The sequence below is a fragment of the Akebia trifoliata genome, chromosome 8, assembly GCF_017979445.1.
Source record: "Akebia trifoliata isolate Shusen 1 chromosome 8, ASM1797944v1, whole genome shotgun sequence".
Classification (NCBI taxonomy): domain Eukaryota; kingdom Viridiplantae; phylum Streptophyta; class Magnoliopsida; order Ranunculales; family Lardizabalaceae; genus Akebia; species Akebia trifoliata.
The window spans coordinates 36,032,087-36,089,756 of NC_141382.1; the positions used below are offsets into that span (position 1 = coordinate 36,032,087).

General features: G+C 35.1%; 4 protein-coding genes across 12 annotated transcripts; 1 reads left to right on the forward strand and 3 right to left on the reverse strand.

The window, feature by feature from the left end:
* Positions 1–2,560: 2,560 nt before the first annotated feature.
* Positions 2,561–4,812, forward strand: EMB1692 (Ubiquitin carboxyl-terminal hydrolase family protein). The gene is given in 3 exon segments (XM_086451574.1): positions 2,561–3,323; positions 3,326–4,157; positions 4,392–4,812. Coding segments are annotated over 2 exon segments (1,437 nt in total). The 5' UTR covers positions 2,561–2,606; the 3' UTR covers positions 4,046–4,157; positions 4,392–4,812.
* Positions 4,813–6,144: 1,332 nt separating this feature from the next.
* LOC147396616 (WRKY transcription factor SUSIBA2-like) lies at positions 6,145–12,505 on the reverse strand. Its single transcript, XM_086451573.1, is given in 6 exon segments — positions 6,145–6,988; positions 8,138–8,296; positions 8,418–8,628; positions 8,631–9,282; positions 10,736–10,918; positions 11,892–12,505. Coding segments are annotated over 6 exon segments (2,199 nt in total). The 5' UTR covers positions 12,174–12,505; the 3' UTR covers positions 6,145–6,276.
* Positions 12,506–25,738: 13,233 nt separating this feature from the next.
* Positions 25,739–32,462, reverse strand: LOC147396617 (beta-glucosidase 44-like). 2 transcript variants are annotated; one of them, XM_086451575.1, is made up of 11 exons: positions 32,159–32,462; positions 31,634–31,692; positions 29,788–29,863; positions 29,567–29,638; positions 29,067–29,154; positions 27,832–28,084; positions 27,634–27,749; positions 26,829–27,046; positions 26,680–26,711; positions 26,232–26,334; positions 25,739–26,118 (listed from the first exon to the last, which is right to left on the reverse strand). In XM_086451575.1, the coding sequence occupies exons 1-11, from the start codon at positions 32,400–32,402 to the stop codon at positions 25,841–25,843; spliced, it is 1,539 nt and encodes a 512-aa protein (XP_086307701.1). In that variant the 5' UTR covers positions 32,403–32,462; the 3' UTR covers positions 25,739–25,840. The 2 variants fall into 2 exon arrangements, with proteins under 2 accessions (XP_086307701.1, XP_086307702.1); XM_086451576.1 differs by lacking the exon at positions 31,634–31,692.
* A 4,622-nt stretch (positions 32,463–37,084) lies between these two features.
* LOC147396618 (beta-glucosidase 44-like) lies at positions 37,085–55,060 on the reverse strand. Of its 8 annotated transcripts, XM_086451580.1 has the most exons (12): positions 54,761–55,060; positions 53,433–53,491; positions 50,872–50,947; positions 50,640–50,711; positions 50,084–50,171; positions 49,317–49,569; positions 49,121–49,236; positions 48,266–48,483; positions 48,124–48,155; positions 45,353–45,384; positions 39,754–39,856; positions 39,502–39,640 (listed from the first exon to the last, which is right to left on the reverse strand). In XM_086451580.1, exons 1-11 carry the CDS (start codon positions 55,002–55,004, stop codon positions 39,796–39,798), a joined length of 1,251 nt encoding a protein of 416 aa, XP_086307706.1. In that variant the 5' UTR covers positions 55,005–55,060; the 3' UTR covers positions 39,502–39,640; positions 39,754–39,795. The 8 variants fall into 8 exon arrangements, with proteins under 8 accessions (XP_086307703.1, XP_086307704.1, XP_086307707.1 ...); XM_086451577.1 differs by lacking the exon at positions 45,353–45,384 and having other exon boundaries at positions 37,085–39,640; XM_086451578.1 differs by lacking the exons at positions 45,353–45,384; positions 53,433–53,491 and having other exon boundaries at positions 37,085–39,640.
* Positions 55,061–57,670: the final 2,610 nt, after the last annotated feature.

The following is a 57,670-nucleotide window of genomic DNA, read 5'->3' on the forward strand; positions in this document are numbered from 1 at the left end:
GACCAGAAAATTTGGTTTATGCCTATCGATTTAAGAGGAAAGACACCCAAGTGTGGTTGGGATCAATTTTGTTTTTTTTATTTATTTATAATAATGCTGGAGTGACCTCAATTCACACTTTGCTGACATGGAGGTGTGTACAAAATTATAAATTTTTTTCATCGAGATACGAATGAAAAATATATAAGGTTCTGCGCCCACCTCCACGTTTGCAAAGTGTGAATTGAGGTCAATCTTAAGGTCACTCCAACACTGACTCTTTTTTTTTACTTTAGATTTTCCGATATTTACAATATAATATTGTTCAAATGACAAAAACCACCTTCGAATATATATATGAAAAAACATATGTTAAAACTATGTAACATTAATAAATTTTCAAAATATGGGTTAGAAGTTTTGGATTGAGCTGATTTTTTGTGAGGATGATCTCTATGATGGAAAGATCTTTCGAAAAAAATCAGTCGAATTTGAAAAATCCCATTCAAAGTGATTTAGAATGTGGACCGTCGATTTTTTGCCAATTTTTGCTAATAATTTGTAAATCACTTTTGATGAATTTAGAAGTTTTAGATTGAGCTAGATGATCTTCTTATCATAATAACCATCCTCGCAAAAAATAAGCTCAATCCAAAACCTCTAACCTATTTTTTGAAAAACCATTGTTTTTACATATGTCCCATGAACTTACCCCATATATATATATCTATATATATATATATATATAGGGAAATGTTCGGCACCAAACATTTTGCCCAATCATTTTTGTCCTACATGGGTTAGAAGTTTTGGAATTGGCTGATTTTTGGTGAGGATGATCTCTACGGTGAGGAGATCATCATCACCAAAAAATCAGCCCATTCTAAAACTTCTAACCCCATCAAAAATGGTTTACAAAAAGTGGACGGTCCACAATTTTTCAACTTGTAAACATGGGGTTAGAAGTTTTAGAATGAGCTGATTTTTTGTGAGGATGATCTCCTCACCGTAAAGATCATCCTCACCAAAAATCAACCCATTCCAAAACTTCTAACCCATGTAGGACAAAAATGATTGGGCAAAATGTTTGCCAAAATGTTTGGTGCCGAACGAGACCCATATATATATATATATATATATATATATATATATATATATAGGGACGTGAGAGCCAAACATTTTTCAATATATACGTTATGAGTTTCAGAATGGGTTGATGTTTTGTGAGTATGATACCTATGTTGAGGAGATCATCATCACACAAAAAAAAAGAATCAGCCCCATTATGAATCTTCTAACCCCGTAAAAGTAGTTTACAATAATTGATGGTTCACGGTTCTTCAACTTGTAAATTGAGGGTAGAATCCAGAATGGGCTGATTTATTGTGAGGATGAACTCCTCATCATAGAGATGAACCTTATAAAAAAAATCAGCCTATTCTAAAATTTCTAACCCATATATTGAAAAATATTTGACATAATGTTTAGCTCTCTTTAGGGCCTCCATATGCTTTTGTTTAGCATAAATATTAAAATGGAATATTTGTAAAGGTATCCAACTGTTATTGATTTGTAATAAGGCTTAAGCATGCATAAAAATATCATATGTTCTTAATTTATCGAGGATGAGTTCAATGATGAAGGGTACTGATGGTGATTTTGAAAAATACGTTATAAAAATAATAAAACTAAAAAAATATGGGAATTTTCTAAATATTTGAATATAGTACTATAGAAATTTTAATATGTTTACCCACGAATTTTTAAAATTTTTTTTAGAGTATTGAAGTTGAATTATATTTGAACCATTCTTGTATCACATTTTTGTTATTCTTCGAATTTTTAAACGAACTACCAAATGTATATTCTGAATCATACTCAAATTAATCATGTAACAATTTTTTGTCATACATCAAATTACTGACTATGGGACCAACTAGTAGGGGTGAGGCAACTGACTTGTTAATATACCATATCTCTCTCAAACCCCTTTAGCACGTGCAATACCCCACAAATCACACATATCAGGCAAGAAATGATAAATCCTTGTAGGTGGCCAATCGGATCATGGTTTCAAATCCTATCCAAATTAAACCGAGATAACTCTTGATTCATCTTGATATCTTTCAAGAAAAGACAATTTTTCAATGTGAATCAACCAGCATACTGTCTCATTTGATAACAGAGATGACTGAGTTGATATTTTAAAAATATCATCCGAGTCAATTAGATGTCTATAATTTTATTTTTTTGTTATAATAACTAATATTCTATAATTTAAATATATCCATATAAAAATTTGACTTGTGGTTAAACATCTCCTAATCTCTATTTTATAAAAATTATGATTATTTATAATATATATTTATATTAATAAATAATTAGAAATCGACTTAAATAGTTTATCTCATTTGAATGAGATGACATAAACGAGTTAACATGGTATTAGTGGAGAACGAGATGAGACGAAATACCGAGTTTTAAAACCATGAATTGGATTGAACTGGTTTAGGGGTTGACTCGGACGGTTCGAACCAGATTTTGATAGTCTCAAATTTGGTTTCTTAAAATGGGCCAAGTTTGAGAATTGAGATACACAAGAGTCATCGTTCTGCAGTTGAGGAAGAATGGCTTTGCTTCAAACTCAGCCCACCAAAACCAACACCAACACCTCTCTTCACCTCAACCTGCACCACTCCAACTTCCTTCCTCCCACTCCTTCATCTCTCAAACCAATCTCCAAAACCAGATACCTCCCAATCTCCATCTCCATCTCCATCTCTTCTTCCATTAAAATTATCAAAAACCCTTCTCTAGACAAACATATAGTAAAGCAAAACAAAATCAGATTTGTTCAAAAACTTCAAACACTCTTACTCTCTAAACCCAAACACTACATACCACTCCACATTCTCTCCAAATGTCGCTCTTACCTCTCTCTCCCTAAACCCAAATCTCTTCTCTCTATGATCCATAGATACCCTTTAATCTTCCAACTCTTCACAATCCCATATCCTCCTTCTTCTCTCTCACCACATCAAGACCAACTCTGTGTGGGTCTCACCCCTGAAGCTACATCTCTATCTACAGAAGAATTAAATCTCAAATCCAAAATCTCTGTTTCTTTAGCCATTAAACTCCAAAAGCTTCTCATGCTCTCCTCTCATCGTCGTCTCCTCTTATCGAAGCTCGTTCACCTCGCACCGGACCTTGGGCTTCCTCCCAATTTCCGTTCCCGCCTATGTAACGACTACCCAGATCGCTTCAAGACCGTTGAAACCTCTTACGGCCGAGCCCTTGAGCTCGTTTCGTGGGATCCCGAGCTTGCTTTGCCTTTACCCAATTGATTGGTCCGTCTCTTGATTTGATTGTGGAGAGACCATTGAAATTCAAGCATTTGAGATTGAGAAAAGGTGTAAATTTGAAGAGGAGGCATAGGGATTTTTTGATTAAGTTTGGGGAATTGGAGGAGGTGTCACCTTATTGGCCAGTAACAGGTGAGTTTCCATTTTCATCGGTGTCAATTGAGGCGGAGAAGAGGGGTTGTGCAGTGGTGAGAGAGGTGTTGGGGATGATGGTAGAGAAGAGGACTTTGATCGATCATTTGACTCATTTTAGGAAAGAATTCGGGCTTCCGAATAAGTTAAGAGGGATGTTGGTGAGACACCCAGAGTTGTTTTATGTGAGTTTGAAGGGACAAAGAGATTCTGTGTTCTTGGTTGAAGGGTATGATGATAAGGGTATGTTATTGAAGAAGGATGAGATGATGGCTAAGGAGAGGTTGATGAAGTTAGTTTGGGAGGGAAAGAAGCTGAGGAGAGAGAGGAGAGAGAATGGTGACGTTGTTGATGATGATAATGATAATGATGTTAGTTATGATGATGGTGCAGATGAAGATGATGGTTTTGAGGATTTGTTTGAGGAAGATGAGTGGGAAGATTATGGTGTTGAAGATGATGATATTGGTGAGATAGTGTTGGGTGATGGGTCAAATGGGGAGTTTTGGACTGTTGAAGCTGCTTCTATTGATGGGGAAGGTAGAGAAGGATTATTGGACCCTTGGTGAAGAATTTGCAGACAAGAAAACAATGTACATGCTGTAAAATTATTTGGGCTTCTCCAATATCACACCCGATTTCCTATCTTGTGCTTTCTCTTGCAAATACTCTGACGATCAAGTAAGTTTTAGATTTAGTAGAGTTTATGTTTTGATAAAGGAAAATTTTGTGGTAAATGGTGTATTTATAGATTTTTTGAGGTCCCTGGTCATTCAATTAACTGGTTGCGTCGTTTTTCTAATCCATGTCATATAGTCTGATGTCATGTCTTGGGTTATATTTCTTTTATGTATGTCATGGCACGTGTTTGTTGTTTGTCGTTATTTAGGTTGATCTTTCTGAACACATGTGCAGAGTCCTACAACTTGGCAATCTTGTTGGTTCATGCGCTTCATCTTCATTGTCTTTCCATGATTACATGTGCTTCCTGTTGACATCAAGATGATGCCCTCCGTTCACATAAAGTGGTGGTTGTCTACTATAATCTTGGTTCTCATAACTGGATTTCAATCGTTTTGGGATTTCACGTCGTCTTCAAGTGTACTGGTCTCGTCGCTTGGTGTTACCAAATGATTTTTGACTTATGGATGTCCTTTTTGAGGAGTTTTTCCATTGGGCTCTGAAAATAACTGACCTGTGTAGTCGTGACCTTTCGCTCAGGAGGGAAACAGAAAAGAACATTGTGCTTATATTATTTTGTGGAATATTTTTACTGTTTTAGTAGAATACTGATAATAAGTTTAAATCTAAAACAATAAGATGTGGGTGTTTTGAATTTTTTTTTCTTTAATTATTTCCCATATTGTTTTTAAAACAATATGTTAGAGGTTACAAGATTGCAACTTCTAGCCAACCCAAGTGAAAAGTTGTGTTGTCTATGTAAGAGGCCACAAGATTGAAACTTGTAAAAGCAAGCTTGGAAAATCTGCAGAAACTTGGAAGACCTGCAAGCAGAGGGTTTAGAAACCTTGCTTATGGATTCTGGTTCAGTAAATTAAAGGAGAAGACCAATCTACACTTTTCTGTTAAATGCCCTCACAGACATAGATCATGAGCAGTTCTACGGAGTACAATCCTAGTTGTTATTTGAATTCCAATGAACTTTGTAGCTCTGCGCGCACACATGCACACACACACACACACAACACACACACCACAAACACATGATGTTTTGCAACTTGGCAAAGATGCTTTTTATAATCACTATCACCAAAAAAACCTTAAGATTCAAAGAAAAAGTACATGGAAACCTCCCATGATCTGGTAAAATATAGTGATGATGATACATCCACAAGATGATCAATGGGAGTACATGTCCCAAAAACAGCTTCATCCTTATGTTCCTTTTTTGGTCATGTCTCATGTGATCTGACCCTATGTTTCGGTTATGTTGCCTCTATTCATGTCAAGGCATGTGTTGGATGTGGATGGTGGTCATTATGGAGATTTGTCTTTTTGAACTGACCTTATGTCTCGATTATGTTACCTCTATGTATGTCAAGACATGTGTCGGATGTAGGTGTTAGTAATTATGGAGATTGGCCTCTTTGGACGCATGTACAAAATCCTGCAATGTGGCATTCTTGTCAGTTCATGCGCTTTGTTGTTATTGTCTGTCCACGATTACATGTGCTTCCTATTGAGGTTAGGAGGTCACCCTCGGTCCACAGAAGTGGTTGTTTACTTTGATGTTGGTTCTCGAATAGGATTTAGATTGGCTTTGGATTTCATCCCATCACCATGTAGTGGTGGGCTCATTTGCCCTTGCCACACCAGACACGTACCAAAAACTGCATGCATTCATCATGACTCTTACTGTTTCAGTAGAATAGTGATCATAAGTTCAAATCTAGTACTGATGTGGGTTTATTAATTATTTCGTTTTTTTCTTTAAATATTTTCTCGTATAGCTTGTTTAACTAGTGCTTCAATAAAAAAATTCTAACGACCCCAAGTGAACAGTTATCCTGTTGAGATTGTACACCACAATTTTATTTTGACAGGTGTACACCACAATTAAATTATGAGCAGTTCCATGGATACGTAATCCCAGTTTGAATTTGAATTTGAAATCCAATTCCAATGTACTTTGTAGCTCGCGCGCACATACACATAATAATAATAATAATAATAAAGAATAAACATAAATGCTGTATGCATCATGTTTTCGCAACTTGACAAGATGCATTTTTATAATCACAACCATCAAAAACCTCCACTTTAAGATTCAAACAAATAACTATAATGGAAAACCTCTCATAATCTGGTGATATACAGACGATGACGCACCAGCAAGATGATCAATAGGCAGAAGGGTCTCAAAAACAGTTTCATCCTTCAGCTCCTGTTTAGGCCTGAGGAACCTCATATCAGCTTCCTTAGGTTGCTGTTCCCCAAGGTAAGTCTGAGTAGGACAAACACGCTTTCCGATGCTATTAAAATTAAAACCCGACATTGCCAGGTTTGTTGAGAGGGGAAGATTCATTGGCAATGTAATTGGGAATTCGGAAGCAATATGAGCAATAGAAGCTGATTGAAGAGCTTCGCTGTGGTTAGCATTGAATCCACCAAAAGAAGGCATGGCAGTCTGAAAGGGTGGAAGCTTCATAGCCCCAAACTTCATATCACTAGCAAGCTCACCTAGATTAATGGGTTTAAAGAAGTCATTACTGAGGTTAGGTTTTCGCTCAAAATGAGGTACAAAATCTTGAACTTGTGGTTCGGGTTTTGGGACATTGGTGTTTCTCGGTAAATTGAGGGTGGCTTGAGCATTTGTGGTGGATGGAAGTACATTTCCATTAGTTGAGTTGACATGACTACTGTTTCTGGCTGCTGGTACTTCATGGTTGTGTTTTCCCTCATACGTGGTGATCACATATTTCAAATCATGTGAGGCTCTTTCCACATGCTTTCTCACAGAGCATCCAGCACTCGTGCATTTGTAGTAGCTCCTGTAAAACCAACAAATATGAGAATGGTGAAAACACATTGATGGAAAAGGGAGGAAATGAAGCTATCATAAATATCTTAGCTCTCATTTTCCTTTTGTGTAAGCTCTTCAAAGAATTGAGGGTTTTTTTTTTTTAATATGTAAAGATATTTTATTAAAAAACGAGGCCGAGATGACCAAGCCAAAGGAAAGAAAGAAGTACAACAAGGACAACCACCAAACCTAAGAAGCCCAATGCGACAAACTACTTCTCCTCCAGATTACACACCCTATTCCATCTTACAAATAAAACAAAAAAGGACTTAACAAATATATAAGTATTTGATGATGTCTAGTAGAAAGGAGAGACTTTAATGTTTATATTTGGCTCGATGTATATGTCAGGAAAACCGAAGGAGAGTTATTATTAATAGATAGATTTGACAAGATGTAATACTTTTCCAAAATTTTAGTAATTCATGTACCCATCTTTGTTGCCTTAATTTCACAATTTTTCTATATAAACCCCAACCCACTCATTGCAGCATAAAGTCCATATCTTTCCACCAATCTATTTGTTTCTTTATTGTTATTTGGGTTCACGATGTATTTGTATTAGTGAATCCAGATCCCGATTGTTGTTCCTGGCATTTCTATTAAGTTTGGTGAGGTGGAAAGCCTGTAACCATTACAAAGAATCAAATATGGAGGGGAAACCGCTAGGATACAATGTGTTGAAAGTTTTTTATTTTGAGGATTTTGAGTTTGAACCGTTTTGTTTTAGCTTTTTGTGTTTTTATCACAATTAGGTCTGCATGACCTCCTTTTGTTCTGCTTCTTTGTTGCCTTCAATGATATATTTTACTTACAGAAAAACATAGTGAGCTATACAGAAGAAGTTAAACAAAGCTTCAATGTTCCAAGGGAGATAGAAAACAGTATGCAGCCGTGGTTTGTTCTCGTTAAATAGCATTGCACAAAAATTATGACGGAACTGTAGGAAAGTAGTGAAGCTGAAAGCACAAAACAGTTATTGCAAGGTTCTTGGATTGCAATTCTTCAAGAATTTAATTTGGGGATTTTGTTTATAATTTGGAGCTTCATTGGCATTTTTTTCTTCTTTTAATAATATGGCTTTAACCGATAAAAAATGACTCACAAACAAAGTTACCTAGGATTTGGATTCCCTTTGACCACTTTTTGCCCGTACTTGCGCCAGCGGTATCCGTCATCAAGTATGTCCACTTCACTGTCTGTTTGGACAACAACTCTCGGTTCACGAGCAGCTCTGGATACCAAATTTGTTTCAATCAAACCGCAATCTCTCTTCCTGCAATAATAATTTGAAATTTAACTACAGTCTTTCTAATAACATTACTGACAATTAGGAAACACTAAATGATTAAAAAGAATATATGACAAATATTAAAAACTCCATTATAGAAAAGTACCTTCTTTTTGACTCTGACTCATCATCATCATCTTCACCAAGTGATATACTTCCCTGTGTGGCCCTATCTTCATCTTCATTATGACTAGCAAGTGTAGATGAAAGCTCTGGAGTATCAGCAGATTCAAGTATATCTAAGTGTTTCCCTTGCGCAGTTGATAATGGATCAGAATGCTCAGTTAAAACAGATGTAGACGATGTTCTTTCCAACCATCAGCTACCCAATCTGAGCTAACTTTAATATCCTTAGAACCCTGTAGAGTACTTCTCCAATTATATCCTCCTTGAAATTTGTTGACATAAGATCCAGAGCCCTCACCAGTCTCTGAAATCTCATTAAAAGGGAATGCTGATCCAAGTGCCGATCGTCGACTAGGCTGAGGCTTTGGATGATTATGAGCACCCTTATAAATAATTTCAGTTATCTGACCATCATGTGAACGCTCTATCTTTTTCTTCACCTGACAATTTGGATGAGTGCATTTGTAGTAGCTCCGAGGAAATTCACTTCCTTTTACCTGTTTTTGGCCGTATTTTCTCCAATTATATCCGTCTTCTGATGGTTTACCTATTGCCATGGGTAGATATGCCTCTCTCTGGTCCCCTTCCAAAAGCTGTTGTGAGCCTGTAGTATCCTCTACGTGCAACTGCTCCTCATGTTGAGGTGCTTGATCGCTGGCAAAACCAGAATCCAGTGTTTGCAAAGCAATGCACTTTGAATTAACAATCATACCGTTGGATACTTCTATATCAGAGGGAGAATTCTTTATCACTTTTTGATTCAAAAACCCTGCTTGACACTCGAAATCAACTTGTGGTTGCACTGGAACGAGAACTTGATGGTTGACATTATCCATCCCCATATCCTGAGCCTCATTGGAAAGAGAAGAAACCTCATCAAATTGAACACACTAATCAGATCAATGTTTTTGGAGGCTTGTGAGGCTTACGCTTCGAGGCGCACCTCGGGATAAGACTCATTACAAATGCCCTAAGGCATAAGGTTGAAACATGAAAACACCTAAGGCTTAGGCTTTAAACCAAAAGGTTCACAAAAAAGCAATGTTTCACAATGAGGCTCACATCTTTTGGCCGAGGCTCAAGTGGTCACTCCTCACATTAATTTTTTTTTTATTTAAATAATATTTTTATCTCCTCTTTTTCTTTTCGTTACTTCTTCTTTTACTAACTACTAACTAAGCAAAATTTTATAAATTTCTTCAATACTCTATTTCTTTGTTGTTGTTGGCATGCAACATAATTGTAACACTTGGAAATAAATTTATATGCAAAGAAAATCATTGAGGTGATTTAATTCACAATTTTTTTATAGCATTTAATATTATATGGAGGAAGTTATTGAAAAAATAATAATATTTAATTATTTTTGAAATGAACATAAAATAATTATTTACTAGAAACTTCCAACTATTCAAATATATATATGGATTAAAACTTAGAATTTGATTATAGATTTGACATTTGGAAATATGTGGCTATTCTAATTTTTCAATTATTTAATATTAGTTACCTAAATGTTATATTATTTATTTAAAAATGTCATCAATGTGAGGCTTATACTTTATGCCTTTTGAGTGAGGCTCACGCCTTGAGGCATTGGCTAAATAAGTGCCTTGCCTCACACCTTAACGTCTGAAAACATTGAATGAGATGACTCTTACGAACACTTGCTTGATCTAAAGATGCCTTTATTTGGTGCAAATATTTGATAATACGCAAAAAACTTGTGTACAACATAAAACAGAAGGAACTAAGGAGTATTCAAATGCTGAAAACATCCCAAGTATGTATTATTGTTTTACTCTTGGTACTATAAATAGTAGAGATACTTAAGCCACTTCCAAAAGGTGCATGTGATTCTGGATACACCAATAATATGGTGTTCAACCTCACGTGATGACTACATGGGTTGTTAAGGGTTCTACTTCCACCAGTTTTTGTTTTGATACCATATAGTTTGGATTTATAGGTTACAGTTAGTAATGGACTGAACATCAACAAACGTTGAAGGAAGGATGGCTTCACATTCTCGAATGGACTTTACTGTTTAAAATACAGGATCGATAAAATGGAGTACAAAAAGCTAATTTTATGAACACTGCAAAGCTTGATCCAAAAGGTTAAGTATGAACCTTATAAGAACTAATAAACCACAATTGCAAAAATCATACATAAAGCTAACCTGGCTTAGGAGAACGAAAAATCAAATCCACTTCACACTTCTCCAACAGAAAAAACAGCACACAGCGAACATACTCTAAGGGTACAAAAAGGGAAGGGGGGGCGGGGGACTAGTACCTTATTTTCTGCACCGGAAAGGCATTGCAAAGAAAAAGCATCCAAATGAGGCTTGAACATGAATGGGGAATCAGCATCCTCGCCCTTGTCTTTTTCTGAATTAGAAATTGAAGAAATTGGCATTGTGCTCCCATGAATCAGAGAGGGCAATGGAAAAGTTCCAGTTGTTGGAGATGGTTGTGCCTATGAGAAATAATGGCCATGTTAAGTGGAAACAGAAAGAGAACTTGATCTGGACTCAGTTGAAGAAGGATATCTCAAGTTCAAAAGTTTCACTAACTCAAACATTTTAACAAGTAACAAAACCACATGAAACGAGAGAAATCCTACACATAGTTTGAAAAAATTACAGCAGAATAGAGCTGAAGTTCCATGTTTCAACATATCCATATAAACGTGGTCAGTGATAATAAAAGTAAATTGGATCATGATGCTCAAAACTAAGAATAGGAGATCCTCGGGAATGAGGGTATTCAACATTATTCTTGACACTTATTTAGATTTGTCCCAGCACACATAAGACCCATTAAGGAGACTCTTGATTGATTAATAATATTCCTATAGCCATCTATTTATCTTTGTGTAACGTACGAGTGGTGTAATGAACGAGGTCAGTCGTGTTGCATAACGAGACTACTAATTCCGTTTTACTGAATCAACACGGGGCAATTACAAAAATCCATGAGTTCAATGTGATGCCCACACAGAATAACCTAGCAATGGTTTTTCGGATCCACCATCCACTTGTACCTTCAAATTTATTCGTCAAATTATAGGATTTTTGAATTAATTATGAGAATCATTAATATATTACAATTATCATCCATTGGTATTTTGTCATTCTGTTTTTTATATGTGACACTACTCATTACCTTGATATATCACCAGAAAAAAAAAAAAATCGTTCTGCTAATTAAAAAAAAAATGAAACACATTTCAAAACCTCAGATTATTTCTGGGATCAATCCAATATTCAAAGTTGACATTAAATTTTCATAACAAATCACATAGAAATAGCAAAAACCAACAAAAATTAACCGAATTGATAAAAAGAAACTTTCTAAACAAAAAAAACAAAAAAACAATTGAAACTATCAAATCTATTCCCAGTCAGAAACTTGAAATAAAAAAAATAAAAACTATCTTGTTAGATTACCTGAGAATTTGGAAGCATAACAGGGGAATCAAGCAATGTTGTGGGACTTATACCCGACGGTATCGTGAGATAAGGTGAATGAACCGATGGCGACGACAACGGACTAATGGATCTAAACCGAGCTGTATTGATCCTTGGGGCATTGAATCCGCACCTCGCAGCCCTTCTCTCAGCAATACTGCCTCCATTAATACACATTGATGGAGGCTTCCAATCCCTAGAAATCTCAATTGGGGCATCCAAACCAATTGTCCCACCACCACTTTCTTCTGTTTCTTCCATTGGAGTCAAAAACAGCTCCAAAATCTATACAGGTAGTAGTACCATCAAATCTTCCATTAAAGCTCAAACCTGAGTTCTCTGTCAAAGAAACAGATTCCCAAACCTAGGGTTTTGAGTTTGATCTTCGGAAATGGTAAAATCTTCATGGAAGAAATACAAAACTACCGATCCAAGATTCGAAACATAAATTACTAGAAAACGGCTCGAATTCCAGCTCGAAATGCAGAAATTCGAAGAAGATTTGAAGTTCTCACAGAGAGAGAGAGAGAGAGAGAGATGTTTCGTCCTTCGAGAATCGAAACTGAAAAAGGTGAAAAAAAGACAGAGAGAGAGAGAGAGAGGATGTATCAGAGACGTTTGACACAAACTCCTAATGGCATCGTTTAACAGTTTGACAGTCTCACACCACTAACGTGGCCGCAAAAGCGTGAAATGGAGGTTTGTTTCTACTAAAGTTTTCACACGTGCACATTGGGGGGGATTGAGACTCCCTTCCACCTCTCAACCACTGCATGTTAATGTTATGGAGTAAGCAACTAACTGTTGGCACGTGTGAATCCTATCCCTTTGGTGTTCATATATAACAACTAATTCATGCCACCTAACATACTTTGTTGCACAAATTAAGTTATACTATGAGCTCCATTCGGATCTTTAACAGTTTACATTTTAACTAAACTAATTTCAGTATCCAATGGTTCTTCGCGGATAATTCGTGAATAATTAACAAAATTTTGGGTGGCAAAGTGATGAGGCATAATTGCCGTAAACTTGGGCATGGAAACACTGAAATCTATCGTACGATGAAATCAAATTCGATCTTGATGCAAACGAGATCAACATTGTAATTAGATTCTCTAATGTTTCTAGTATATTAATTCAATGTGATCTAAAGAATGCTCCAAGTGATCTAATTGGGCTCACTTTGTTCTTGAATGGGAATCGATAATTGGTGGATTTCGACTCTGGAAATTAATCTAATCGATCATTGCATTTGTTTACTTTTATCACCATTGAAAAAGTAGACTTCCATGAAAAAATTTCAAACCTAAGTGTAAATCATTATAATAATAGCAATCAACACTAAAAGCTTATTCCAAAGTTTTTGATTCACCACCAAAGTGAAGATGAAATATTTCTAGTGGCACAAATTTGTTGTTTTCCTTAATACACAATGTTTGATGTCACCCAATACAGTGCCTTTGGAAATACTTTTTGGCCCAACTAATCCTATAAATTATTTCAGATCGATAAGCGATTAATGTTCATAGGTTGTGAGTTCGATACCCACTATGAGCATTAATTTCTCAAGGGCCACTCACGAGGGCGTACCATCACTTACCTAGTGCGTGTGATGTGTTAGTGTTGCACGTGCTCCAGGATTAGTCCTTGGACAAGACCATGGTCTATGGACTAAGCAAAGCTTAGATACGGGCTGATCCATTGTCTATAGGGATACTCACTTATCAAAAAAATTCTTATAAATTAGATCTTTTGGTGGGCTTACTTAATACACAAAAATTCAAATTAGTTGGTGACCTATGGTCACTAGATTTGATAGTTTCACGGTATCATTCATTGCTTTTTTTTTTTTGGTACACAATTCTAACTTATATAAGTCAATGATCAAATTATTGTTTTAAAGGTCGATGCCATTTGATTGTGGGCCTGATTGGATGTGCCATTATAAATTTCTAAGAGTAGGACATCAAATTTTTATGATGATGAAACATGATATTTGCATCTCTCCATAACATTTTATAGAGTCTGTTTTATAACCAAAACATGTTTGCAAAATAGTAAACTATTCATTTTAATTCCGAAAATAATGAATTTTTGTTTTCAAAATTAATACATTTTGATTAAAGTGGGGAACAAATTTACCATTTTATAAAAAGCAGACTTTTTTAAACTGGTTATTGAAATTAAAACAGAAAATATTTACTATTTTATAAAATAGAAATATGTTCTCACTTTAATCAAAAGTTTTTAATTCCGAAAATAGTAATTTACTATTTTCATAATTAAAATGGATAATTGACAAAAAAAATTCTACTTTAAAAAATTATCTCATTTTATATTCCTGGTGATACTATCGAGCTCTTCTTCTTTGTAATCCTTATGTCATAGAAGGTGCCAACTTAAATTCTACGAGTTTTTATATCACGAGTGGATTTAGAGTTAGGCATGATATGGGTCAAATTTTATTTGAAAATCGAGTGATCCGAATTTAGTGGGTTTTGTTCCTTGGAGTATATGCAAATAAAAAATAAGGGTCAACTATGAGTTGATGTCCCTTGACTCAAGTCAGATTTGGGTTGGATATGGATCCATTCTTATATCCGCCTAGATCCGAATGATATATGGCTTTGAAAATTATATTCTTATGTTTTCAAAAATATTTTTTTTTCTACTATTTTAATATAACATGAATTCTTATTTTAAAAAAGAAAAATTATAATAGTAAAATAGAATAGTATAACAAATAGAAAATAAATTATAGCAAAAAAAAAAAATGTCGAATGGTTTTAAATTATCCGATCTGGATCAATAATTCGGTTGGGATGGATCCAAATATGGGATTAGTGAAAGCAAAATGGTTCAAATATGATTTAGCTAATAGGAACCAAGTAGGATTCAAGTCTAGAAAATATTTGATCTAGGTATGGGATTAGTAACATTTAAAATTTATTATTTTTTCTTCCCAAAACTTGTCATCTAACTCTCATAGGTAGACCGATGTAAGATCTAAAATATTTAGAATCCTTTAAACATATATTAAATATATTAACTATTTAAAAGTAATTTTAAATATTTAAAACATTATTTTAAAATTGGACTCAAATCTCCATTGAATTGAATTAACTTGGAAACTTGTGAGTTGAATAAAATTATATTAATATTTAAAAAAATTATAATCAATAAAATAAAAAATTTTGTTCTCCACAAAAATCATTTTATAAACCAAATAATCCAATTAAGTTTTTGAAGTTACTCGGAACATTTTTTAGTTGACTCAACTAGGTTAACTCATAACTTTGGTTCCACTGAGTTTTGTGCTGAATCATTATAAAATCCAATCTAGTTGATAGTGATCTATAGAACTTGGTTGTTCGATTCAACTCAATTAGAATTTGTAGTGACTTGGGCCCAAACTCAGTGGAATCAAATTGACGAGTCAACTAAAAAAATGCACTTAATAAGGTCAAAATTTTGATCTAGTTATTTGGTTATTTGTAATATTTTTTATGGAGAAAAAAATATATTTTAAATGTTAAAACTATATTTTAATTTTCATAAAATTAATATAATTTTATTTGACTCATTAGCGTCCACTTTGGATTTTCAAGTTGATACGATTTGATGTGCTCTAACTATTTTAGACCTTACATCGGTGTACCTACACATTCCAAATCAGTTGGATGATGATGATCATCCCATCAATATCATCGTTGTTAAAGGCTCTTTTGTCATTAAATCATTTTTCTTTAATCTATAAGAGAAGATCAAGGTCAAGGGGTTTTTAATTAATTTTAAAATTTATGGGTACCTCCAATAATCACTCAAATGTGAAAGGTGTTGTCAAAAGGGTAGTTGAGGAATTATGTAAAATAATGCTTTGATGGGTCTTTGAGAGAGTCCGTTTTCTTTGTAAGAGGATCTTTAGGTACAAAGTTCCAATAAACTAGCCTTTTTCAGACATTTTCCCTAATTTATAATTAGATGTTTCTTTCATCCCAACCATCTGTTTGACACAAAAAACACAAACGAAGTTTGAGGTACTCTATTACAAACTACAAAGACCGTTGAGATAAGAGTAAAAACACTACAACGTTCGTTCCTAGAGATCAGTAGTAATAACTTTCTAGAGATCCACAAGCACTTTTCTTTAGGCTCAGATTTTTATTGGGAATCCTTCGAAATCTGTACTCCAATCCAATAAGTTTCTTTAATGGAGAGAAGAGATTCTTACTTTCTTAGTATTTATGCCTCACGTGCCCAACATAGAAATTTGACCTTTATTTTGTCATGTAGCGTGGAAGTTCAGTTCGACTACGATAAAGACATATTTATCAGAAAGTATGATAAAGACACCCTCATATTCCCTTAAGAGCAAGTATCCAGTCAGGTGTGCCGTTCCTAATCAAGGTCAGGTGGTACCTCATTTTATGACACGTGGATCATATATTCATACGAAGAAAAAGGCCACGTGTTGTAAAATGGGATGTCTCCTGACGTTAGTTAAGAAACTGGTTCCCTACTCTTCCTTCAATTAAATGTTTGGTCCAAATTTCTATACCTACGCTAAAATCTGTTGGAGAGAAGTCTTTGTCAGAATTTTGGTAAGTATATCTATATCTTAATTATGAGATATTTTTAGTTGTCCCAAGGGTTTGGTTTGTATTTATGATTGTTGAGAAAGTCAAATAGTGACATAACTTATGTGATTTCGATTTTATGTTATAGACAAATAATATTAAAAAAAAGAGTCGTGCTGGGGTGACACAGGATTAATTGTGATTCTCACAATTCCGACGTGGACATGCATAGATAACCGTAGATGGTTTTTACTTGTATCACGAGAAAATATATCTATGATTATGTGCACATCCCACATCTTGTGAGAATCGCAGTAAGTACTTTGTGTCATTTCAGTATTTTCCTATTAAAAAAAAGGAAAAGGCGCAGTAACATTGAAATTGACATTGTTTCATACATTGCTAACATGGATGTGTGTACAAAACCATAGATGTTTTTCATCGAGATATGAGTGAGAAGCATCTATGGTTTTGTGCACACCAATGTGTGAAATGACATCAATTTCAATGTTACTCTAGCACAACTCTAAAAATAAATATAAAAAAATAACTAAGGATCGGTATCCGTAGACTCATGAAAGATGAACTCATGTGTTCACAGCAAACTCGACCGTGTATATGTGAGATCCAACAGTTAGTATAAACGATGTATCCCGAGAATATATTATGGATCTCTAAGATGCATCTCAACCATTAGATTTCACAAATATATGACCGAGATTGTGTGTGAACATATGAGTTCACTTTCACGAGTCTACGGATCCCAACCCACTACTAATATAGGCTAATCTTGAGCGGAGCCATGATTTTTTTGTGTATAGGGGGCAAATCATACTCAATTCATAAGGTTGAAGAGTTTGAAAATGATTGATTTTAAGGAGGAAGTACAATGATTTTGGGGAGAAAATGCATTGGTTTTGGTTAGATGTTGAAATAAAAAGGACAATTAGGCCATTTATTATTAGGCTACGAGAGAAGATTTAGATCAAGGATATTATGTCTTCAGTTTAAAAAATATGTTATCCCAAATATTCACCAAAACGCATACATATCCCATTGACCTCGATCTTCTCTGATAGACTAATGCAAAATTATCTCAATATATCCTCATCATCAACATGAAAACCAAAAAACTTTTTGCTTTTCTTCCCAAAATTGGTTAACCTCAACTTTATGGGTTGGAGTCTGGTGACAATCTTTATTTGACAATCCAATTGACAACTCCTTTTCTTATAGGGTTAGAAGTTTTAGAATAGGCTAATTTTTTCTTAGGATAATCTCTATGGTGAGAAGATGTAGAGGTGATTTTTGTGATCATTTCGAGATCTTTACTTCCCGATAAGATGATCTGTTTCTCCTCGAATCCTTTCCTTTTCTCTGTTCCATAGAGTCTCAAATGCCTAAGTCAATTCCAGAGAAAATTCATCAGAGTTTTAGTATAGGAAATTGCGTCCTCTATTTATAGAAAGGGGAGTTTCTTCCTTATCCCCTTCTATTTTGGGATAAGAATAGTGAGAAATTCCCTTTCTAAGAGTCCCTTCTAGTTTAGTCACCCAAATCTTGAAATCACAGGGATTAGAGCTCTTTTCATTTACGAAACCTTATTTCCTTGACCTTCGTTTGAGCCCCTTTCCTCGGTGAACCACCCGAGTGAATGCACACGTATAGGTCAGAATTACACTCCCTACGAACCATCTTGTTCCTTAGTGACACGTGTTATTAGCTCATAGGTTGGAGAATTTATAACTCCACGGAAGATCATCCTTACAAAAAAAAAAAATTAAGTCAATTCTGAAACTTTTAATCCCATAAAAAGTAGTTTATAATTTGAAGAGTTATTGATCATCAATTTTTACCGTTAACTTGTAAACAACTTTTGATGGGGTTAGAAGTTTTGGAATTGGACCCATTTAGTGACACGCTTTTGAGGGGTTGACCCTCATTTTTAAAAACTCGTTTGATTCTTGTAGTCATAGTAACAAAAAAACTCCATTTTTTTAAGTCTTGTATGAAAAACACTTTGTATCTCTAACAATTAAAACAACGTAAAAAAAAAATCATTTTTAACTTTTAAACACAACTTTTTACGTTTTAAACGCATGTTTTTAAAAATTAAAAAATAACCCATTTTTATAGGTCTATGGTTAATTTCTAGGACCTTGTGGTTGTTTGTGTTTTGGTTCATTGTTTAATGTAAGATTTGATGATAATGGTTTGATTTAATAATTTTTTTTAAATTGTGTATTATTTTCAAAAGATACATTGATCGGTAGACCTTTGTTTTTATCATCATACAATGTATAATGGGAGAGAAGATAATTGAGTTTATCATTGTTTATCATCATACATATGTGTGGAAACATAATTGAGTTAGACTCCTTGCTCATAGCCAAGGGTATAATGGGAGGTGCGTTGTCGTGGAGATGGGAAAACCTTCTCCTTCGTGTTAGAAGATGTCTTCATAATGTTAATTGGGAAATTCATCATGTTTGGAGGGAGAAGAATATTGTAGCAGACACCTTGACGAATTTTGCAATTGCCCATAATTCTACAGATTTTTTCTCTATTTTTCAGACCTAGCACCATTAGCTAAATTAGCTTTTTGGGGGGATAGGATGGGTTTACCTTGAATTTGGAATGTAAATTAGAAAACGATCTCCTTGCAATCTCCTCTTTTTCTCCATCAATATATTTTGATCCCTTATTTAGCAAAAACAAGTGTGGAAAATTTTTATTACACATAGATATTCAATAATATTTTTCCATTCAAAAATTTATTGTAAACATGGAATAAATGTCTATTGTATAATACATTAATTACATTATGAATACGTTTTTCTTTTAATATATAAACCAACAAGAGTGTTGGGTATAGTGATAAAGGCATCCATCTAGAAAAGGAGAGATTTTGAGTTCAAATCCCCTCATTGGCCACCCACAGGGATTTATCCCTAGTCTTACTTGGTATGTGTGGTTTGTGGGGTATTGCATGTACTTATGTGTTACATACCCACGTCCCTATGTTCCCATCTTATTTTTGTTCATAGAATTCTTAGTTCTGTTTAAGTATTTCAGCAAGATTAGGATTCTTTGTTAGAGTCGGAGTTGATTTGGATTTCTATTAAAGTTAGATTTAAATTTCTATTTGCAGGTAGGGTTGGAGTCTATATATATTATGTTTTTAGAAGATATGGAATAAGAATTACTTTTTTCTGTCCTATCCTTGTGTGTCAAGCACTCGAGATCACCCTTCTTCTCGTTTGAGTAGGCACCTTAGGAACTAGATTCTTAACAATTTGTATCAGAGCATTATTTTGGGCATGCCAACAAAGATGAGTATCATGGAGGAACGAGTAGACCGTGTAGAAAAAGCAATCGCCACTATGCAAGTTACCATGGTGTCAATCCAGCAGGCTATAAAAAAATTAGTAGTTCAACTGCAACCCCCCTTACCGAATCCACAAGTACAAGCCACCAGATTTGTTGGTAGAGACATGAGTGTAGGAGACCAGGGTTATGTCCATGATAATCAAACTGTTCAACGACCTTAGGAAGATCAGGTTGAAGGATGATTGCTGCCACATTTTGCTCAGAGCAATTTTCTTCGTTTTGATGGGAATGGTCCACTAGAATTCATCTACAGGGCAGAATAGTTCTTCAATTATCATCGAACATCCGACGATGAGAAGATCATTCTTGCATCGTTTCATATGGGTGGGGTCTTGCATTTACAAGGCAGAATGATTCCGATGGTTCAATCGAACCAACCATAAGTCATCTTGGATGCAGATGACAACAGCCTTATTGGTGAGGTTTGGTGCAACCGATTATTATAATTTGGATGGGCTTCGCGAGAAAATGCAACAAGGAAACTCTACTGTAAGGACTTATCAAGATGAATGTGAGAAGAGTGTTAATCGGGTTGAGAGATAGACTGAGTGGGCTATTATGGGTACATTCATACATGGCCTTAGAGATGAGATAGGCCAGGAGGTCTTTATGTTTCAACCATTTACTCTCCAAGAAGCAATGGGGCTGGTCTGACGACAAGAAGAGAAGATGATGAAGCTACGATGTCAGGTGCGACCAGTGCCATATTGACCATCTACTTCTAACTCGTCCACAATGGTAAGATCAACTACTTCTACCCCTTCCTTATATTATCAAGGAAACTCTAGTACTATCATCGCACCCTTAAGGAGAATATCCGTTGAAGAGATGCGGGCCTGCCGCAAGAAGGGTCTTTGCTTTAATTGTGATGAGAAGTACACTCTGGGCCATAGGTGTAAATAGAAGCAAATTTTTATGTTGAAAGGTGACGATCAGATTGAGGGAATCGAAAAATTAGAGGAAGCCAAGGATGCTATTGAAGTTTCTCTTCACGCATAAACTAGGTTGACTCGTCCACAAACCACGTGACTACTAGGTTATGTAAATAATGCAAAGGTGGATATCTTAATCGACTCTAGAAGCACACATAATTTTTTGGCAAAGTCTACAACCCGACATTTGGGGCACCCAATAGAGACGAAAAAGGAGTTTGAAGTGATGGTGGTCGATGAAAGCAAGCTACATTGTGTGGGAAGGTGCTCCAAAATCTGTCTAAGGCTTAGGCCTTTGTAGGTGGTAATTGATCTTTATGTGATGCCCTTACAAGGTTCAAATATCATATTAGGAACGCATTGGTTTCATACCTTGGGTTCCATTATATGGAACTTTAATGACCTCACGATGGTTCACTTATGGAGGAGAATCTTACATTCTGCAAGGGGTACGAAATTCAACTGTTCTCACTATTGGTAGTAAGGAGATGCATCGTATGCTACATCATCACAACTTCGTTATTTTGGAGCAATTGAGTTCGGATGCCTCCTAAGAGGAGATAAGGTTAAGTCAAATGATTTGACTACTCTTTTGGAGGGGTTCAATGATTTGTTTTTTATTCCTAATACTTTACCACCTCAACGAATCCAAGATCATCGGATTGTGTTGAAGCCTGGAATACAACCAACTAATGTTCATTCATATCGATATCCTCATCTACCAAAGGTAGAGATTGAGAAACTAATTAAAGAAATGGGGAAAACGGGTGTGATTAGAGCAAGCACTAGCCCCTTCTCTTTACCAGTAGTATTGGAAAAGAAGAAAGATGGGTCTTGGAGGATGTGTGTTGATTATCATGCACTTAATCAAATTATAGTGAAGGATAAGTTTCCAATTCCAATTATTAATGAGTTCTTAGAGGAGCTACACAGAGCTAAGTACTTCTTTAAGCTTGACCTCCATTCAGGATATCATCAAATTTGTGTGTATGAACCAAATATACACAAAATATTTTTTTCACACTCATAATGGGTATTATGATTTTTTAGTGATGCCTTCTGTGCTCACAAATGTGTCTTCAACATTTCAAAACCTTATGAATGATGTCTTTTGACCATATCTTTGCAAGTTTGTGCTTGTCTTTTTCAATGATATTTTGATATATAGTAGTAGTTGGGTATAACACCTGGGGCATATGAGGCGAGTATTTAAACTACTACGTCAAAATCAGTTGTTTCTTAAGAAGTCCAAGCGCATTTTTGGACGAGAGTAGGTGGAGTATTTAGGCCACATTATTTTTAGTTCTAGAGGATTCGTAGATTTTGATAAAATTAAGGCAATGATCGACTGGCCTAAGTCCAAATCCTTAAAGGCGTTGCAGGGTTTCTTAGGGTTGACAAGCTATTATAGAAAATTTGTAGAGGGGTACGGTCAAATAGCTACACCAATTACTCATCTTCTCAATAATGATGCTTTTTATTGGGATGTAGAAGCTGATGTAGCATTTTCTCAATTAAAGGTGGTCATGTCAACTACCAGTCTCGAAGCTTCCTGATTTTTTCAAGCCTTTTGTGATTGAGTGCGATGCCTCCGGTAGAAGGATTGGTGGAGTTCTTATGCAGGATGATAGACCAATTTCTTTTTGCAGCAAAAACTTTTAATCACGTCATTGTGCCCTTTCCACGTATGAAAATGAGATGTTAGCTATGGTATACAAGGTGCAAAAGTGGTGGCATTGTGTGTTGGGAAGACACTTCAAAATTAGGACCGGTCACCAAAGTCTGAAATGTTTGTTAGAGTAAAGGATTGGGACCCGATGCAACAATAGTGGTTGGCCAAATTGATGGGGTTATGATTATGAGATAGTATACAGAAGTGGAAAGGAAAATCTCGCAGTAGATGCTCTTTCACGCATTGGCAAGATAGAAGATGGGTCCATGCAGTTGACGACAGCAAGGTATTGAGTTATCACTCCAATACTCAGACTATTATTGAGCAACTATGCACGGATTCCGCAGGAGTGAAACATTACAGTTATGATAGTGAGATCCTTAGGTACAAGGGTCGTATTGTTGTTCCTTCAGCATCAAAGTGGGTGCAAGGATCTTACATGAGTTTCACGCTTCCCCAGAGGCTAGATACTCTGGACTACGTAGGACTTAAAAGCGCTTATTAAGGGCATTCTATTGGCCTGATAAGAAAAGGATTGTTTGAGATTTTGTGTGAGAATGTGGTGTTTGCCAACGCAACAAGTTAGAAAGTGAGGCACCTCCAGGTTTGTTACAACCCCTTCCCATCCCAAAATCAATATATTCAGATATTTATTTAGATTTTATAAAGGGGTTACCGATTTCTCAAGGCAAGACCATTATCATGGTTGTAGTAGATCGATTATCTAAATATACCCACTTGATTGTCGTATCTCATCCTTATACCACTTGTATCTATAGCTAGTGTTTTCATTTAAGAGATTGTTCGGTTGCAAGGCATACCTACTTCTATGGTGAATGATAGGGATCAAGTTTTTCTCAGTTTGTTTTGGTATACATGGTAATCAGCTATGTATGAGTAGTGCTTACCATCCTCAAAGTGACGACCAAACCAGGAGGGTAAACTGGTGCATTAATACTTACCTGCGCTGTTTTGCCAGTACACAACCCAAACTATGGGTTAAATGGTTACCGTGGGAAGAATAGTGGCATAACACCACCTATCAAATCTCCATTGGGATGACACCTTTTGTAGCCGTTATGATCGTACTCCTCCTGTGCTTGCAACTTATAGTGAGCATGGCACAACTGTGGGATTATTGGAAAAAGATCTATTGGCGCAAGATCACATTCTGAAGAGATTTAAGGGTCATTTGCAAGATGCACAAGTGCGAATGAAACATCAAGCTGACAAACATAGGAGTGAATGAGAGTTTCAAGCGGGTGATTGGATCTATTTAAGGTTGCAACCCTACAGACAAAGTACTATTGTTGTTCGTGCTAACATGAAGCTTTCTCTCAAGTATTTTGGGTCATTCGAAATTCTAGAGCGCATTGGACCTATTGCATATCAATTGGACCTTCCTACCTCAGCTAGGATTCATCATGTTTTCCATGTTTCTTATCCTAAAAAGAAACTTGGTAAGATGATTCGTTCACTTTCTGATTTGCCTCCTCTTACCAAAGAAGGTTACTTACAACCAAAGTTAGAGAAGGTGATCAATCGACGTTTTGTGAAGTGGCAAAACTGAGCTGTTATGGAATGGCTAGTGCAATGACATGGCATGCCTCTTGAGGAAGCTACGTGGGAGGTTGCTTATCACATTCAACAGTGCTTTCCGAGTTTTGCGCCATGAGGACATGGCAAGTTTCAGAGGGGGCATTGTTAGAGACCCACATCCCTATGTCCCTATCTTATTTCCTTTTTTCATAGAATTCTTAATTCTATTAAGGCATTTCAACAAGATTAGGATTCTTTGTTAGAGTCAAAGTTGATCTGAATTTCCGTTCGAGTTAGATTTGAATTTTTATTTGCACGTAAGGTTGGAATCTATATATATATCATGTTTTTAGAAGAGATGGAATAAGAATTACTTTCTTTTCTATCCTATCCTTGTGTGTCTTGCACTCGAGATCGCCCTTCATCTCGTTTGAGTGGGCACGTTAGTAACCAGATTCCTAACGCTATGAGCTTTGGGAGAGATATGATGCTCTAAGAGACCGGTTGCCTTGCCCCTGCTAATTGGGCCTTCTGGTCCGGAACCCCTGTCATCAAAATAATATATATATATATCTCTTATTTTTCCAATTTTTTTCTTGTTTCTTTCCTGTTTTTCTAAAGTTTACCTTTGCCATTTTAAACCTTTATTCCGACTTGGTGAGTAAGCTTGTAGTCCATAGTGCACTATTGAGATTGTTGATCATAAGAGATAGAATTATGTAACTTTTTTATAATGAAAATCATTTCCCTAATTTGCCTACTCGAAACCCTTCTTTACAGTGATCATTGTGATTCAGTCTCACTGTCAAGTAAAAGGTCATAGTTATGTATGCTATTGGACGCAAGTGCAATTTCTCATAGGGTAATGAAGAGCTCAACTATTTTCAAAAAAATTCTATTGAGCTTATCATTTCAAATTCCATGATAGTTCACAAACTATTTTACCAAATATTTCATCAAAATTTAGCATTGGAAAACCCAGAGCGATCTCAATCCAATTTCCTTTGAGTTTAACTAATACTTTCCTTTGTTTATTTTTGAAGCCGCAAATTCTTTATCCATTGATATTGGTTGTAAGAAGAGTGAATTGTCTAATCTTGGGAGGTGATCGTCATGATCTTGTAAGTCGTAATCCTTGGAAATTGAGTTGACTTGATGAGATTCAAAACTAGGTTGTAGGGCTGTCAATGGATTGGGTCCAGATCGATTTGATACCAGTATGGAAATTTTTAGATCTCATCTGATTTAATATGATATTGTTTGGGAGTTGATCCAAAATATTAATATCAAATCCAATTCAATTTTATTAAAGTATATATAATGTGTGCATCATATATCTACATAAAATATAAAATATATAAAAATATATATCATTTATGGGAGGCGTTCAGAGGCCCCAAAGAGAGCCAATCATTGTGCCAAACATTTTTGAAAATAGGGGTTAGAATTTTTTATGTAGTTGAGATCATCCTCACCAAAAATCATGCACCATCTAATTTTTATAAATCACTTTTGATAGGGGTAGAAGTTTTGGAATGGGCTGATTTTTGGTGAGGATGATCTCCTCATCATAGCAATCATCCTCACAAAAAATCGGCTCATTCTGAAACCTCTAACCATACATTGAAAAAATGGCTCTCTTTAGGGCCTCCGAACGCCACCCATCATTTATATGCTTCAAAGAGATTATTCAACTGGACCTAAAAAAAGGCATACCAAGAAAGAGTATTTATTTCAAAGACCAACCAATCTTATAAATAAAACATAGTAAATTGAAAAAAAGAAAAGAAAAAAAGAAGACTAAACCTACTACTTTTAATGCTTCTTTCCATGAAGTAATTTTTTGAACCAGTAGGCAGACATCTTTGGATATCTCTTAAGGTCATTGTAGTCGACATACACGATACCAAACCTTGATGTGTACCCTGATGACCATTCAAAGTTGTCCAGTAACGACCAAGCAAAGTAACCAGTCACATTAGCTCCATCATCGATCGCCTTCTTCAGTTCAATCAAATAGTTTTTGTAATAATTGATTCTTGTAATGTCATGCAATCCCTTCGGAAGGGTGACATTACCAGGATCATCCATGCCTATAGAAACCAACCAAATATTAAATATATATAAGTAACGTCCCAATAGATTATATAACAAATTCCCTAGTTTTAACTATGAAAACTAGTAAATGTAAACAAGTCAATCGTACCATTTTCTGATAAAATCATGGTTGGGTTGCCGTAACGTTCTTTTATATATGTGACAGCTTTGTATATACCCCACGGTACCTCGTAAAGCCAATTCGAGTTCGCCTGCAAATAAATGTTTAACTCGTCAAATATAAAAATAAAGATTCAAATTTTCCACAATTAAGAAAATCACAACTAGATTACAGTCATGGATTCTAAACCATGGCAATAGATCATACAAACCAATGAGCCAATGCATTCTATATATAATAACAATTTTGCAAAACCAAACCCAAGTAGTAAAGTCTTAACTCAATAGCCAAAGGACCAATGGTAATCGTGTCCAAAGAAATTACAGGACAATAACCAGACCCCAAAAATATAAAAAATAAACTCTCTACTTCCAAGCAGACCCCAAGATAAGCATTTTTCAAAATTTACAAGACGATAAGAACACATTTTACTTACCTTTCGTCCGATGGGCACACCATTGCGTTCAACTGCAAAGTTTAGAAAGAAATATATAAAATTCTATTATTAATGTATCAATGAAAAATGTTAAATTTGTAAATTGTATATATTCTCTGTCATAAGGCGGGAGGGCGCAGAGGACTTACAAGCGAATCCAACATTCCAATCCCTCTGATAACCTGTAACATTTTGCTTGGCTAGATGTGGATCATACATATAGTAAGTAGTATATTGGTTTACGCCTAGAAAATCCATTGATCCCTTCACCATGTTAACCTCTGATTTAGTGAACTTAGGAAGTCTCTCCCCAACTATATTTTGCATCGTCTTTGGGTACTCTCCATATACAATTGGTTGAAGAAACCTAAAGCCAAACAGTATCAATCAGCACATGGAGTATTAATTATGTTACATACTTACGAATTATATTCTTTAGGTACGTGATCGTATTATGTGGATGCATTGCAGGTGGGTAATGTATTGCTAGAAATTCTCAGGGTCACGTTCTAAGGGCTACGACTTTCTTCTTTGGAAAGGCAACTAACAATGATGAAAAATTCAAGCCCTCGTGGAGGTTTTCAAGTTGGCAAATTGGATGGCCAAAATGTAATTTTCAACATGGATTCGTCTTCATTTGGGCAGAGCCCCCTATTAACTGAAAAATAAAAAATGATGATTGAGGTGAACATCACAGTAAAAAAGAGAACCGAAAAAGCTACTAATTAGCCACTCTAGCCAACATATAGCATCCTATCTATAAAATTAGATAGTTGAGCGTGAGACTAGGCAATCATGCATCGAATCTTAGTCTAACTCAAGTGTTCTATTCAGTGGAGGAGATACCGAGATCTGTTAAAACAAACTATTGTGAGTGACTCAATGGGGTTCCCGAACCTCCAAACCTTGCTTAGTGAAACAAACAATAAAAAATGATAATGTTGAGGTCGTTACCATCCAAGACAAAAGTCCCTTGCTCTTTGAGCTGCATATTGGTCGGCCTTTCCTCTGGTAAGAGGTTCAAACCAAACAAAATCCAAAAGAATTCCAATCCTCCCTTTCTGTTTTTCCTGAAAAAGTTTATATGATTAGATATTAGAGATGCTTACGACTTGGATCGAAACCAATACAATCGTAAGACGTGGAACATACTTGATACTTTTCCCGGTATCTTTGAACTGCAGCTGCATGGGACAAAATGAAATTATGAGCCACGATATAAGGCTCAGTCGCGGAGTTCCCAGCAGTACAGTTTCCAAATTCTTTGGAACACCTCCCAGGAGGAAAAATCCCATTATCATATCCAAGTGCGGCAACCACTCTTGGTTCATTGAATGTCATCCAATTTTTCACTCTATCTCCAAATGTCTTGAAACAAAAGTCTGCATAGTTGGCGTAGTCCTTCCTGAATGTTTCAGAAAAAAAAATCAAACTCTCAATCCAATTGTAGAAATATTTAGATCACATTGAAGAAATTTATCCTTAATATAGTAACCAGGTGTTCATAAGAGAAAGAGAATGAAGACATTCATGGTCTGTTGGAAAATTAATATCAATTTGTGTGACATGAGACCACTCAGAGAATGACACAACTTGGAGACATATAGTAACCATGTTCAGTTTAATACAAATAAATTGTTGGATTATACAAATGATATTTTTGAGTTTCTTCTTAAAAACTCATCATCTCCGACCTCTCTAAAAACTTTATTTTGTTCTTAAGATTTGAAGGTTGGAGAAGATTGAGTTTAAACAGTTAAAAAAAATTGACCATAGGAGTTGAAGACAATGAACTTTTAGGGAAAAATATGGGTTCTTTTTCTAGAATTGAAAAAATAAAAGAATGTTTAATAAGATTTTGGAAGAAGAAGAAGAACAGAATGAAGGTTGAAGATGATGGGTTCTTAGGGAAAAATTAAGGTTGAAAAAAAGACCAATAACCCTGTAAAAGAAATAGACCAAGTTAGATAGATAGAGGCAAAGTTGGAGTCGGGAAGGTTTTAGGAAAAAAATTCAGTCAAAGACAACCATATATTGGGGTAGGGGGAATTAAATGATTCGTCGATTCCATCAGTGGGTCCATTATTTTCGAAAAAAAAATTGCTGAATTTTGTGAGACGGCTAGTTTGAGATTGATTGAACTAATTTAAGACCACTATATATCATCTTGGACACGATCAATGGACTAAGTTTATTCTACATGAGTAGAAATTCAACCTCCAAAATATTACATTGAGAAATTTCTAGGTTTAGAACTGCTTGGTAAGTTATAAATACCAAGCAAATAAAGAAAAACAACCGCATCCAAGTCACATGAGATATTATAGATCAACAATCCAAGTATAGGACATATAGAAAAAAATGTTATAACCCTATAACATACTTACATGACTCTACGACTTAAAAATCCTTTGTACTTCTTCTCGAGTGCTTCTGGAAGATCATAGTGATATAAATTCGCATAAGGAGTGATGCCTGTGGATTTCATACAATTTATAACAGATTTTAATCAATTGAGGTACAAATGCGAAAACTATTATGAGTACAGATTTCTCTGTCTAGAGTTGTAAGCCGTGAATTATCAAGAAACACAAGATTTACTTGATTTGTCTAGGACTAAGTCCACTGATGAGAAACTTTCACAATGTTTGAGAGTGATTACAACCTTGACTCATTTAACTGTAGTTTTACCAATCTGAAACCTATTGAGATCTGAGGATGGATAACCCAAGACTTATTTGTAATGACAGGATGATTTGATGCGATCTAGTTGCTCCTTTATTAATAATGACGAGGGCTGATATTCTCTAACAAAGATTTATTGGGCACTATTCTCACTCCATCAAATTACATAAGGGACATAATTCATCGCTCGTAAAATAATTACCTTTTTCAAGTAAATAGTCAATCAATCTATTGTAATATGCAACTCCCTTCCAATTTACCCTCCCCGTTCCATCTACATTAAAAGAGATGTAAAAAAATTACTTATGAGTAAAAAAAGAGACAATAAAATTACTTCAAGAAAAGAAAAGAGAACGTTCATAATGATTTTAGGAATGATTATATAAAGTATAATTGTACTATAGAATTGTAAAATTTAATTACTTGGGAAAATCCGCGACCATGAGATTGAGAATCGGTATGCATCAAAGTTCAACTTTTCCATGAGATCCACATCTTCCTGCAACCAAAAGTTATTTTAATATCACATTCCAATTGTAGATGGTGCTTACATGATTGCTAGTTGGACGAGAGACTGAGCATGATCGAGGTTTGATAAAGAGCCCATGAGAGAAGAATCCCTAGGCTACCTCTGACAACTTGAAACATTATTAATAGGGACTCATTTAATTGTGAAATACTAACATCTCCTCTCACTCTAAGCTTATGATACAAATCCTTCGCCACTAGTCTAATTCAATGCAAAATCTCACATTGGCTTCGTAAAACAATGGTTAAAGGTTCAAATCTCTTCGTTCTTCAAGGTATTTTATGCCAACCCAACTACACCAACAAGGGAAAATATAAGAACAACTTAAGGATGTATATTTGTCAAGCCAACTTGACAAGATTTCAATTGAAATAACCTAAAAAGGCTATAAATCCAACAACAACAAAAATTCTTGAATATATAGAAGGTAATATGGACCGAAGGACCATATAGAACCTAGACTAAGGTCTTCATTTGGACCACCTGAACTAAGGTCTTCATTTGGACCCCATTGACTGCCATGTTGGCCCAAATGACATATTTATCCTCAGAAACATTGAAGAAACAAGAAACAATTCTACACCCTTCAAAGTTGTTATATTAAAGTTTTTTTATAGGCTATGCTATTATTATTATTATTTTTTAATAGGTAAGATGGACTTGAACCCACGACCTCAAAGTTGCATTTCAATGTGTAAAACCAACTGAGATATGGGTCTAAGCCCTAATTAAAGTTGTTAATTAACCCTCTAGGTTTTATATAAAACTCAAATTTAAAAAAGTAAGAAAAAATTAAAAAAGATTGTGCTTGATCCATGATTTTAGGAGAGAAAATAGATGTTAATAGGAGATGAAGGATATAATAGGTATTTGATTTAAAGAAAGGAGTGTATTATTGGCATTTAATCTTTTAAAAGAATGTGGTTGTTACACTCTCACATGTTTTGACACATTGGTAATGAGAAATCCATGAGATTTTGATTTAATCCTTGCATCTTTTATAATTATCTGCAATAACTCCATATATTTTCAAAATAGTGACATATTCCTTAACCTTAGTCTTCTCTTATAAAATAATGAAAATGACTTTAAAAACCTTGAAATCTTCCTAAACCCAATCATCTTTAACCTCTTGAAGATGAAGTGATTATGATGATGACTCTACACATTTTGGTAAATACTTTAGACACTTAAGCTTTGATCATCATCATCATCATTTTCGATGTTATCATCTTCATCATCATTGTCATGACCATCCAAAATTTCCATCATCATCGTATTGCCATTGTTGTTGTCATCATCATGATCATCGCCGTCATCATCATCCTCATCCTCATCGTCTTCTTCCTCATCATCATGATCTTTGTTTCCATTGTCGTTATTGGAATTGTGATCACCATCATATTATTCAAGAGATGAAGATACTACTTTTGGAATGATAAATCAAGGATTTTTTATTATAAGATATGAAATAGTGTGATTTTGGAATAATGAATCAAGGATTTTTAAAGTAGAGAATCTAATTCATTCTCCTCCCCCTCCTCCTCCTTCTTCTTCTTCTTCTTCTTCGAAGCTAAGTAAGTTTCAAGTAGGGTACATAAAGTAATGCCCATGCATCTTGCAAAACAGGTTAGCAATGATGGTGGAAATCTCAACTCGTAATCAAGTAGTTTCATTCGGTTGGTCATTACCGAATTCCCCAACATAGATTCGGAAGGAACCAACAAATAAAAATCTTACTTTGTATCTGTGATACTGATCCACTGTAACATCTGCAGTAGCGTTATTTGCAATTTTACCTGTATTATAATTATATTATTGGATTACAAAACAAATTAGCCCAACCTGGAAAATAAAAATTCAAAAAAAGACAAATTATGATTTTTTTATTTTTTATTTTTTATTTTAAATACCTCTTGTTTTATAACCTTATCATTCCCCTTGACCTAGGTCTTCTTCACTGATACTAACATAAATGACCTAAATGCCCTCATCTTCATCCTCTACCTAAAAACCCTATGATTTTCTCTCCAAATGAATCATCTTCAACCTGGTTTTCACATTGTTAAAAAATTGAAGACGACAGATTTTCAGATAGAAAAAAAACATGCATGGGTCTTGACTAGAGGTTGAAGTTAAGGGTATTTAGGTCATTTTTCGATATAATCATCTCTTTGACAAACCCAAGTTCATTGGATCATCATTTTGAAAATCACCCAAAGAAAAAAAAATAGAGAAATTAAAAATAAATAAATAAATAATTACCAGGAATTTTGATAAAGACGTCCCAGATACTAGGTCCTCGGCCGTCCTTGTTGGCCATTCCTTCAACTTGATATGCTGACGTGGCAGTACCGAATACGAACCCCTTTGGAAAGTTATTTCTCTCAAGTCCACCAGTATTGAATCGGACGGTTTCTGGCCATGCATCCTCACTGGACTCTGATACACGTGAGAAGCACAGGATAACGAGGATGATGAAGTACGACGGTAGTAACGTAGACCTCATTGCAACAGGTTACAGAGAGATTGGGAATTAAGATTCAGTGAGAGTGAGAGTGAGAGTGAGGAGTGATGGAGTATTAAAGAGAGAAGAGGAAGGGACCCTCATGGATGGTGACGAAATGACTGTAATACCCTTATCTATTACAAAACAAATCTAAACTTGTTTTTTTTTATTCGATTCACGTTTTTCTCAAATCCAAGTTGTTGTTTTTCTACAGACGTTTCATTTTTTTGTTTTTTTGTTTTTTTGTTTTTTGTTTTTTGTTTTTTGTTTTTAAAAAATTGGACGATATTGATGCACCCACTTGAAAAAACGGTGAAGTAACAAAATGGGGTTGACTAGTTGCACACCATCCACTACCAATTGCACTCCATCTCTTTAAAAAAAAATTCCTCTCACATTTCAAATAAAAAAATAAAAAAAATTATTGCACTCTTTTTTTTCCCCTTCTTCAATTATGCCCATATGGTTCAATATTTTTGTAATAAAGCATTTACAATTCACACCCTAACCAAATTGACTTAAATGGGAAAGAGAGAATAAGAGATTAGAGATTTTATGAAGAAGGATTTTTGAGTAAAAAATTCACTAGAGTTTGAAGTTGAAGAAGGGGCTTGATAACATGGATTTTTAATGGGAGAGGAGAGTTTTTATAATGGTTTGAAATAACTTTTAGGGTCAAAAATGTGAAAGATGAAAGGTAAGGGAAAATCTCATTTAGGTTTTAGGCATAAAAGATTTAGAATATAAGCTTAGGGAGTGGTAGATGTGGAAAGAGAGTAAATAGATTGTTTTTTACACATACTCATGGATAAGATCAAAATGGGTTGGTTAGGCAAATCATAATCTAAGTTGAGTGATGGTTAAATTAGAAAATGTAAGTGTTTGATTAAAAGAATGATTAATGTAAGAGGTTAGATTTTGGGAGGGTGAGTATGATGATAACATATGACAAAAGAATGTGGAGGTATGAGGTTAGGTGAATTGATTAAGAGAATGGGGAGTGGTATAGTATGGGGGTAACCTATGATAGGATTTTGGATTAGGTTAGGTTATAACATGTGGGGTGAGGTAGCGTATGTGATGATGAGGTTGGTTGATAGGAATGAATTTTGGGAGGTTGATTGTGATGGGGACATGTGTTCATTTTATGAGAATGGACTTTTTAGACTTTATGAACCTTGACCTTGGTCAATGGTCCTTGATTGAAAGTTTATAATAGTCATGATGTTGGATTAGGCTTATAAGTGGTATGGAGATGAATCCTTGAATTGATGTGGGTTTGGATAATGGTTTGGACATGGGATTTGATTTAGGTTATAAAATTGATTGGGGATTTAGTCTTGAAATTAGTTTAGGAATTAGAATTGGTTAGGGATTTGGATTTAATTATGGGGTTATGATTGGTTAAGGATTTAGGCTAGAAATTAGTCTGGCAATTGGAATTGGTTAGGGATTTGGATTTGATTATAGAGTCTGGATTGGTTATGGTAGAAAGTGGGTTTAGAAATGGGTGTAATTAAATGAGGATGCAAGGATGTAATTAAATTATGTTTTAAAAATTGTCTATGAGCCTATGGGCCAAACAAGGGCCTTGGGCTTTTATTTAAAGAAAAGATTGTTGCACATTCAGACCCTTAGGCCTTTAGAAGAATTTTGAATCAAAATTCACTTTCGTGAACCCTTTTTGAGGTGGGTCCGTACAAATTGGGGTATCTACAGAGCTCCCTACTTTTTATTTATTGTCGAGTCAACATTTTTATTGTCAAGCTCACCAATTTTTATTTATTGTCAAGCTCACCAGCTTTATTTATTGTCGAGCTTACCAATTTTATTGTCGAGTTCGACATTTTTTATTGTTGAGTTCGACAAGTTTTTTATAAAAAAAATGTTGAACTCCGCGATAAAAAGTGGTGAGCTCGCCTCTGGTAAAACCCACTCATTTTCGTTTATTGAGTTTTTTCGACTAAAATACATGGAAAGATCCGACTAAAAACTTGACATAATGACTTGTGTAGATGATTTCAAACCAAAAGAATCATCCTTAATCGATTTTCATCCAATCACGAAGCAAAAAAATTGAAAAAAACCCTAGCTTTTTTCATGTAGCTTCAAAACCCTTGAAAGTCTTCTTATTCCTTCTCAAATTATTTCCATCAGAATGGAGTCTCCGAAACTCAATTGGGTTGCCGAAAATCTAATTTTTTTTTTTATGAAACAGTGAGTTCGAATGGTTGTTTTGACATTTAAATCGTGAAAAATGTGGGAATAAGGTTCAAGGATTGATTAGAAGTAGAAGTTTGACTAGATGGACTATTAAAAGAAGCCCTAAAATTATGAACTAATTAGAAAGAAACCCCTCCACAAGGGTCCTTTAAGTAATTTTTTCTAACTATTTTACTTTTTAAGTAGGTACACAAATTTTCTTTGGTGACTTGATAGGATCTTACCGAATCTGATACAGTAGGTAGAACACCGAATCTTTCTTAACTGATTCGATAGGAACTTACTGAATCTCTATTATTGTATTCAATACTAAGCTGCCAAATGAAGATTTGTTTGATTTTTTTTTTTTTTGTCAAGATTTCCTATAACCTCAAGATCAGGAGTTGAGGTTTCTATGATCATTTATAGCGTACTTTATAAGATCTAAGGGTATTTCATTAAAATCCTGATTGAAACCTTGTGCAAATAAGAAGAACAACAACAAGAACAACGAGTGAGGTTTAGTACTACCAGTGGGTGCAAAAAGCACAAAAAAGGTTCATTTTGGGGTTGTGGGTATGTTAAGACTAGAGGAATTTTAGGTAGGTGCAAAGAGTGAGTGGTTACAAAGAGTTAAACCAAGGCGGAACAAAGATTTTGTTCATGTGGGGGCTACCAATACCTTATTTCCATTGAACATATAATTATTATTATAATAATAATAATAATAATAATTTAAAAAAGAAAAATGGTGGGAAATCTTAACAAAAAAATGAATAGTTGTATTTATTTTGAGAAATAGGCTAAGTATTCAGTTCACAAACTTGTCTGTTATTTTTATTTTATATTTTTAAAAGGAAAAGATTATATGTATATATTATTTTAGTGATTTATTAAAGAGATCTTGAGTACCTATAAAGAACAAGTTGTCATATTACTTATGGAGTGACACTTTATTGAAGGATAGCTCTTGCAATATATGATTTCTTATATAGTATGTGATGCATAAGAATGCAACATTGCATCAAGAATTCAAAAAAAAAAATTATATCTTTAATAGACAATAAGATTTAAAGATAGTTAGATAATTGATATAATTTTATTGAGAATCATATACACATTAGATTAATATAGATGAAGTTGACTAGTTAATGATTATTCATAGCCTAGAGTAGCCATGAAAGAATGTCATCCTAAATGGCATATTTGTAAAAGTCTTGATCAACAGTTAACCTAAGTTAAAAAAATCAGTCAGCAAATATATGGTAGAGATTGGCCATAGAATCAAGAAATAATGGTGGGATTCCAAACCTTCGAAATATTGGATCAATCATATCTTTACTAAGATGTTCATATCGGTCATGATCCGTAAATCTCTATTATAATACTTTGTCATTGTGTGTTATATTATGAGTTGATGACATATTTCTTAGATAGAATTGGTTGATTTATGTTGAGAGAGCAGGTTAATATGTGCCAATATTTCCTTTTGTTATCAATATAAATAGAGGGATTTGTGAGATAGAGCTCTTGATTTTTTTAATGTATTATATTTAGTTATGCTTTCGCTAACAGTATAATGCATTATTATCAAACGTCATTATATTATATTTGTTTACCATTGTATAAGAGATATCTCACACCTCAAGTCTTTTACTCTTAGTCATGGGGATGTATGTTAGAATTTGAAGGCGTGATACTATAATAATAGGCATTGGGGGTTTTTCTCATCTAACTTCGACCTTCTTCCATAAGCTTCAGGCAATTCAAAAAGGCCTAAATCTTGACTATTTATATGGGATGTAGTGCCATGAAGATAGCAGTCGACAACAAAAATGTAATCAACTATATTCAAAGGGAAGTTCGACCTTTCAAAAGAAAAAGATATCTATGATTATAAATCATTTTTCTCAATGTTTGAATATGAATTATTGATATTAATGATTCAAATTGTCAAGATCGAAATTTTACAATTGTCGAGATCCATTATTATAAATTGTCGATCTCAACATTTGAGAATGAATCATTGAGATCAATGATCCAAATTTTCAAGATCGATGATTGAATGTTCAATAAACTTTGATGTTCTATAAAGGGGTGGGGGAAATTAAGAAAGAAATATTTTACTAATTAGGTTGTTAAGACACCACTCCAAAAGACACTGACAGGGTGCACTTAAAAAGAATTTTCTCCCTCAGGGTCTATAAAATAATTTTCCCTCTGGTTTCTTACATTTTACATTGAATGAAGATCAATTTGATCTCTCCTTCAAGTTCAGTGTCTACTAATCTTTGTTTATTTTTGGAGCATATATTATCAAACGATGTTCGCAAGTTCTTGATCCAACGGAATTAGTAGTAAGAAGAGTGACTCATTTAATCTTACGAGGTGATCGTCGTGATCTTGTCAAAATTGACTCTCAATGACACAACATGAAACAATGAAGGAATGAGAAAATCTGGATCCACCAAATTCCTACATTGCAAGTTACAACCCTTTTATATTATAGAAAAATAGTTCTAGTTCTAATAAAACACGAAAATAACCATACACAATAAAAAAAAAAGGTAAAATTGAACTAAGCATAAAAATAAATACTATTTAACCCTAGAAATAAGGTAGAATGCTGACCGCCTAGGCTGAGGCTTTGGATGATTATGGACACCCTTATAAAAAATTCCGGTTATCTGACCATCATCTGAGCGCTCTATCTTTTTCTTCACCGGACAATTTGGATGAGTACATTTGTAGTAGTTCCGAGGAAATTCACTTCCTTTTACCTGTCTTTGGCTGTATTTTCTCCAATTATATTCGTCGTCTGATGATCTACCTATTGCCATGGGTAGATATTCCTCTACATGTTGAGGCGCTTGATCTTGATCTTGATCGGGTGTTTGCAAAGCAATGCACTTTGAATTAACAATCATATCGTTGGAGGGAGAACCGGTGGTGGTGGTGTCGTTCTTTATCACTGGAACGAGAACTTGATGCTTCACATCATCCATCAACATATCATGAGGCGAATGAACCGATGGTGAGGACAACGGACTAATGGATCTAACCCGAGCCTTATTAATACGCATTGGTGGAGGCTTCCAATCCCTAGAAATCTCAATTGAAGCATCCAAACCACCACCATTTTCTTTTGTTTCTTCCATTGGTGTCAAAAATAGCTCCTACAAATTTATGTGAATCCTTTCCCTATGGTGTTTATAAATCACAACTAACTCATGCCACCTAAGATACTCTGTTGCACAAATTAAGTTTCCTATGAGCTGCATGCGGATCTTAACAGTTACATTTTGACTAAACTAATTTGATTATCCAATGGTTTTTCAGGGATAATTAACAAAATCTTGGGTGGCAGAGTGATGTGGTATCATCGTTGTAAACTTGGGCATGGAAACACAGAAATCTATCGTACGATAAGATCAAATTCGATCTTGATGCAATTGAGATCAACATTGTAATTAGATTCTCTAAAGTGCCTAGTATATTAATTCAATGTGATCAAAAGAATGCTCAAGTGGGTTCACTTTATCCATGAATGGGGATCGGTAATTGTTCATTATACAAAGGATCAAGTACCGTGATATTATGTTCGACTAGGAAGTTCATTTTGATTCTCCTATTTGGTAATGATTCAAATTGTCAAGACCAACCTTTTACGATTGTCGACCTCCGCCCTTGAGCTTGTATCATTGAGATCAATGATTCAAATATTCAAGATCGATGATTTGACTGGTCCATTAACTTTGATGTTTTTACTGGGGGTGGGGGGCATTAAGAAAGAAATATTTTACTAACAAGGTTTTTTTTTTTTTTTGCTAACCGAGTGTCCGGGCCAGCATGCGTGCACCACAACTAATCTCGGGGAGGACTACCACAGCAACCCACCGCCATGGTCCCCCAATTAAATCATGTGAAAACCCAAGAGGGGAATCGAACCGTGACGTGCGCCTAACCCACACTTCACGTGCTCGCCCTTACCACTTAGGCAACCCAAACTAACAAGATTTTTAAGATAACGCTCTGCTCCAAAAGACAAGGTGCATTTGGAAGGAAGTTCCCATCTCGGGTTCCATTAACTAATTTTTTTTTATTTTTTCCATTGGTTTATTACAAGAGACGTGATAATATCATCCCCTCTGACACACGCCCCCATCACAGAACCGTAGATCATTTGCCTCGGGATACATAAGAAAAAGATCTATGATTATGTGTATCCAGGCTAATGATCTATGGCTAAAATAGTAAAACTATCTATATAAAAAAATAAAAAATAAAAAGGGTACACAGAGGCATCAGAATCCAATTTTTTGAAGTATATATAATATATGCAACATGTCTAAATAAAATATAAAATATATATCATTTATGGGTCTCTACCAGATCAGCCTTTATCTATAGAAACGGAAAATTCATGATCGAGGTCCATATTTATCAAAATGATGGAATTTTGGGTCAGGTCTCAGCCGATCTTTTTCAGGTCCAATGGAGATAACCACATCCTAGTTCCATAAACTTGTTCTCTTAAGGAGAGTACTAGATCAAAAGATCTAATTTTAAAATTCTACATGTAGAACAAGAACCTCAACAAAAATATACCAAGGAAGAGAGTATTTATTCAAAAAACCAATTAAAAGCAGTTTAGCAACTAATCTTATAAATAAGAAAGCTAAGGAAAAAAAAAAAACCTACGACTCTTAATGCTTCTTTTACGAAATAGAAATTCAAAAAGACTAAAACCTACTACCTTTAATGCTTCTTTCCATGTAGTAATTTTTTGAACCAGTAGGCAGACATCTTTGGATATCTCTTAAGGTCATTGTAGTCGACATACACGATACCAAACCTTGATGTGTACCCTGATAACCATTCAAAGTTGTCCAGTAACGACCAAGCAAAGTAACCAGTCACATTAGCTCCGTCATCGATTGCCTTCTTCAGTTCAATCAAATAGTTTTTGTAATAATTGATTCTTGTAATGTCATGCAATCCCTTCGGAAGGGTCACATTACCAGGATCATCCATGCCTATAGAAACCAACCAAATATTAAATATATATAAGTAACGTCCCAATAGATTATACAACAAACTCCCTAGTTTTAACTATGAAAACTTGTAAATGTAAACAAGTCAATCGTACCATTTTCTGATAAAATCATGGTTGGGTTGCCGTAACGTTCTTTTACATATGTGACAGCTTTGTATATACCCCATGGTACCTCGTAAAGCCAATTTGAGTTCGCCTGCAAATGTTTAACTCGTCAAATATAAAAATAAAGATTCAAATTTTCCACAATTAAGAAAATCACAACTAGATTACAGTCATGGATTCTAAACCATGTCAATAGATCATACAAACCAATGAGCCAATGCATCCTATATATAATAACAATTTTGCAAAACCAAACCCAAGAAACAGGTAAGTGACTTTTAAGGGTCTGTTTTGTTTGTGGGCCACTAGCATAGGAGCCAAATTTAACATTCCTCGGGATTAACAAAAGAAATCCTAGAGATGGAGAAAATTACTTCAAGATCCAACTCAAAACCAATCAGATCAAAGTCAATCCGAACCATACTAGTCCAAAGAAGAAGAAGGAAGACCCCTTTATCCCTTGGATAGGGGGCTCAACCCCTTACATAGCAGCCGACCCACGCTTCTCCAAGTTAGGAGACTTGGCCATGTATTTGTCATTCCCTCTTCTTTCTTTTGAGTACATGAACCCCACTCTTCCTCTTCTCCTCACTATCTCGATAAACTTAATCTACATCTACTTATTCCCTCCATCTTTGTATGGGAATGGTACACATTGGTCATACAAAGAGTGACACGTAGTGAGTCAACTCAAGAAGATAAATTCTTTGGGGAAAGCTACCCAAGTAGCAACACAATATGAAAGATGTAAAGTCTTAACTCAATCGCCAAAGGTCTAATGGCAATCATGTCCAAAGAAATTACAGGTGCATAACTAGATTGAGTCAACTCGGGGAATTGACTGGTCTTCGAGTTGGAACAATTGCACAATAATGAAGTGTCGTGAGGAGTGGATATTTATGATCATGAATGTAAGGTATAATAGAGGAGAAGTTACAAGTGAGTTCAATGCTCAAAATTAAATGAGTTCCACTCTATAAAAGGAGGACTTCTCCCATTCAAGCCCCAAGCCATAGTACTTAGCTCTTAAATTATTCTTCTTCTTACCCTGCAATTTTCTCAAGTTACTAACTTGATCGTCGGAAGCCCTTTGACAGACAGTCCACTACACCGATGTCCTTTCAGGTGAAGTTGACAGAGAAAATGGTCGGAGACACAAAGATACATCAAAGAAGACAACTTGAGGACTAAGTTTTTTGTGATTCAAATCTCGAGGTGTGGGTAATCCAAAAAAATGCCTACAACTAGTACACTTTCCCTATTTATTATTTGAGAACTAAAGATGTTGGGCAAAAGTCAAGTTAAGGATTCTATCATCATCACCATCATTTGTTTTCTTACATCAGATTCTAGGTCAAGTCATCAACTTACACTTACGTTGTGTTTGGATTGGGAAAAATAGAGAGAAGAGAAAAGAAAATAAATGAGTCTCTCCATTTCTCTTGTTTGGATTGTTAAGTGGGGGAGAGAAGAGAAGAAAAAATGTGAGTTTTCTTTCTCACGAAGAGAAATCCTTTTAAATTATTTTATAATTCCAACTCTGCCCCTAGAACTCCAATGTTATCCCAATTTCTCTCATGTCAATCCAAACATTATGGAGAGACTCAATTTCTCTCTTCTCTACTTCTCTCAGAAGAATTGAGAAGAATAATTGTCAAATCTCTTTCTGAGAGCTTGGTAGGAATTTATATTAACTAAAAGAGTCAAAAGACAAAAGTGCCCTTACATATGAGAAATATAAAAATAAAAGTTATTACTAAAAACAACTAGGATTAAACAACTAAATTATTTCCAATACTCCCTTCAAACTGGGGCAAATATATCAATTAAACCCAATTTGACATGGTGAGAATTAGTAATAAAAGAACCAACAAGCTTCGCAAGTATATCGGCAAATTGATCTGAAGAAGGTACGAAAATTGTTCTGAAGATCATCAAATCGAGCTTTCTCCCTAAGAAAGTGAACATCAACATCAATATGCTTAGTTCTTTCACGAAGAATCGAACCAAAAGCAAACATGATAGCAAACTTGTTGTCACAGAACAAAGTAGAAGAACCAAAAATAAGAAATCCCAACTTTGTCAGTAAAGATCGAAGCCAAATTAATTCACATGTGCCAAAGGCCATAGCACGATATTCAACTTCAGCAAAAGAACGAGAAACCACATTGTGTTTCTTACTTTTACACGAGATAAGGTTATCACCATAAAAAGTACAAAAACCTGAGGTAGATCTCCTATCTATAAGAGAACCAACACAATCAGCATCTATAAAACAAGACAAATGCGGCTGACAAGTGGAAGGGTAGAAAATCCCAAGACCAGGACATGACTTCAAGTAACAAAGAATACGATAAACTTTTGTAAATTCATAGTTTAATTTTCATATAATATTTCATTCATTTATTATTGAGAATAAGTGTTGAACTCAAGACCTCTTGAGTGTTTTATTGTAAAAAGTAGCACTTTCCTTTTTTGATGAAACATAAAAGAACTCTTTTCTTTTTCATTTTTTGTTTTACTTTACTTTATTGGTTTTGAAAGTTGTAAAAACATCTCTTCTTTCTTTAGTCCCACATCGGGTAAATACAAGGAAAGTTCTCAACTTATTTATGATCCTTCTCTCTTTAATGCTTGAGTGTGAGAGAGATAGAGACTGGGCTTCGCGCGCACATGGGGGCCCAAGGCACTGTGGGACTGCAGCCCATTGAGTTTGGGGCCAACCCGTCGGGAAACCTTAGTGCGCGTGTGCGCATACGATGCGTGCGCAGGGGAGCTGCGGATTTCGGAATTTAAGCCTCACGTGGGTGCGCGTGATAGGCCCGTTTTTGCTCAAATTTATTTAATCTCAATCATTGGTCAATCGTTGATTTGTTTTTTACCGTTTTGGACTACAATTGTGAATAGTTGGGTCTGTTGTGAACCGATGGCTTGTTGTTTATAAAATTAGTTTTTTCTCTTTTATTCAAGTACAAAAAAAGAAATACTTTCTGATCTCTCTTCTTCTCCGATTTCAAATTTTATGTTCTCTCCGAATACAAATCTTGCTGCTTGTGAAAAGTTCGATCTAATCGAATTTGCCGTAGATCTGCTATTTCCGAGTGCACGGTTAGCAGACAGTGACTGTTGAATCTTGGAAATCAAACGCCAGAAACCGACTGCACTAAAGATTCAATCCTAAGGAGGCGAAATTGATTTTAAGGACAGCGGCTTCTCCGTGCCTCAGTCACCGATAAGTTCTTCCAATTTTTTCGAATTATTTACATTATAATATTGCTTATAATTCATTGTTTCAACAAACCAGAATCAGAACTGATACAACATAAACAACGTCAAGATACGAAGTACGTGAAGTGTGCATGAACTGACTAACCACACTAATCGCAAAAGACAAGTCAAATCTAGTGTTAGTCAAATAAATCAGACAACCCACAAGTTTCTGATAAGAAGGATCCGATAAAAGATCACCAGAATCAACATGAAGACGATGATTCTGATCCATAGGGAATGAAGCAAGACCACAACCAAGTACCTCAATGTCTTGAAGAAGATTAAATGTGTATTTACGTTGAGATAACGAAATACCACGACGAGAAGCAGACTACTTTTATCCCCAAGAAGAGTAGACCCAAAAAGCACGACCCAATAGCATCTTAACTCTATCAATCTACTGTGCATCATCACCAGTCACAATAATATCATCCACATAAACCAAAACAATGGTACAACGATTATCCACTCTTTGATGAACAAAGCATGTATGATCTGAGTGGCATCTAAAAAACTTCATAGATAAAATAACCTCAAAAAAAATACTAAAACTAGGCTCGTGGGGACTGCTTCAGGCCATACAAAGATTTAAAAAGACGGCATACCTTCTCAGAATACTCCCCCTGACAGAAGGAGGTCCATATAAATAACCTCAGTCAAATCACTATTCAGAAAGGCGTTCTTTCTTCACATCGAATTGGTGAAGTGACCAGGAGTGACGTGCAGCTAAAGAAATAAGAAATCGAATAGTGGAAAGTTTGGCAACCGTAGCAAACGTGGTACCAAGAGTCTGAGTAAATCCCTTAATGAGGCGTGCTTATACCGATCAACAGTCCCATCAATGAGATATTTCACATTGAAGACTCATTTACAACTAGCAGTCCGCTCCTCAGATGGAAGGATAACAAACTCCCAAGTATTATTTTTCTGCAAAGCATCCATCTCAACAATCATAACTATAAGCCACTGAAGGTCTCGCAAAGCGTCTGATACAAACCGAGGAATGCAGATAGAATCAGTAGTTGTAAGATAGGCCTGATAAAAAGAAAAAAGATCCTGATAAGAAACAAACTGATAAATAGGATGATCAATCACACTCCCGCTTACCTTTGCGAATGGTAATAGGCAAATGAGAGTCAAAAATAGAAAAGGTAAGGACAGGTATATGCATAGAAATAGGAAAGGATATACCTGAATCCAAGAAGGAGGTTGACAAAAGTGGAAGAGGGCGAGGGTGACGAGTGTAGACCTTAAGCGTAGATGGAGAAAAGATGAGAGAAAACAATACTATAGGAGACGAGTCATGCAAGGTAGAAGAATCCTGCAAAGTAGATGTGGCATGAAAGTTTGCAACATTTTCAAAGAAAGTAACATCAAAAGAATACAACACGGTGAGAAACTGGACCATAACACTGATACCCTTTTGACATAGAGAAGTAACCCAAGAAAACGCACCGAATAGCTTTGTCATCAAATTTTGTGTGATTAGGGGCTCTGTCCTGAACAAAGCACGTGCACCCAAAGACTCGAGATGTAACGAGAAAAAAATACTATCAAGTTGAAAGACATGGAAAATCACTTGTCCCTCTATGGTACAACTCAGGACACAATTAATAAGAAAAGTCGCAGTAAGAACTGTCATATTCCAATATACCTTAGAAACATACATTCATCGAACAAGACATCGAACAATATTCATGAAGTGACGATTCTTACATTCCGCCACCCCATTCTACTTATGAGTACAAGGACAAATCAACTGGTGAAGCATAACATACTCATGGAGATGGAAACAAATCCTATTAGATATATATTCCCTCCCCCCCCCCTCCCGCATTATCAGACCTAAAAGATTTAATGGTAATATTGTACTGATTTTAAATCATTTTAAAAAAATTTACAAAAATAGGGAACACCTCAGAACGAGAACACATCAGATAAACCCAAGTACAACAAGAATAATCATCAATAAATGTTATATAATATCTATGACCATTAAAAGCAGTAACGAGGAAATGCCCCCAAACATCAAAATGAACTAAATCAAATATTGCATTAAATCGATGCATACGAAGAATATAAGAAGTATGTGTTTGTTTACAAAGTTCACACACAAAGCATTGAAATTTATGGTTACTACAAGCAATTTTTAAAGCAGGAAACAAAGAACATAAGTGTTGAAATTTGGCATCTCCTAAATAAGCATGCCATAAATCTAGAATCTGAGATGAAAACATGTCTCCTAGAGGAAAGAAGCACAGACACCAGAACAACAGTAAGCTAAGATCCAAATAAGAACACCCCATCCTTCTCATACCCCTTGTCAAAAATCCTCCTCGAAGTCAGGTCCTACAAAATACAATGAGTAGGAAAAAAAAGTAACTAAGCAATTTAAAGATTTAGTAATACTACTCACAAACAAAAGATTGAGAAATAAGTGAGGGATATGAAGCACATAATCTAGTGAAGTCCCAGAGGATAAGGGGATGATACCATTGTTGTGGATAGGTGTAAGAGATCCATCAGCAAGGCGAACTTCCTTATGAGTGGTAGGAAAAATAAATAAGTAAAATGGTTAAATTCATCGGTCATGTGATCAGAAACACCATAATCAATAACCCATATCAGAGAAACAGAGTCAAACTGGGTGACATGCAAAATAGAGCATGTACCTGAAGGCGTAGTAACTGAAGCCACAATCAAAGAGAGTGAGTGTGAAAATGAATTTGATTCTAGACAATAGTAGTAATATGAGTATGTAGTTGTTGCAGGTCATTCGTGCCAAATGAAGGAGGATCAGTGAGAGGAATAGATGATGACTCCACTGTAACGGCATAAGGAGCAAACTGTCCCAAAAACAAAGTGGAGGGAGATCGTGATATCAAATGAGGATAGAAGTAAAAGCATTGGGCCTTCTCATGGCCAGTCTTCCCACAATGACTGCAAGTAAGGCCACTCCCTTTACCACAACCACGATTTCCTAATCCAAGGGTACGAGAGTGAAGAAACTTGAGTTAACAGCTATGACTATCTGATCTGTAGTTGGAACAGAAAGAATGTCAAGGCCCTGAATCTAAAAAGGAACAATACGATGACGACGTTCATCACTGTCAATGATCGCAAATATCTCAAATAAAGAAGATAAAATAATGGTGTTGAGGATCTATTTCCAAAGTGTCTCAAACTCAGGACGTAGACCCATAAGAAACTAGTAGGTCTAATGTCAAACAATCCTCTTAACCATATAATCGACTGCCTCTAAAGACAATTCAATTATACTCATAATGAGAAAGTTGCTCCCAATATGACTGAAGGAATCAAAAGTAATCTGCTACACTTTGAGTTCATTGGGTAGGCTCGGCAATATCTCGATAAAACTCATAAATACTCGAGTTATGTGCATATGTCTGAGTAAGTACTAACCACAAAGATGAGACAGTCTCATGGTACATGAACATGGTATAGATGCATTGGTCCATGGAGTTGAATAGCCACCAAGGATAGTGTTTGTCGATCTCTCATGATTCAAATTTGGGATCGGTGAGGGGTGGTTTAATAACGGTTCCAGAGAATCATCCAGATTTTCCTATACTACCTAGATAAAAATGCACAAATTAAGACCATGACTGAAAGTTCCGACCATCGAGAAGAGCAATGGTAATACGTTGTGCTAAAGAATTAAACCCAAGAATTGTGGTGGAAGTCGTAATTGTTTGTCCCAAAGTCATTGCTTTAGTTTGAAGGAAGGTCTGAAGAAGAAATTTGCACCCCTCGGGCACCCTAGGTGCTGTCTTAGTCCTCAAAAAGAAAAATTACTGATATCGTAACTCTCCAGGAGCACCACAAGGTGTTGCCTCCTCAAAAAGAAAAATTACTGATATCGTAGCTCTCCAGGAGCACCACAAGTGTTGCCGCAAGCCTTCCTAGGTTGTACAGATGCTATCAACAGCACCCCCAACAAGGTAGAACACCTCCCAAGGCAGTGCAGATGCTGCCGCAAGCCTTCTCAATAGCACCCTTGTTGATGTTGATGGACAAAAAAGCTTCCAATAGGCTCCCAACAACACCTCTATTGTTGTCGTTGGGCTGAAAAGGTTCCAACAGGTGCTGAAAATCTCCCAACAGCACTTCTATTGGTTGTTGATGGAAAGAAAAGCTGCCAATAGGTTCCCAACAGCACTCATATTGTTGTCGCTGGGCTGAAACAATTCCAATAGGGGCTGAAAACCTCCCAACAGCAGTCATATTGCTGTCGCAGTGCTGAAAACCTCTCAACTGTTAACAGGAAAAGCCCCTAACAGCAATCCTATTGATATCGCAGGGCAGAGATACACCCACTAGCAGTATCGCACTTCTCCGCAAGTTCCTTATTGTTGTTGTAGAGCAAAAAATAATCCACCAGCAATGTCGCACTACCTCGCAAAACTTTTGTAGGGCATCGACAATGGCAGAAATCTGTCGTACGTTCCCAACAAAACTCCAACAACCTAATTGGATGAACAAACCCTACGTAGGGTAGTAACACAGTGCAAAAAAATTATCGCAACATATGATAAAGGGAATAAGAAACTAAAGAAAAATAGAAAACCCCCAAAGGGGAGAAGGTCTAACGAAGTGCTCTAGGTTAGGGTTCAGTGAATAACGAGGAGAAGAAAATGAGGGGTGAAAAATGAAGAGGGGAACCAAAGAGAGGGGATGAAATTCCTAGGCTTGGCAGAAGAATTAAGAAGAACAACAGCCAAGTCTCTTTTTGAAAGCTTGGCAGGAATTTATATTAAATAAAAGAGTCAAAAGACAAAAGTACCCTTACATATAAGAAATATAAAAATAAAAGTTATTACTAAAAACAACTAGGACTAAACAACTAGATTATTTCCAACACTCTCAATCCAAACATAGTGTTAATAAGAAGTTATAACTCTCACCACATAGGCAGAGAGAGCTGCAATTCAAAAGATGAGAGCTATGAAGAATTGGAGTCACTTCTGTGAGTTGCCAACTTTCACCCCCCAACTCTCTACTTCCAAACAAGCCCTGAGAGAATCATGTTTCGAATTTTACAAGATGATAAGACCACATTTTACTTACCCTTGGTCCGATGGGCACACCATTGCGTTCATCTGCAAAGTTCAGAAATAAATATACAAAATTATATTATTAATGTATAAATGAAAAATTTGTAAATTGTATATATTCTCTATCATAAGGCAGGAGGGCAGAGGGGACTTACAAGCGAATCCAACATTCCAATCCCTTTGAAAACCTGTAACATTCTGCTTGGCAAGATGTGGATTGTATATATAGTAAGTAGTATAATGGTTTACACCTAGAAAATCCATTGATCCCTTCACCATCTTAACCTCTGATTTAGTGAACTTAGGAAGTCTCTCCCCAACTATATTTTGCATCGTCTTTGGGTACTCTCCATATACAATTGGATGAAGAAACCTATAACCAAACAGCATCAATCAGCACAAGAAATATTAATTATGTTACCAACTTACGGATTATATTCTTTAGGTACATGATTGTGTTATGTGGATGCACTTCTGAAAGGCAATTAACAATAAGGCGAAATTCAAAGCCCTCGTGGAGGGTTTGAAGTTTGCAAAACTGTAGTTTTCGACATGGATTCATCTTCATTGAGTAGAGCCTTTTTTTTAAAAAACTATATAAGTTTATTAACCGAAAAGATAACAAGGATGATCAAGGCAACCATCACAATAGAAAAGAGAATTGAAAAGATTACGAATTACACCTCTGGCCTACATATAACATCCTATCTATAAAATAGATAGTCAAGTGTGAGACTAAGATTCATCTTTGTTGGTGAATGGGTTAAGTCTGTTGTGATGGGCTAAAGCATTCTTCATGGAATTCTCAATATAGCTATGGAAAGGGGAACAAAGATGCTGATGGATTAGGCAGTCATGCATCATTCTTAGTATAACTCGAGTTTTCTATCATGTGGAGGAGTTTCCAAGATCTGTTAGAAAAACCATTGTGAGTGACTCAATGGGGTTTCCGAGCCTCCAAGCCTTGCTTAAAAAGTTAAATAAATAAAAATTGATGTTGAGGTTGTTACCATCCAATATAAAAGTCCCTTGCTCTTTGAGATGCATATAGGTCAGCCTTTCCTCTGGTAAGAGGTTCAAACCAAACAAAATCCAAAATAATTCCAATCCTCCCTTTTTGTTTTTCCTGAAAGTCTATATGATTTCATGTTAGAGATGCTTACTACTTGGATCGAAAAAAATACAATCGAAAGATGTGGAACATACCTGATACTTTTCCCGGTAGCTCTGAATTACAGCTGCATGGGACAAAATGAAATTATGAGCTACAATGTAAGGCTCGGTCGCGGAGTTCCCAGCTGTACAGTTTCCAAATTCTTTGGAACACCTTCCAGGAGGAAAAATCCCATTATCATATCCAAGTGTGGCAACCCCTCTTGGTTCGTTGAATGTCATCCAATTTTTCACTCTATCTCCAAATGTCTTGAAACAAAAGTCTGCGTAATTGGCATAGTCCTTCCTATGTGTTTTGAAAGAAAAAAAATTAAATCAAACTCTCAAAAAAAAATTAGAAAAAATTAGATCACATTGAAGAAATGTATTCTTAATGTAGAAACCAAGTGTGCATAAGAGAATGAGAAAGAAGACATACATGGTCTGTTGGGGGAGGGGGTATTAAACAATTCGTCTATTTCATTGGTGGATCCCTTATTTTCAAAACAAAAAAACAAAAACACTGAATTTTGTGAGATGACTAGTTTGAGATTGAATGAACTAATTTGAGACCACTATCATCCTCTTGGACATGATCAATGGACTAAGTTTATTCTACGTGAATAGAAATTTAACCTCCAAAATAGAACAATGAGAAATTTCTAGGTTTAGAGCTACTTGGTAAGTTATAAATACAAAGCAAATAAAGAAAAACTATCTCATCCAAGTCACGCAAGATAATATAGATCAACAGTCCAAGTAAAGGAAAAATTGAAAGAAAAAAAATGGAAAAAAATCTTATAGCCTGATAACGTACTCACATGACTCTACGACTTAAGAATCCTTTGTACTTCTTCTCGAGTGCTTCTGGAAGATCTTGGTGATATAAATTCGCATAAGGAGTAATGCCTGCGGATTCCATACAATTTATAACAGATTTTAATCAATTGAGGTACAAATGCGAAAAATATTGTGAGTACAAATTTCTCTATCTAGGGTTGTAAGCCGTGAATTATCAAGAAACACACAATTTACATGGTTTGGCTAGGATAAAGTCCACCGATGAGAAAGTTTCAGATTGTTTGAGAATGGTTACAAACTTGACTCGTTTAACTATAGTTTACCAAATCTGAAACCTCTTAGAGTTTCATTGTAACCTGAGAACAGGTATTTGATGAACAGTAGCCACCAGAACCTTAATTCAAGACATCTAACCCAAGAATTATTAGTAATGACGAGGATGATTTGATGCGATCTAGTTTCTCCTTTATTAACAATGACGACAGATGATATTTATCTAATAAAGATTTTGTAGGCACTATTCTAACTCCATAAAATAGCATAAGGGGTTTAATTAGTCGCTCATAAAATAATTACCTCTTTCAAGTAAATAGTCAATCAACCTGTTGTAATATGCAACTCCCTTCCAATTTACCTTCCCCGTTCCATCTAAAATAAAAATTAAAAAAAAGAAGTAAAATTACTTACGAGTAAGAAAAAAAAAGAGACATCAAAATTGCTTAAAGAAAATAAAAGAAAACATTCATGATGATTTTAAGAATGCTTATATAAAGTATAATTTCACTATAGAGTTGTAAAATTCAATTACTTGGGAAAATCCGTGACCATGAGATTGAGAACCGATATGCATCAAAGTTCAACTTTTCCATGAGATCCACATCTTCCTGCAATCAAAAGTTATTCTAATATTGCATTCCAACCGTAGATGTGCTTCATGATTGCTAGCTGGACGAGAGAATAAGCATGATTGAGGTTCAACCTAAGAAGCCCATGAGAGAAGAATCCTTAGGCTACCTCTAACCACCCATAACATTATTAATAGGAACTCATGTAATTGTGAAACACCAACATCTCTTGTCGCTCTAAGCATGTAATACAAATCATTCGTTATTACTCTAATTCAATGCAAAACTTCATATTCACTACATCAAAAATTCTGAATTTCGTCATTAATATGGTGCCAAAAACGATAGACAATAGCAGTCGTTTTTCATAGATGGTTTTTAATTGCCATTCCAAGTAAAACGACATAGGATAATCTCATAATTTTCCAAAATTACTAAAAGAATAGTTTCTATCGTTTGGGGATTCATAGTGATTATGCAAAGCACCTTTTTCGATTTCCCCCTTTCATCTTCAAACCATTCTCCACAGATTTTTCATCTTCACACCATTATCTATTTTTCCCTCCAGAGATATTTTATTATCTCTATTTTCATTTTTCATCTTTTGCCTTAACCCTAATAGAGAGAATACTTCAAACTTGTTGTTTGGATAATCCAGAGAAGGTTATTTGAGTTGATGTTGTTGAAAATAGCGTCGATTTAAAGGTTATTCGAGTGAAGGAGTTGCAATGGCACCGTTGTTGGACTACCATATGCACCATTGTTAGACTTATTAATGAACCACTACTACCATCACCTTTGGTCTCTCTCTCTCTCTCTCTCTCTCTCTCTCTCTCTCTCTCTCTCTCTCTCTCTCTCTCTCTCTATTCTTCAATCTTCTTTGAATATTGCAAATCAGTTTTCATGGTGTGGTAGGATTTGCAAAACCTCATAACCAATATCGAATCAGTTTTCATAATTAGGTTTAGGTTTATGGGTGGGACTTGAACTAGGTTTTCCAAATGTTTTGTTCTATAGTGCTCTTTTGTACGAACTGACAGGGGTGTTAAGAGTTATTTTTTTATTGGGTGGGCCCATGTCTTTAATTAAGAGTAACTGACCCCACACACTTTTATAATATAAATAGAGAAGATAAGGAGGGGCCAAACCTATTCAAGTTCGACCCTCTCCCCCCTTTCCATGTTTCTTCTCTCCTTTTCTCTTGTGGATTGATTATTGGTCTCTAACATAATATCAGAACATCTCTGCCCATATTATGAACTTACCCCCAATTCAAGGGTATAAAGCATCAAAATATCCATACAATTTTAGATAATGATTTCTATAAAGGGTTGCTCTACTTGCATACACCTAAATGGCTCATTGTACCCACTTACTTACGATACACACCTTAAAGACAAAATGTCTCATTGCGCACACCTTTTTTTTTTTTTTTTTGTCTAATTCACATTGCACTCGCTCAAGTGGTTACCAAACACTTCTCATTTTTGCAATGTTCGATGGGTACCTACCGAACCCATACATAGAGATTCAATACTAGCATACTAAACACAGATTTACCTGAAAAAGTCATGCTTGGTAGGTGCCTACCGAATCTGTCTGTTTAGTAATATTCAGTGCATACCTACCGAATTTGCTAAAACAAGTTCAATATGAACCAACCGAACAAAATCTATCAAAAATCTCCAAGTTCCCAAAATCATTATTTTAGAGGTTTTAATAGTGATTGTTCCATCTTCCTTGGTGATTAAATGCAAAAAAAATAAGAGAAATTTCAAATAAATAAGATAATTTGAAGGAAAAAAAAAAGCCTAAAACCTAGTCTCCATCGATTCAAATTCACACAAAACTCAAAAAGAGATGAATATGAAGAGAGAGAGAAGAAGAAGAAGAAGTGAGGTTTTTTATTGATAGGTTATGGTGCGAGCAAAAGCAATGAGTACAAAGAAAAGGGTAAAATTCTAAATTATCAGTTCTACATTTTTCACTTACAATGTATTTGGACTGAGAGAAATGGTGAAAAAAGAAAAGGGGGAAAAATGAGTTTCTCTCCATTTCTCTTGTTTAGATTGTTAAGTGAGGAGAGAAAAAAGGTCAGTTTTTCCTCTCTTTTTTTATCTCCAAATTGGATAGAAATGAAGAGAAAACAAACGCTCATGACTAATAAGAGCACTAAAAATTACAACTCTACCCGTTTTTCTCTTCAAACTCAAGTTTTTCTATTGTTAAATCAAACAAGATGAAAGAAAATGGATTTCTTCTCTCTTTCTTTTCTTTTCTTTTCTTTTAATGGGTTTCTTTTCTCTTCATTTCTCTCAACCCAAACAAAGAGTTAAAGTGGGTACAATCAGCCACTTTGGTGTGCTCAAATAGCCATCCTCTTCTATAAAAAACAACTACCAAAACAGGTATATAGCTATTTCCATAAATATTAAAATGGCTCACTTAGTATTTTGCCAAAAATAATCATCCGTTTTAGTAATTTGAATTTCTCCAAAAGCTATAACACAAATAAAAATCTTACTTTGTATCTGTGGTACTGATCCACTGTAACATCTGCAGTAGCGTTATTTGCAATTTTACCTGTATTATAATTATATTATTGGATTAGAAAACAAATTAGCCCAAGTTGGAAAAAAAAAAATTAAAAATGAAAAAGAGAAATTATGATAGTTTTAAAATAAAAATAAATAAATAATAAAATAAAATAGAGAGATTCTATTGCCACACCTACTTTTGCTGACGCCACCACAATTCATAGGTAAAACACCAAAGAATTAGCACACATCTTGGGATGGCGTTAGCAAAAGTAGGTGTGGCAATAGAAGCTCTCTAAAAATACCATGTTTTTAAACTGATGACCTACCCCCCTTGCCTTGATCTAGGTCTTCCTCTCTGATACTAACATAAATGACCTAACTGCCCTCATTCTCAACCTCTACCCTAGAACGCTTTGATTTTCTTCCCAAACCAATCATCTTCAACCTGGTTCTTACATTCTTAACAGATTGAAGATGACAGATTTTCAGATAGAAAAAGCATGCATGGGTTTTGACTAGAGGTTGAAGATAAGGGTATTTTGCTCATTTTATATTGGGTTTGGTGATATAAAATCACCATTTTTGTTTCCTAAGGTTAATGGGTTTTGTCCAAGGGTATTTTGGGTAATGTCATTTCATTAGTTTATGAGAGAAAAAAAAGGCTCCTAGATGGTAGTTGTTGTCTATAAAAGTGATTTCTTTAAAAAAGGGGTTTTCTATTTGTTAGAGAGTATGAGAAAGTATGAATCTCTATGTATGTAATTTTCTTCTCTTATAAAACCTAGATGCTCAAGGTTCTTGAGAGTGATCTTCACATTATAGTCACAGGCTTGTGACATGTGAGTGAGATCAATTTCTTGTTTGGGTTTTCACTAGAGTTGAGTGTAGAGTTTCGGTGGGTTTCACCAGAGAGAGTTGGAGGTAAGTATAAACCTCCATACTTATAATTTCTTCCTTGGGTAGTGGATTTCTACTTGCTAGCTTGCTCATAGACGTAACCCCATTGTCGATAAACCACGTATATCTTGTATTGTGTTTGTGTTCATTTTTCTACTTTCTTTACTATTACTTGTATTTGCTTTGCAATACATTCTTAGGGTTTGATTGTGGTAATCGATTGCTTAGTTGTTAGAAGGGATTAATTTCAATAATCAGGTTTCCATGTGTGGCTTGTGATCTAGCCACAACAGTTTACGTTATAATCTCTTTGACACAACCAAGGTTGAGGAACTCATCATCAGTTTGAAAATCACCCAAAAAAAAAAAGAGAAATTATGATAATTTTAAAAAGAAATAAATAAAATAAAAATACCAGGGATTTTAACAAAGAAGTCCCAGATACTAGGTCCTCTGCCGTCCTTGTTGGCCATTCCTTCAACTTGATATGCTGACGTGGCAGTACCGAACACGAACCCCTTTGGAAAGCTCTTTCTCTCAAGTCCACCAGTATCGAATCGTACGGTTTCTGGCCATGCATCCACACTGGACTCTGATACATGCGAGAAGCACAGGATAACGAGGATAATGAAGTAAGGCGTTTGTACCTTATACCTCATCGCCACAGGTTACATAGAGAGTGGGATTCTGTGAGTGTGAGTGAGAGTGAGAGTGAGAGTGACGTGAGATAAGGGAGTTTTTAAAGAGGGAAGGGAAAGGGACCCTCAGGATGATGAAATGACCGTATCACCCTTGTCTATTTCAAAACGAATCTAAAGTTATTTTTTGAGTGATTTAGACTTGCCGCTTAGGTTTTCATAAATATTAGACATACGCCCTGCTTAGTTTTCAAAGTGATGACATGTCCCCCTTGGCCTAGGTTCTGTGTGAGAGACTAACTAGAAATGATGTAAATACCCTTGCCTTTGACCTTCAATGGAAACCCTTGATTTATGTTAGTCTCTCATAGAAGACTTAGGTCAAAGAGGTATGTCATCAATTTCAAAACATAAGGAGATATCTTTAATATTGACAAAAAAAATAGTAGTCAAGTCTAAATCACCCTTGTTTTTTTCTACACACGCATTTCTTAGGTTGTCAATGGTCAATTCCTAAGGGTTTTAAACTTAGTGGAACTGGAACCACCAAAAATCGCGAATACCCCTCGGTTCCTATTCTTAACAAAAAGATCAAACAAAATAGAAAAATCAAGTAATAATATGATTCTATTTTGTTTATATGCAAATGCTTTTGATTATAGGGTAATTTAGTAAAAATTCCCTACGAAATGAGCAATATTAGTGTTCTCCTTTACGAAATGTAAGATGAGGTCTACTCCTTTGACTTTCGTTGACCAGGTCAAGTCATTAATAAATAATAATTAGTTAATAGAGATGATAAAATGTAAAAATTACTCTTATCTGTTAAAATTATAAAAATGTCCTTCGATCAAAACAACTCAATTGTGTTTTTGAGAATCCTAATTATTTTCATTTCTCATCGATTTAAATCTAAACTTTGTTATTTTGAAGTTTAATCTCATTGTTTTCAACTCAATTTCATATTTTTTTTTACTTTTAGTATTGAAAGGGATTAGATATTTTTTTGGTCTCAGTACACTCTCTGTCTCACTAGGGTCATGGCAACTTGACACATAGACCAGTGAGTAAGTTTTTTTGGATGAGATTTTGGACTATAAACTGGAGGTTTTTCACTATGATTCGATGGTTAGAAATCATCCATCAAATTTTTATTTATTTTACTTTACCAACAAAAAAAAATTAATAATTTTTTATTGTGGAATGAATAAACTGTTCATTATTTAACAATCATAAAACAAGTTTTGAGGCTATGGTGTACACATATGCTACCTTCATTAATAACAAATATAAATATATATATATATATATAATCATTCTGGTAAGATCAGAACCGTCCAATCTATAAACTTGTCTAGATCTCTCGAGTATAGCTAATCATGTGATGGGTCCAAATGGAATTGCATTATCCCAAATGATTAGTTAATGGGTATAAATCGGACTCGTGTGGCTGTTTTTTTATTTTTTATTTTATTTTAAATTTATTTAGATTATCTTGATGCATTCATTGATCTAAAGAGAAGTTGAAGTATGGGGCATAGCTTATAGTGAGATTGGTTTCATGAATGTTAAATGAGCCCATGGATCCAATTTTGGGGAAACTGTATTGGTATTTTATCAATTTGACAATTGTATAGTTTTGATCCTTCATGGTTTGAATATTTTAGTAAACTATAAAACTCGATTTAATTTGATTCTCTAATAAATTTAGTACAATTATGTCCTAGGTTCAAGTGAGTCAACTCACATTACATTGCAAAATATCAAATAAATTTGTTAACAACAGTGGCACACACTTTACATCGAATCAGATTTAGTTAAGTGTGGGTCTCAACCCTTTGACCGGGCGAGAATTGGAGGCAGTGCTAGAGCATGACCTAGATATTTTCAAACCATCAGTGGATGTAATACCTATGATTTATTTAAATCTCGATGAGATGCATGTTGTATATAAATTGTAAATATTGAAATAAATAAATAAAAATAATGTGAGTCTAAAAATTGAGTGACATTAAGTAGGTAACTATGTAAACAGGTGAGTCGGGGTGTCAATACCATCTCGAGTCACAATTGAACCTCTGAACATGAACATTTGATTCGTAGATTATTCCCATGGAGTCAACTTAAAAAAAAAAAAAAAAAAAAAATTTAAAAAAAAATAAAATCAGGTAACCATTCACACCCAATTAACTCAATGAATGATGGAAACTTCAAATCATGTGATCAATCGATTCTATCTTGAGAATTCGATAAGTACAATGATCTCATAGTTGATTTATCAAGTTCATCATCCGACGATGATAAGAATATGCCTAAGATTTATGTAAGAAAGATTTACAAAAATGTTTAAAAAAATCAATTTGCAATTCTCAATTTAGCAATTAAGAAAAAAGTTTTTGTAAATTATGGATTGAATAATAATAAAGAAAAAGTAAATTGGGATGCTTAAGATTGCACATGACGTGTATATGCTAGGACGATTGCAAATGGTGATCCTTTTATTATTTCTAACTTAAACGTAGTGCACACATATAATAGTAGGATGGACTCGGGACCACATCCTCAACCAACTAGTAATTGGATAAAAGAGAAAATTTTAAATACATTGAGAAATAATTAATTTTATATACCACATATTACAATGAATGATATTTTAGATAAATGTAGAAGTTGGTATATTATAGGCC

Coding starts and splice junctions, on each gene's coding strand:
- LOC147396617 (XM_086451575.1), bottom strand. CDS start 32,402: ATGAGGTCTACGTTACTACCGTCGTACTTCATCATCCTCGTTATCCTG. Junction 29,639..29,787: donor ATGGTCGCGGATTTTCCCAA/GTAATTAAATTT, acceptor CTTTTAATGTAG/ATGGAACGGGGAGGGTAAAT. Junction 28,085..29,066: donor TTTTTAAGTCGTAGAGTCAT/GTAAGTATGTTA, acceptor TGAAACATTCAG/GAAGGACTACGCCAACTATG.
- LOC147396618 (XM_086451577.1), bottom strand. CDS start 55,004: ATGAGGTATAAGGTACAAACGCCTTACTTCATTATCCTCGTTATCCTG. Junction 50,948..53,432: donor ATCAGTACCACAGATACAAA/GTAAGATTTTTA, acceptor TTTTGATTGCAG/GAAGATGTGGATCTCATGGA. Junction 50,712..50,871: donor ATGGTCACGGATTTTCCCAA/GTAATTGAATTT, acceptor TTTTTATTTTAG/ATGGAACGGGGAAGGTAAAT.